We start from the raw sequence: 72,089 nt of genomic DNA on the forward strand, positions 1-72,089 counted from the left end.
GTGTCTTACTATTTTCAATATTATTTATTGTATAGACAATTTGTTGACATAGAGCAAACTGAAATTCAGAGGAAAGATTTGCAACAGGTTGAGCTCTACATATAAATTCTGGACCTCCAAAAAGACATTTAATCATAAATGATAAAATTGTTTTAGCTAACTTTTCAGGGTAGTTTACTGCTTGACCAAACAAAGCACCTCTTTGGTAAAGTAATGAAGCTTTGACATAGACCTCATCAATTAGTAGTATGGAATTTCTTTTTAATGGATTTAAATTCATAAAAATACTATTTATGAAACTTAGATCCTCCATTGAGCTTATTTTTGAAGTCAATCGTGTTAAAGTCCTTTTACTTGGCGACTTGTAGTCAATACACAAACAATCATATAAAATTCGTTGTAGTTGTAATTGATATTGTAGTTGAAGTTGAGATAGTTCGACTTGCAAAGAGATACACACCATTTCAAAGGCATTTTTAAGGCATTTAAAAAAACTAATCGTTACTTTGACAATGTTATTACCATACAATGTTAACGCCTTGAAACTTACAACGTTATCGTCTTGATGTTGCGCTATCTAATTTATAAACCAATCAAATTTTAAAGATTTATTAAAAAAGCGCAAACACAAACTTTCGTCTAATGTTAAAAGATGAAAATGTAAACACAGTATTAGGAAATGGCCTTCAGTTTAACAAATTTGTTGCGCGAAGTCAAGGCCTGTTATTATAGAAGGCCGTGGTCACACATAATATAATATTCTGAAACTAATAAACAAACATCTAAATTTCTATAAGTAAATTTATTCTTTGATCATTGCCTTCATATCCTATCTTATTTTCATATCATAATCTATTATGGTATTATTTATATAACATATCACAACAATATTATTAAATTTGTGATGTTCAAATATCATATGACATTCTCTATCATCTTCATATGATATTTGAATATAGTTCTTGAGTATATTATCTGCAAACAATTGAATTATGAAAGTTCAAATGTTGTCAAAAACCAAGCATGCATGCATGGGACACTGCAGTGTCCCACAAAGAAATGCTGGTTAGAAAGACAAACTTTCTTTATTAAAAAAAAAAAATTCAAATAGGGGGGAGGGAGGTTTCCGTAATTTTTTTTAGGCTCCAAAACTTTTAACTTTATATATAATAAGGTTCATAAAACTTAAGGGACTTACGAAGTAAATTGAGGAACAAAAACAGGATATTGACAGAAACTTTTCAATTTTTAATCTGGAGTACCACAGTGTAATTGGGAATAAAGTTGCTGGGTCCAGTATTCAAAGTAATATGATCTAAAGTAATATATAAATTAAATAAAATGCTTTAAAATGCATGCAGTTATACATATAACTCCTGATAGTTAACTGTATGTATAACTAGTTATACATAAAATTTATTATAAAAACTTATTTTTTAAGGTTATGCTTGAACAAATTAGTACCAATTAATTCAAATTCAAGATTTAGTTCAAGTTCAAGTTCTTATTTGTTCATTTTTTTTCTCACTATTTTATATTTATTTGTTCAAATTTGTTAACTAGTATTAAGGCTATGGGATCATCCATAAATGATGCCAGTAGATAGAGGAGCAGTGTGAGTTTAACAATAATTAACAATGGGGAGAGAATGTTGAGACCAAAATAATGTCAATTAAAAAAATGAATTAAAAATAAAAGTAAATTATTTTTTTTAAAAAAAAGTAAAACAATTTATGCTAGCTATGAGCAGGTTTTAGAGGTATTTACACCAACAATGTGGTCTAAAAACTTCTTGCTTTTGTTGCTTAAAACTGTAAAGGTCATAGGAAAAACAATTTAAATTCAGAAATTAGCTTGCTTATCTGAAAGAACAATTTGTGTTTTTTTTTTTTACTTTTAGTACTGTTGAGAATAAATGTATAATTGAACCAGAAAAAAATTGATGGTATATGCATTTTTTATATTATATTAACAATTCAGATAAACCATCATAATATGATAACAAAAACTGACATCATTTTCAATGGGAGATGGCAAAAAATTGATTGAGTTTGATAAAGGGTGAAGGTGTTCAATAAACCAGGTCATCATCTGACATCATTATGCATAGATGATCCTATGATTTAGGTAAAATAAGTAATCAATTTGCCATATTTCTCTTTAGAAAGTGTAAGAAAAAAGCATTGTTATGCTGAGAACCTACCTATTGAGCAAGCTTTGACCACCTATTTTATAAATTTGAGAGACAGAAGTGGAAGTGTGAATCGCAAAAGAACTAATAACAATGCTCTAAATTGATTTTAACTTTGTAGACTAACATTAATATAGTATTTAGAAATAATAACTGAAGTTTACATGATTTTTATAATTTGTATTTATTTCCATTAATTATAAGTTGTCAGTCTCTATTTTATAAAATGAATTAAAAAACTATTTATTTATAGTATAACAATAATACATAAATACTAGTTTCCTAATGCTATTATCTTCACAATGTTAATTATATTCGTTTTAAAGTGAAATTTTGTATCAATTTTATTGTTTTAATGTTGTATGTATATATATATATATATATATATATATATATATATATATATATATATATATATATATATATATATATATATATATATATATATATATTTTTACTTTATTTAAAACACCATTTGATATACAACAAACCCCTACAAAGCTTACAATAATTCAGTTATGATACAATCTGAGTTATTGAAACGTAATAAATTTAACATCAATAGAAAAGTAAAGCTGTCATCATTTAAAATGTAAAGAGTGTTGCCAAAATATGTTGAAAATAAAATTAACAAATAAAATCACTTTCAACAATTATAAACATTCTTACTGTAGTAAGAAATAGTACTAATTAACAAATTTGAACAAATAAATATAAAATTAACAAAAACAAATAAATAAGAACTTTAACTTGAACTTTAACTAAATCTTAAATTTGAATTAATTGGTACTAATTTGTTCAAGCATAACCTTAAAAAATAAGTTTCTATAACAAATTATATGTATAACTAGTTATACATATAGTTAACTATCAGGAGTTATATGTATAACTATATCAGGAATTATATGTATAACTATATCAGGAGTTATATGTATAACTATATCAGGAGTTATATGTATAACTATATGCATTTTAAAGTATACTATTTTATTTAAACATTACTTAGGTTATATTACTTTAAAAACTGGACCCAGAGGCTTTATTCCCAATAACACTGTGGTACTCTAGATTAAAAATTGAAAAGTTTCTGTTAATATCCTGTTTTTGTTTCTCAATGTAGTTTGTAAGTCCCTTAAGTTATAAGGACCTTATTATATCTAAAGTTAAAAGTTTTGGAGCATAAAAAAAGTTACAGAAACTATCACCCCCACCACCACCACCCTATTTTTTTCTTTTTTAACAAAGAAAATTGGGAATTCTTTGACTTTCAAACCTGCATTTCTTTGTGGGACACTGTAGTATCCCATACATGCATGTTTGGTTTTTGACAACATTTGAACTTTCATCAGTTAATTGTTTGCAGAAAATATACTCAAGATCTATATTCAAATAACTATTATATTATCTTAATAATACGTCTATTTGCACAAATCTTAATCTTATTTCTATAAAGAAAGATAAACATTAATCGTAGTACTTACATACTTGCTTGCCATTCTTTATATTAATATAAAATATTTTCACACAATATAAACGTAACGCAATGCAATGTCTATTTAAAAATTTTTATTTAGTTTTTTTTTAGAAGTTTTTTTTTTAGTTTCCAGCTTTCAAATTAATTCCCATGCAAATCCCACATGAAACCCACGTGGGATTTCCCATGTGTGTAAATACCATATGGTTCCCACATGTAACCCATGTGGGATTACCCACATGGGTTTAAGGTGACAAATTTCCATACGGATACCACATGGGAAAATCCGTCCCACGTAAATCCCATCAATCCCACACGGAACCCACGCGGAACCCATGTGGGACGCGGTTTTATTTTTCACTGGGACTTAGCCCAAGAATATGACCAAGACATTTTGAATTAATACCAAGACTAAGAACAAGACAGCTAAATGAGTCTCAAGACCCCTCGGGACCAAAATTTAAGTTTCGAGACTAACATCTCTGATTATATCATATTATGATGCATTATAAAACGCATACATTTATCATATTCTAGCTATTGCAAATATGTCTAGTTGTTCATGTTGATATATTTAGTTTGAATCATGTTAAATGTAATGCATTATAAAAAACATATAATTTATAGTCATATTAAATACAGAAAATATTATTTACTGAAGTTTGAAATGATTGTAACTCTACGAATTACGATAACATCTTTAAAAGCGCATTCGTAAAACCCATGGTGCAACGTGAGCTATGAAAAAAAACGCCATGGTTCGCGCATGGAAATTCCATGGAATTTCCGTTTTCCATGGGTAAACCATGGTTTACTCATAGAATTCCAAGGGTTTACCATGGAATATTTCAGTAAGGGATATACACAATGTTTTGATAACTAGTCCACATGTTAGTTGTAAAAGCTACAAACTGCGCTTTCTTCAATTTTAGTTTTAGTGACTTGAATGCGTGGTTGTTTACTCTATTGTGATGTGGCAAACTTGCCCAGAGGTGGGAATTAAACCACGATTCCTAATCAATTTGGTTTGCATAAGAGCACACTTTCAACTACTTTAACCATTAGTTTTTTCTAATGAGTTTTTTATACAATTATTTAACATGCATAAAAAAAAAAACAACGTGAAGCTTTAACAAAAAATTTATTTGTTACTTAGTGATAAACGCTATTTCTTACATCATTTTAGTTGTTTAAAATAAATATTTCAGGTGCACTTAAAAAAATCTTTTTTAATTTTTTTTTTCGAACAAAATGTTTACCTTTTTAAGAAGAAACTAAAAACATTTCAATTATAATTTTTTAAATTGAGACTTATTTTTATATATTTATATATAAAAGTTAAATTGCAATTTAACTTTTAGTTATAATTATATTTTACGTTATCAACATTCATAGAGATATGTCAAATTCATAGAGACAAACAAATAAACCAGTTGGATAAGTACTGGTTAATGTAAAGGAAAACATTGCACATATCCAGGAAACATTCTATTGCAGAATTTCAGTGGACCTATATAGACATATAAAACTGTTCAAACTTAACGTTCGGAAAGTCTTTTGAGTTTTTCATTCAGAAGTCCACTTATCGTTTCTCGCGCAACCCAGCAAACATTGATTTAGTGAATTTGAAGTGGACCTAAATAGGCATTTTGAGCGGTTTATTGGGTTTTTGAAATTGGTTACTTAGTGGACCATTTGTGGTAGCCGCCAAAGAAGGCTAACCAAAGATAAGCCACTATTTACATTTCAGAAAATTATTGGCTGGCTATTTATAGCGATTTATGGCGTCTGCCACTAATGGTCCACTAAGTAGCCGATGTGCAACACTCCAATAACCGCTCAAAATGCCTTTAAAGTTCCACTGCAAATTCACTAAAACAATGTTTGCTGGGTTGCGTGAGAAACAATAGGTGGATTTCTGAATCAGAAACTCAAATGACTTTCCGAACGTTACGTTTGGAAAGTTTGATTTGAGTTATATATAAAGCTTAATTTGATTATATTAAATAATCTTATTTTAATAGAGAAATAACAAACATAGAACTTTAATCATCTTTGATAGAACAAATAATATTTTAAACTGCTATATTAAGATTAATGATTTTAAATTAAAAAAAAAGAATTTTTATGAACTATTAACTTCTCAAATGACGAGTAAACGTCATTTGTTAATTGTAATCCAGGCAGCAACCAACATCATTAACATTGAACAGTAAACAAGACAGCCTTATATTTTAGTCTACCTGTAACATTTTACTGGTAGAAAAAAAAATTTAACTTCATTGAAAACAAGTCATATTGATAAGAATTTCTTTTTTTTATCAACATTGACATAGTAACGTGGACATTAATAATGTCTAAATGTTACTTTTGCAAATCCCTGGTAACCATTCATTTAGAATTTAAAAAAAAGACCGGTATATTTTAATGTGAAATATTCAATTTTTCAAACGGTTTTGTAATGAAAATTTTTTAAAGATTTAAAACAATTTAATATTTGCAATACTTGATAAATTGATCCATCACTGAAAGACTCATTCTAAAAAAAAATATATAATAATGTTTTCAAAATTAAATACAAATCTAAATTATCTTTTTTCAATTTAATTAATTATGTTATTTCCATCTTTATTTATGCTTCTATATATTTATAATTTATAAAAAGGCGTAAAGTTAAAGCGAAGTAAATTATAAAACAAATAAAAAATAAAAAGTTGAATTTCTCTCTTGCAACGTAAAATTAAAAAAGGTCATCATTACGGCATATGACTGGTAAATAGAAATAGAAATATTATACAAATAATATACAATAAATAAAAAAGTATACAAAAAACTTTTAATATCATTACTTTTTATTATACTGCGAAACAAAATCTTGCAATTGCGCATTTATATATCGCAAAGCATAAACCCATCATCTGTTTTTATGAAGCTGTTAACAACCGGAGTCGGAACATTTTTTGTGAGGCAAGGTGATTGCGACATTTTGTTAAAACAATATTAAGCTTTAATCACTTGAGTTGGTTTTTATTTTTAAAGTGGTGTTTATATTTATTTATTTAATATATTGACGCAGTTTTGAATTATCAATGAAAAAATCTTTACTTAAAAGAACAGCTTTTATTTGGTATTTTATATAGGGAGAAAATTTTTCATGGTAATACTTTTTTAATAATAAATTACTATTGAATAATTTGTGAAATAAGCTCGAGAGTAAATAAATATTGAAATTTTTATTTAGTTTGGTCAAAGAAATTAACTATTAGTCGTAATTTAAACCAATTAAACACTTTTTGGTCACGTGCAAACTACTTGTTTTACGTAATTTGCGCGTAGCTAAAAAAATTCTTTTTATTGTATTACATTATGACTATACTGCAACATATATTGGAAAAATAAGTCTTAATACCACAATAAAACGTTAAAGCTAAAATGAGCCTAACAACGTTTTTTATTAAGTTTATGACGGTGAAAAACTGTTGGACACCGTTGTAAAAAAGTATGCAAAGCAACTTTACATTATCTAATGTTGGCACACTGTTTTGTTATAGTTATAAAAAAGATATTATGTACTCTTATGACTATGATTGTATCAAACACCGTTTAAATAAACGTTGTAAAGCTATTTTATAAAAAGGTTTGAAACAGCTTTGCACTGTTTCATAAAACGCTTTTTTATCTTTTTACCGTCATATAAAAGATACCGTTTTGTAAAACGGTGAAAAACTGAAATTATAATTTTGTGAAAAGATTTTACACCGTTTTATTAAAAGAAGGACAACTTTACTATAATTGATTTTTACATATTTTTGAAACGGTGTAGTAAGTAAAAAAAATGTTTTTTTACACTGTTCTATCGAAAGTTAGCCTTCAAGGTGTATAGTTACATTAAACAGGTGTAAATTTAAACTTTACGCTTAAATAACTTTTAAAAAGCACTGTTTAAAGTTATATCAACACCAAACCGATGCGATTTTACACCTTTTAAATAAGTATGTATTTATAACTTTAGAATATAATTATATTTTTAGCAACTATTTTGTTATCAAGGTTACTAATATTATTAACTATATTGTCGTTATTAATATCATTAATATCATTAATGTTACTGTTATTGCTGATATAAACATAACTAGTATTAATATTACTTTTACATAGTATATCACAGCATTCCCTTGACATATAATACTGCTCTGGTGGTCTTGATTTGTCATGGCATTAGTAATAAGGTATTGCCAGTGGGCACGCACCGTCCGCGTACGGACGTCCAGACGGACATGAAACATTCAATGGATGATACCCAGACGACGCATGCCCACTGGGTTGTCATCAATAATTTGACGCATTGATGATCTTGACTGTCTGACATGACAGTCAAGATCACCAGCGCTAGCTAGTGAGAGGTTTTCTCTTATTGTAATTATTTGACTTTTTATGCTTCTCTACTTATCTATCACACAAGTATCATACCTTATGAGCATACTTCACAGTAATCTAAAACCTGGTCTATATGTTCTGCAATTCGTTAATGCACAAACAAAATACATAATTAATGCATAATTTTTTATTTACTATTTTTTATATTTATTTAAACAAAATATGGACTTGCAATTATTTAGTCAAAGTGAATCAATTTGCAGAACCGAAGACAAATTCAGCTAAAACTAACTTTTTCGAGAAAAAAAAGACTAAATTTTTAAATAGTAAATTCTACATACACACAAAAAATTAATTTTTATCTTTCTACTTGCCTTTTATTTTCTAATTTTCAAAACAAATTTGAAATTTCTTCAAACTTTCTAAATTGCTATTATTTAGAATAAATTGTCTATTTGATGTGTTTAATACCGATAATATCAACTTCTTTATGAGAAGTTGATATTATCGGCATTACAATTTTAGAAAGCTATGTTTACAAAACGTTCAACGAACGTTGCGTACGTTCAAAAACGTTCTATGAGCTTTCATAGAACGCGCTCGATTGTTCGCTATGTTTGTCGAACGTACTTGAACGTTTTTTGTTAGCTGGGGCATTGACTACATATCTTATTGTTATTTTGTTTTAAAAATTGTATTGTGTCGGAGTTGTACACTGTTGCGTAATTTATTTAGGGTACGCTGTTAATGTCCAACAGTATTTGCCTGGATGTCTTTTAGAACATGCATCAAATGATTTCCAAGATTCCATTAAAAATCATGTCTTATATGGTTTATAAACTTTACCAAAACGTTTTTGTTGATTAGTTGCCTATCAAATGTCTTTTTTAAAGTATTTTTATTAGGTATTATGTTAGCAGAAGGTAAGAAAGTGAAAAAAAATTGGGTTCTCAACTATGATCGTATCATCATCGTCGTTGTTAAATCAGAAGGTAAGAAAGTGAAAATAAAAAATAGGAAAGCTACTCCTAACTATACCAATTTAAAATCGGTTTAAAAAAATATCTGGAATTAAACTTTTATAACAGTTTTAAGTTCAGTCAAATGACTATTGTGGGGCATATCGGGACAACAAGTTTTTTATATAGTTGTCTATATAACTACCATTTTGTTTTTAATCTGAAATATTATTTTCATTATTTAGAAAAGCAATATAAGTACTAAATCCAAAGAAACTGTTATTTCATTAACTTTGGTTTTTAATAGAGTTAGATGTAAGCAACGATGGTAAGAAGTTATATTAGAAAGATAAATCATCCAAAATAAGATTAAAATACAGTTTTAGCTGCGAATTAAAAAGAACGTAATTCGAAAAGCTGCTAATACATATGGCATATTTATATTATTAATAAGCCAGCTCATCTAAAATGTTATCAAATAGTTTCAGCATATTTTTTTTGTAATTTATGTGATCCATATAACTTTTTGTTTAATTTTAAAATTATTAGTAGTTGCGAATTTAATAATATATACTAGTTTTGCACTACTTAAGTTTTAAAAAATTTCTTAAGTTTGTTTGTTTAAGAGTATTTTATAATAAAACATAAAAAGTTTTTATCTTATTTTATTTGTTGTTTTTTTTATGTGGTGTATGGGTGTATGGGCGTGTAGTTTGTATAGGTATGTTAATTTTCTGAAATATTAATGTCTGAACATGTTTAAATGATTAAGTGCCTTCATTTTTTATCACTCTTAAAGCTTTACAATTACCAAATAACTGCTACTTTTTAACTGCCCCGCTTCGCCCAACCCGCTTGCAAAATGTAGAAATTTCGATAGTCTAGAATTTTGTTACTTTGGTTGTCTTAACTTATTTTTAGAAAGTTTTTTTGGTTTTTTGTTTTCTTATCAATGAATTTTAGTAAACAGTGTTAACAATGATTGGTTTATCCGCAACTAGCATTTGTTTCTTAAGTGTCCCAATATGCCCCACTCTACCCTAATATGAATTAATTTGATGATTTTATTTTGGTCATAATCTTCGTTAGCAATACATAAAGTAGTTATTTTTTATAAGATCCCAGGAAAAAAAGTTCAATAGAATTTCTATAAACTTTTGGAACATTTGGCCTATAAAAATTGTATAAAAATGCTATAAAATTTCTATAGAATGTCTATTAATTTCTATAGAAATTGCTATAAAACTTTTTTTTCTATAAAATAAAAAGTAGAAAAAAAAGTTCTATTGGAATTTCTATAGAAATTAACAGAGATTCTATAGAAATTTATAGAATTCTATAGAATTTCTAAAAGACCATAGTAATAGTATTTTATAATTGTTTTAATTAACTTTTTTATTTGTTTGTTAAACTTATTTCACATCAATGAATATTTAATGTGAGTTTAGTAGATGTCATGTTTTATATATAAAATATACTATTAGTATTATGGTAGGTTGGTTTTAATTGTTTTCTAATTTTAACCTTGGACACGTTGAGATGGGCATAGCTAACATTATAAAAAGTAAAAACAAAAAATAAAAGTTTTTTTAATAGCCATTTTTTGAGGAAATTTAGTTTTACTTTAAAGTTGATATTAGGGGATTATTTAGAAAATATAAAAATAGCAGTTAGCAAACCTTGTCACGTATATAACAACGGCCTTGCTATCAACGATGCAAGGTGTTCTGAAATGGCAGATGTGTCTATCTAAAGGTTTTTATAAAAAAAAAAAAAAAAGAAGAAAGAAATTATTTGAATAAAAAAAATAAAATTTATCAATATAAATGAAGATGAAAGCCTTAGCAAATTATATATAAAAGTCAAAAACTAGACTTCTAATCGTTTGTTAAAAATCGTTGTCGTTACTATTATCTGTTTTATTGTTAATATTTTATCATAAACTTCATCATTGTTACATTATAGTAGAGTTACTTCTATTGTTATACTGTTTCTGTTGTAATAATCTTATTAATATCAATATCTTTATTTCTAAACAAATTTCTACTAATTATGTCTAAAAATATTCGTGCTAATCATCATTCACTTCAATGCAACTAATGCTTATGTTCATCCACAAGAAATGTAGTTCTTTAAATAATAATGATTTTAGTTTATTAAAAAATTAAAAACTCTTCCATGATTTATTAGCTCTGTATTACATGCTACAATAGTATTTTTCCTTTAGTTCTCTATCGGATAATGAACTACGTCTTCAAACTTCAATTGACAATATATTACATCTTAATGATCTGCCAAATGACCTTTACCTCTTTCCTTGCTCCCGAGAATCTGATACTTTTAAGCAACTAAATAATTACTTTATTTATCAGCAAAATAACAACGACGATAATGATACGAACATAGTTGAGAACCCAATTAATTGTAAATACATAAACATTGAAAAATTTAACTCTTTAAACATTAACTTTAATTGTTTTTCTCAAATTCATTTAAATATCGCTTCATTAGATAAACATTTTGACGAATTAACTTCACTTTAATCTCTAATAAATTATGAATTTAGTATAATCGGAATCACAGGCGAAATGTGATTTACTCCCAACAACTCCATTAAATCTTGGTGGATATGTTTATGAACATAATCCAACAATATATTCATTTATAGGTGCTCAACTTTACATTTCTAATAAACTTTATAAATCTAGAAATGATTTACTTATGCATAAACCCCAGTTCTTAGAGTCAGTGTTTGTTGAAATAATTTTCCCTAAAAAGTCTAATATCATAGTAAGCTGTGTTTATCGCCATCCTAACATAAATATAAATGAACTTATTGTTTCATATCTAGCTATTCTATTTGAAAAACTTGCTGTTCAAAAAAATAAAACTATTTTTATAATGGGAGATTTTAATATTGATTTAAAAAAAACAAACTCGGATAATTCAATCTCGGAGTATTTGAACACCATTGCTTCAAACAACTTTCTTCCTTTCATATCTTTACCAACAAGAACTATTTTTTAATTCAACTTCTAAAGATATTTTTTCCGGCAATCTAACTATTAGAATATCGGATCATTTGCCACAATTTTTAATATATTCATCTTTAAAAAAAAAATAATAGTTTTCGTAAAAGCTATAATTTTTTTCAAAACTTCAAAGAATTAAATAGAGAAGAATTCAGGAATGATTATCTGAAAATTAACTGGGATAAAGTAATCAAAGTTTCTAATGGTAGTACAAATAAATCATAGAAAAATTTCTTCACTAGCTTTATCTCTCTTCTAGACAATCGTTGAACGCATCGTTGAACGCATCGTTCTAGACAATCGTTGAACGCAATCGTTAAACGCATCGTTGAACAAACTAAGTAATCGTGGCTTAACTGGGAACCATAAACCATGCATTACTTCAGTAATTTTAACCTCGATAAAAAAACGAAACAATATATTTAAGAAGTTCCTTAAACAAAAAATCTTCAATACAAACGAATTTTCGAAAAAACCAACAAAATCTATGGAAATTTACTTGTAACACTTATTTGAAGAAGCAAAAAGAACCACTTTTCTAACTACATTACTATCAATAGCAATAGTTTGAGAGCTACGTGGAAGAGTATTAGAACTCTTTTGAACATACGTTCGGATGATATCTCATATCTATCTTGTATATCTTCAAACAACACTATTATAAATTATCCAGTTTATCTCGTTATTATCCAAATTATCTCGGAAATTATTAACTCCTTTTTTATTTTAATCCCTGAAGAACTGGAAAAAAACATTCATTTCTCCCATACTGACTTCCATAAGTATTTAAAAACATCAAACCCTGACTGTCTTTTCATTTAACCTACTGAAAAAAATGAAATAATTTCAGTTATTCTTTCTCTAAATGATGGCAAGGCTTCTGGTCCAAACAGCCTTCCAACCTTTAATCAAAAACTTCTTGCTAATGATACTTCTTCAGTACTTTCTAAAATATTTAATCTCTCATTCGCGACTGGTATATTCTCTATTATTTTAAAAACTGTTAAACTAATCCATAGAAAGGACTCAAAACTTGTCTGCAATAACAATAGACCAATATCATTATTATCAAATATCAGCTAAATTCTTGAAAAATTAATTTATTCTTGTATCTACCACTTTCTTGATAATTCTAAGTATCTCTACGGCCGCCAGTTCAGATTTCTTTTAAAACACTATACTTCCCATGCACTTATTTGCATTACTAAAATGATTCGTGGTGCGATTGATAATCGTTCTTTTGCTTGTGGCATCTTTATCTATATGAGTTTTAAAAAAATATTATTGTAAATTTTCACATTTTATGGTTAAATAAATGGATTAACTTAACATAGATTAACTTAACATGGGTTAACATAATAAAGGAAGCTAGTCTATCAAAACAAAGTTCGATGGTAACTTTGTTGTTTAACTTTTTTTAAATAGTTTTTTATCAAAAAACAAAACAAGCTTTAACAAAAAGTTTTATTTATTTTTAAAATATAGCCTATTCACAACGTCATCATACTTTTGACACAATGTACCCTTTGAAGAAAACTAAGTCTCTTGTGACGGCCTAATTTGTTGGACGGCCTAATTTGTTAGTGCCTTGCTTTCATTCCATGCACTGTTTGGTAAGCTTCAAATGTCATTTTCACAGCTTCTTCAACACTCTGAGTATGAGTAGGCAGAACCGGTAACTCAAACTTTGTTCCAATTAGCGAATATTTTTATAAATGCTGAGATAATATGTGATGAGTGAGAGCGAGTTCACAAATACCTGTTTGAGAAAGGTCTGCTAAATTCGACCAATGCTATACATCTATATTTATTGCAGTGATCTTGTTTAATCTTTTTTTTTGGACAGACTTGTGTTCAAACACTTAAAATTCTAAAAAACCAAATTTTTTGCTATATTTTTAGAGCATGGTGCCAAATTAACGTTCTGGTGCACTTATCAGTTTAAAACTTTTTTCTCACCCACCCAAAGCTGTATATTTAATCATATTGAGCTTGATTTTTTTGCTCACTGGTAAAATAATTTAAAAATTCACAACTTAGTTTTGTAAAAAGTGCTCAACTTTTCCGTTTTTCTGCCACCTTAGAGTAAAAAGTTGACCTCTATGTAAACTACTTTCATTTATTAACATCAGTCTATTTCATTAAAATGATGTTAACCTGATACTTAAAATTTTACTGGTAGCAGCTCTGACTTTATATTCATCATGGAGTGATAGATTTTTAGGCAGCAAAGCAAAAGCGTTGCAATAATTTTGATTTTTTCAGACTGTTCTTTATTTCTTTTAATTATATTGAAAATGTATAATTGTTGATTGTGAAACTTTTTTACAATTTTATTTCAAACCAACCTATTGCAAATATTTCCACAATGAGTTTTATAATTTGGTGCAGCTTATCTTGCTTCTCTAGAAGATAAACACCTCTAGTCTAGAGACGCAATAATCGAACTGTCAAAGTTAACCACCTAGAATGATTTAATGGCCCAACTTTCCCCTTTGCATATTTATAATCAACATTTCCTCTTTAAACTCTTAGAACATGTTCTAAAAAAAGTCTATGATCACTACCCAAATCTTGGCTAACTGGAAAACATACATTTTCAAAAAAAGTCTTTTTATGAAAATGTATGTTTTCCAGTTAGCCGCTAATTTTTATGAAGTCAACTTTATAGTTATTTATTTGGTCGTCTTTGGTGCCTCCATCAAGATATTTAAAAAGAACTCGAAAGGGAAGTTCACTTTGGATAAGTGAACCAATAGTGCCAATAGAGCCAATAGTGTGCAATTAATCTTCTTTTTAACAGGTGCTACAAGCCCACTCTCGCAAACAATGTTAATAAAAGCATTGAAAAGAAGAACAGCTTTTACAGAATGAGAAGTCTTAAATTTATTTTGGATACTAGCAACGTTATCTCTTACAAAAGTTGTGTTGCACCTTTATTCGGAATAACTCTGTGAGTAAGGTATAATCCAATTTCCTACCCAGACTCTACTGTAAAAGTTAATTGGTGTCGTTTGGATCCTCAAAAAAATTATTAAAATTGTTCATAAAGCCTTTATAAAATGATAACAACAAGATTTTAGGCACTTATCTTAACTAATCCAAAACTACAATTCCAAAATCAACCTACCCTAATGAATACTATATTACATAATGCATAAAAAAAATTAACAAAATTTTTAACAGTTTTCTTTGAAAAAGTTTATAGATAGAAAATATTTCTGTTAAGTCATAATAAAAAGAAATCCAGAAAATATCACAAACAAGTTGATTAAACTTTGACAGATAAATTCAAATCCAGACTGACAAAGCTATGGGCTCAGCTATAACATCACTTTAACTTTACAATTGGGTTTCGACAGATAGAAAAACTTGATTTAAAAGTCATTTTATAAAGGCTGCGTTCAATTTTAAAATAAAACTATCTATTTATTGTCTAAAAACAATGGTATAAGCTCAAAACAATAAACAAAAATATTAAGCTAAATAAAATATAAACTAAAATAAAAAATAAACTTTTACCTTAATATAAAAAAAAAATAAAAAAGATTTTGACAAGGACATTTACATAACTAGGTCTACCTTTATACTTTAGCCACACCAATAACTAGTCCCAAACATTTTCTAATATTGAGGTATTATATAATTTAAAATCATTAAAATCTGTTATTTTAACAATCTGTTACTTTAATATTTAAATATGCAGCTCGATACAATAAACGAGGAAGTAAATAAAAACAAATTTTGCTCTAAAATTTTATTTTTGTCAGTTATGGAAATTAGAGTCAACTTGAACTTAAAAACTAAAACTTGAACTAAAACTTGAACTTACACTAAAACTTGAACTAAAACTTGAACTTACACTAAAACTTGAACTAACACTAAAACTTGAACTAAAACTTGAACTTACACTAAAACTACAAACTATTGATGGTTTTCAACTGTAGAGTGATTGGAATTGAAATAGTTTTGGTAAACAACTTCTAATTTTAAGGCACTCCAATAAGACTCTAAACTTCATAACCATTCATACTCCATAATTTTTTTTTTTATGGATAGCTTTACTTTTGCTAACAAGATGACTATACTTTACTTTAAAACTGTCAATTATATTACAAAAAATTTAAGAAATAATAATTTTTCTAAGCTTTGCTAAATAGTATTGACCAATATAAGATTGAACATATCGTTAAACTTCAATAAGTATAAATAATTTAGTATTAAAAATTGCACATATAATATAAATTTAGTTAAGTTAATATTTTACTACTTTATCTGATGTTGTCATCCTTTCCTTGAACCTGCTTAAGAGTTCTTTAAGCATAGTAACTTATTCTAGTAAAATATTCTACAATTATAACCAAATATCATTTTTAAATATATAAAATAAAAAAAAGAATTGTAAATAAAAATAAGCAAAATAAAAAAAAGGGTAAGAAGACTAAAAATAATTTGTATTTACATTATTTACATTATTTACATTATTTACATTATTTACATTATTTACATTATTTACATTATTTACATTATTTACATTATTTACATTATTTACATTATTTACATTATTTACATTATTTACATTATTTACATTATTTACATTATTTACATTATTTACATTATTTACATTATTTACATTATTTACATTATTTACATTATTTACATTATTTACATTATTTACATTATTTACATTATTTTATTTATGGAACGTTGCCTAAAGAACTTTAAAACATAAAAAAGTAATATATGACATAAAAAAGTTGTATATTTCAATCAAAAAGAAGCCGTTTATACTAACAAAAAAGAAGATAAATATTTATCTAATTTTTAAGCATAATAAAATGTGGGTTGATTGACGAGTTTGACTTTGATTATTAAATATTGCTAAACCTATCTTATTATTTAAAAATAATTATTAGCATCTGTTTTAGTTCTTCTGTCTTCACATGTTGTAAGATTTAAGATTTTTAGGCTGGTGTAATCTAAATTGCAAACATTAAAAACCACTTTTTTTTAAATATTTTAAACTATATGTTATGTTTTGTATGAAGAAAGTACATTTTGGTACTTTAAAATGTGCCAAAATGTACTTTCTTCATACAAAATAATGGATAATTTTATTGGATAACTGAGGCTCAAGGTATTCATGGAGTATTTCAATTAAATACAATTTTAAATATTTTAAAATATTAACTTGAGACAAAAAACCAATTATATTATCTATAACACTGTATGTAGAGATTCAAAGATTTTAAATTTCTTTAAAGACATCAATCCAGCGTCAGCATCATCTGCTTCTGCATCACGATAGTCGTATCTGTTGTCTCAGTTGTTAATTCAAACATACTAAAAAGACTGTTGAATTGTTTTCTATTCTTTCTGCAGTGCATCAACTGCATCGTGGTGAGCAGACCACCATGTATCCGAAAGTTGTTAAATGTAGGTATTCGTTAAAGGAGTAAAGCCAGTAGATTTCATCGGTGTGTTGAACCAGAGAAAAACACAAACAGTTTTTGAACGAAGTTAAAAAAATAAACTGTAAGTAGACAGCTGTCGACAACGTTTTGACCAAAAAGATTTGGAGAATATTCACAACATTGAATGTTTCCAGCTAAACTATTTTCTTTGCGAATTCAGGCTTGCATACCACTGTATTTTCCACTCATGTTTGATATATTGTCACACAATTGTCCTCTACACTTTTAAATGCTTATGCCCTTCTTTTCTAAAAATGCAAGTAATATTTTTTCCAAGCTCTCAGGAGTATGCTCATATATAGAAATAAATTCTATAAAATGTTCAATTGGTCCCCTTGTTATTACATATCGAATTATCGATGGTAACTGGTCAGAATGCGAAACATCTGGTGTCGAGTCTACTGAGACAGAAAAGTATTTTTTATTATTTAATTCTTGTATGACCTGCCTCATTAACTGATCACTTATAATTAAAATATGTTCATCACAAGTTGTTGATGACAAATATGATATGTGGCTTCTACCTTTGTTAGGGCGTTGTTGAATGTGTTCTGAAAGAAATTGGTCAAATTCCGCTAGTAACTCCATAAATCCTAAATAATTTCCATTGTTCACATATCTAATAATTTTGTTATTTCTTCAAAAAGCAAGACCTCTCGCCGATAATAATTTAATTACACTTAAAATTTATTTGAGAATTTGACGCTAATAGTACTTTTCAAACGTGTACTGTTCTACAAGACTTTTATCTATTTTCTTCCCTGTAGTTTTTATATAAATACCTTTTTTAATACTATATATGTGCAAAGTACTGACTTTATGGAGACTTAAATCCCTTGCTGCATTATCCTAATTGTAATAACCACTAGTTGCTAACAGTAACTTCTTCGGCTTTTGCCAATAGGTTACAATTAGCACAGAATAACAATACCAATCACGCTTAACTTTCTCACGGCTTAATTCCTCTCGAAAAAAAAAAAGATTTTAAACAACATTGTTTAAACGTATCAGCTGGAAATATACCTTTTGACGTGCTTAAAACACTTTCCATGTTTTGACAATTATTAGTTTTTTATTTTTTACAAAGAACTTTTTTTGTAAAGTTTTTCTTCTTCTTACTTAATTTTTACTTTCTCCCATCCGCATTTACATTTTTTTATAATTATTAATTTTTATTTCAATAAAAAGAAAACATTATACAAATAATATAACAGGCGAACAGTCTGCACTAAATTTTTTTTATTGAGGTGGTATGTAAACAAAATGAAAACAAAATGAAAAGACAATTAGTGCAACGAGGTAAAATATATTGTTGCAGTGTCTATTAAAAAGTTTATATTTTTCTAGATAAGCATTTTTTTACAGTGTCTAGATGTTTGATAGTAAAACATTTAGTATGTGAGGCCGGGAGTTTAAATATCCGATTGTTGACAATTTGGTTGTTTTTGCCTTTTTGACGTTTTTTAAAACGGGCCTTTTTATTTGTTGTTATTTTTTTTAAGAGTGGGCGTACATTTTATATTTATTTTATCTGATTTTTAGTGGGTCTATTTTTTTTCGTGAGCCTATGGCTATAGCGTTCTCAGCCTCCACCTTATTACGGCTCTGCCTAAAATATGATAATAATATTTTTGTTATAATTATTCTTTAAGATAATCATAATAGTATGTATATTGCTTCAAACCCCAGCTTTTTCTTTCAAAAACAAAGAAAAAAATTTAGGTACAAAAATGGAAATGCCCTACATGATGTGACTATCTTCGTCATTTCTTTTCGTCAATTTTCTTGTTTTTATTTTTTATTTTTTAACAAAAGGCAATGAATTTGCAAAACATAAAAAGTCTATATTTGTTTGTTTCTGAATTAGGTACCAGCTATTCCTTTTATTTGCTTATAAATAACATGGGAAATAAAGTGAAAGAAAGTAGTCTAACTATTTTGTGCACAATACATTGTAAAAAATTTGAAACAATATCATTTTATGGCTCCCTCTTTTAGTTTATAAGATGTCGTCGAATTCTTTTGAAACTTTTTTTTCTATCTGTATATTACTGGCTCTTTTAAAAAACGTTCTAAACTGTTACTTTTTTCCGAACTAATAGGTATAACAATAATTTCACTTGTGGATAGTCGCTAGTTTCAAATGTTCCAAACTAAATGTTTAGAGCTTATATATTTACGTTTTTAAATTTTCAAAGAAAGTCTAGATTTTGTTATAAATAATGCCTATGTACATAGACTGGGGTTGTTAAAAGCATATTAGGCGCGCAACGTGGTCTGAAAGGTCAAAATCAGTGCTTTCGCTGCGTACATTCTTTGTGTATAAAGTATGTACGCCATTACTATTTTATAAAAAGTTTTATCAATAGTAGCATAATCAATTGAAAAGATATCAGTATTTTTGCAATGCATGTTCAAGGTTTAGAATAAGTTTGACTTGTGCAGAACTATTCTTAACCTTGAAATTGAGACAACAAGTTGAATTTTGTTAACATTTAGTCAAAAACATTTAGTTTTTAAAGAAAATATAATCTAACAATTAATCGGACAGTCGATTTGAAAGTAGCGACTATCCAAAAATACAACTTTTAAATTGCAAATAAACGTATGCTAATGCGCAGTTTAATAATTTTAAACTTGAATTAGATTGTCAAAAAATTTAAAAAAATATTGTTCCTAATTGAGTAACTTAACGGGTGATACGGAAGTTATCGGACAAAATAAAAACGTCAATAACTTATTTATGAATAAAAAAACAAACTAATATTATATTTTTTTTAAATAAAGCATTTATCATTTAATAAAAATGTATAATTTTTTATATGAAAAAACACCACGATCTGCAATTGATCTCAAATTTGCTCTGACGCCTTTCATATGCGACTGTATAAAGTTTAAATCAATATCTTGTAGTTTCAGTTTAATGCGATCAATCAAAACTTGCTCTGTTGAAGCTTGCCAATCTCTTTCGTAAACTTTCGTAAAAAATTTTCAGTTGGTCGTGCTTGAGGCACATTTGGGGGATTGGATTCTTTATCAACGTAATAGACATATTGGTCCATCCAAATTAAAGAATCTTTAGAATAATGAGAACTTGTTAAATCTGGCCAAAATAAATAGTTAAAGTCTCCATGATACTTGTGAATAAATGGAAGAAGTCGTTTTTCTAAACATTCATTAATATAGATTGATGAATTGATCTCTACAGCCTTGGAAGTACGAAATAATGGCTTGGACTTACCACGGTCAGATATGGCTATCCACATTAATAATTTTTTTGGAAATTCCTCTTTTCCTATAAAACGAACACTTTCTGTGCATGTCTTTTTGTTGTTTGTGTAGTATCCAGAATTTCCAGGCATGTTGTCCCAAAACAAAAGTATTTTTCGTCATCGATGAGTAGAAGCGATTTTGTGTTATAGAGTTGGTTAACTAGTTTCCTGCTTCTATTCTTTGCCTTTATTTGTTGTTCTATAGTGTATTTTGGAGTCTTTTCGCGTTTTCTATATTTGATATTCATTTTTTTTTTTCGATTGATTTACACCGAATTTAATACCTATTTTTCTCTGACTGACCCCTTTTCGATTGTTGACATGTCTCGTTAATTCGGCTTTCTTTTCTCTAGTCCAGGATGTCGGACGACCAGAGTGCTTTCTATCAGAAAACGATTGAACAGTTTCAATTCTTTTTAGGTTATCATATATTGTACTTCGAGCAAACCCTTCTTTTCAAAATGATTTACGATTTTTTTTTTTTTTTTAATATTAGGTTTATTTACAAAAAACATTTTTAGTCGCTTTCGAAAAGATTCTTGTTCAGCTGCATTTAACCTCATTTTAAATAATTGTGTTTCAAATAATAAAGTTTATATTTTATAGAACGTTTATACCTACGCATAAAACTACAAAAACTTATTATTATGCTCAAATAATGAAATTAGGATTTGTCCGATAACATCCGCATCACCCGTTATTCTTAACTCAAACAAATGGTACCCCTGTTTTCATTTATGCAAAGATTATTGGGGAAAGTGGTCTAAAACGGACACCTAAGGTGAGATTGGTTTCTATCAAATTTCTTGCTTGGACAATAATTATTACAAATATAACTGTAGAATATTGTGCAGCTGATCATCAACCTTTTTTTGAAAACCATCCAAAAAATTGTTTTTTTCATAGTTAATTTTTGGCAAAAAGGGTGTTTAAAAGAACAACTGTTAAAAATTTTTTGAGAAAAAGATTATTTAGTTTGACTATAGTTGAAGTCAATTTTTAATCAATAATCAGGTTTTATTCAGAAATTAAATTAAGGCGCCCGTTTTAGGCTACTTTCACGGTAAAATGGGCTCCTTGCATTTCATTGTTGAACGGTTGTTTCTTAATGTGAGACATATTTAAACCTTTAATTTTCTGATCTTAAATTGTTGAACATAAACCAAATTTCCTGAAAAAAACTTTGGTTTGTAACGTTTGGATGGTTACAGTTAGTTGATTCTTTCATTTTATGAAAAATGGCCCGTTTTAGGTCACTCTCCTCTATTTGCGTAAATGTTTTTAGATTGTTAGCCTTTCTTATACCAGTTCGTGTTTATAAGCAGACACTGCCGTAACTTTCCTTCTATAAACGCTTATATACTTTCCTTTTATAAACGCAATAAACTGCTTGTTTAAAAACAATTAAGTTTATAACTTTTAATTTTTTTTAATTAAAAGTTTAGAACAAAATTTCACTCTTAATTAACCGCTTCTTTCGAATGCCCTTAACTAAAAATTTATAACTTTAAGTCTCAAGTTTTTTACAAATAATACGTATGTACATGGATGGGGTTGTTAAAAACATGGTACGCACAAACCTGTCTAAAAATATCTAAAAAAGCAGTATTATTGCATATATACATATCTTATAGGTATCCTTTACTTACTCCTAACATGTTACATAACCAGTTGAAAACATGTCAGTTTGTAAGCAATGCATGTTGAATAGGGTATACTGAGTTTTTTTTTTTCAGTTTTTAATTCGCTTAACAATACAAATAAATGAGATTTCTCAAAACTGCAAGAAATACTCTATAGAATTTGAAATTGCTGTCATAAATTCAATTTGCACTATTTTGGAAGACATTGAAATACTAAAGGCTGCTTTTTCCATTTATTATTTAATATTTAGAAATATATCAGGGTCACAAGTTTACACGACCAATATCAAACCAAAAAAAAAGTTGGCAATACATTGTAAATGTACTACTTTGAAAATGCGTACAGTTTAAAAGAAACGCTTATACTAATAGTTGGCATTGTCGATTTCAATTACTTTGTATGGCATCACATTTGACATTATGGAAGCCTTAGATACATTTTAAAATGAGAATTTAAAAACATTGTTGAAATCCTACAAGCTGAAGGAGATCGTCATCCTCCAGTTCAAAGACATAAATATGCCAACTGCTATCAGAGTGTTTTGAGGTTCGTTGACAATTTTCCATACCATCATCACTTTTGCTACCTCGATAGAATAGCGCTTAACATTGCGTTTTTATTAAAAATAAAGGATATATGTTTGGCTTGTAACATACAAACAACTATTTAGTTGATATATTAAAGAGAAATATACTATATCCTAAAACGAAATTAAATTTTCAATAATTCTAAATATATGAGATATAAAAAGTTAATGAAAATATATATAAATATTTTTTTTTTTGAGGAAGGTGAAGATTGGGTTTTTTTGTGATTGATGAATTAGTTCAAATAGTGATTTCATTTTAACTTTTTTGCACCAGGTTTCATTGCGGTGTACCATGCAAGCATTCAAAAAAAGGAAGTTCAACTGCATTAAAATGCCTTAGGACTATGCTAAAGATACGTTTTAGTAACAAAAGAAAACTACATCAAAGTTGAACTTTAACATTAAAATTAATAACAATAATGAATAGCAACGGCAAGGCAGAAAAAAATAACTATTTCATAAACTTCAAGTTAAATGAGTGGAGCAGGGGCGCCGCCACTATTTTTTGGTCTTTGAGATAGCTAACTTCCAAACATGGAGCAAACTCCAAACATTTACATGTTTATACTTATGTCAAATAAGGATGCTTTGCAAAAAATTGCGATGATTTGGGCTTAGGTACAAAAAAGCCCCAAAATTTTGTCTCCCCCTGCCCCAAACGTGAGAGCAAAAAGTTGATGAAATATTTTTTGTACAATATACAACTAGACTTATATTAATTTATAAATTTTAAGTTTCATAGTATTATCTCTCAGCGTTCAAAAATTATGACAATATAAAACTTGCAACCCCTTCAAAGGTTTAAACTTTATATGGTCATAATTTTTGAATGCTAAAATATATTACTATGAAATTTAAAATTTATTGATGAATATAAGTTTAGTTAAAAATAGCACAAAAAATGTTTTGTCAACTTGTTGCTCTCACGTTTGGGGCAGGGGGAGACAAAACTTTGGGGCTTTTTTGTTCCCAAGCTCCAATCATCGCAATTTTCTGCAACGCAATCTTATGTGACATAAGTATAAACATATAAATGTTTGGAGTTTGATCCGATAGCTATCTTTAAGATTAAAAAATGCTGACTGCGCCCCTAGAGTGGAGTATAACAATAATAAATAAGCTAGAATAAAGTTTTGATGTACGAGTAAAGAAACTTTAATCTTTAATTATTGAAAAAACATTTTTTAAGTTATAGAAAAGTTATGCAAGTAAACTTTTCAATTAAATGGCGTGTGGTGTTCAAAACAAGGAAAGTACTTTTAAGTAATGTAGTATATCCTTTAGAAAATTTTGTTTAGTGAAACTCATTGGTTGTTAAGTTTTTTTAAATTGTCGGTTACGACCATAGATCCACGACGACTTAAAACTACTCTCATGCTTGCCGTTTGATGAACTTTCATAAGTTTTATATTTTTTATGCATTTTATAGTTTTATACATTTGTATATGACACTTATTTTTGTATTGAGAAAAAATTTATAGGTATCTCTGGAAGAAAAAAATTTAGTTTAGATTATATTACTTATTATTGCTTCATAATAATAAAAAAAGGTTTTCAAAGTAATAGCCCAAAAGATTAGATTTATTTGGGTTCTTATACAAAATACGTTGTTTATCAATCTTTAAACAAAAACATTGATTTCTGCAACTTGAAGTGCGTCATAATCGCTCTTTGTGATTAAAATATATCTAATAATATATGATCCCGTAAAAACTTGTTCTATGTTGGAGCTTAATATACCAATCAGAAAATAATCAGATGATTTGTCGTTCACACTAACCGTCAGTTTGTTGCCATTCATTCTGAATGTGTTAGCAGAATGGTTCCAAACAGTAATTTGATATACTCGAAAAATAAGTTTCAGATCTAGTTTAAACCACTTATTGTAACCATCAGGAGTGGATATTGCGGCAGTATTTAAAGATCCGTCAATTGCTTTACTTGGTGCAGTAAATGATGAATACGTAACTGACAAAGATGGAATTCCTAATGTCGACACGTCATTTGATCCTGCTATAATTAAAGAATAAAAACAAACAATCATACTTTTAATCAAGGCTAAAAAAATAAGTATCTTTACTGTGTTTTTTGTTATACTTCCACAACGCAGCCTTTATTCAAGTTAGGATTTGCTAAGTACAAAAGGAAGACGGTTAAAAATCAAGTATGCAGTTTTCATTAAAATAAATTGTAAACCTTTAAATTATATCAATCAAGAAAATACATCAAGGGAAAAGAACTATTGAGATTCTTTTGGGATTTCAAAATTTTTTATCACAAAAGTTACTGTGAATGAGGATTAGTAAAAGTACTACTCACCATGACAACGAATTGTACAATAAATTTTGTTAGATGAATAAGATAAACTCACTATTTTAAGTAACGTCTATGATGTTATTTATAGTAAAGAAATAATGTAACTTTAAAAAAAAGTTGACTAAGGGCCCGTTCGGCCGCAAGAGAAAATTAAACAATATTCACAACACGCCTTTGAATATAGTTTTAAAAAAAACAAGCATAGCTTGAAGACCGAACCCAGATATGGCAATAGCGTTCAATTTAAACAATAAAAGATAAAAAGAAAACTGGTAGCTAAGTTTGATGTGTAATTGTTAGTTTGTAATTTTGAGGATTTAAGTAGCAAAAATAATCTAAAAAGATATATAGTAGACGGTTGTGTAAGTATGATGTCAGTAAATAACCAAGGAATAGCAAAGTTGTTTTTTTATCATTATTAATATATTTTTAGGTGCCCCAAGAAATCCATTCAGTCTTATTATAGAGCACCACAAAAGTGCATTTATGAGAAAATTTATGATGTTGCAATACTTTCCCAAAGGGTGGGGTTCACACCACGGATCCTTTGTTTCTGAAGCAAGTGCGCTACCACTGCACCACGGCTGCTTTATTAAATAAGATCATTGCAATACAACTGTTTAAAAAAAATTTTTTTTCAGTAAAAATTTACACCTCATATGAACGAGTCCAAGCTTACAGTGCTAAAATTAGCTAGAGTAGTTGTGTTATGAAATCAAAAAGAAATAACTTTTAATCGAAATTGGTTCACGTGGCTTTATCCTCAATATTTAGAACCAATCTAGCGTATAGGTTATTCAGGAAGATTGTTGACGTAAAAATTAAATAGTTTAGTACCTAGAAGGAATCTTCATGGTATCACTGTAATTAAAGTAAACGAAAAGAGATCTTCTCCAGAAAAGATATCATTAAAGCAGTGATCGGCGATTCTTAAAAAAATTAATAAAAAACCAACTAAAAAATACCTAAGCAAATGTATGCATGGACCAAGGAATCTGATAAACATATATCTCTACAATATAAACTTCCGCACGGATTGTTTTCTTCACAAATAGGACCAATCTAAAAAAAATAATAAAACTGTATGGCATTTTACAGTGTTTGTGGGGATTATCAACATTTAAAAAGCAAAGATTGGAAAAAGTTATGTGCGTATGTATGTATGTATGTATGTACGTATGTATGTATGTATGTATGTATGTATGTATGTATGTATGTATGTATGTATGTATGTATGTATGTATGTATGTATGTATGTATGTATGTATGTATGTATGTATGTATGTATGTATGTATGTATGTATGTATGTATGTATCTACACAAGTAAAGAGAACTACAATCATGTTAGCTCACTGCTTCTAGATTGATTTGGAGAAGGCACAATGATAATCGGTAATATAAGATTCTCAAAGAAAATTGAATATTTTGATCTCCCTAATACCACATTATAAAACCCTACTCTTAGCATTGACCTTACCGTTTTCTATAAACTGGTATGGTCAATGTTACTTTATGAAAAATTTTTCAAAGTTGTTACCTCAAAAATTTGAGCATGTATGCTCATCAGGTTAGTAAATGTTCAATGAGAAGCTTCGTACCAACTTGCGCAACTCATTAAACCAGTTGCGCAAATAACAACAAATCCCAATTTTATTTTCGATAATCTAAATGAATTTTCTACAACTTTGATTTTATTTTTTTTTCATTTTAGTAATTTTCCTTAAGCACTTAAAAAATAGTTTCAGCGAATATACAAGGTTTTGTGTAGTTCTACTGGTAATGGGATCTCAGAATGCAGTGGGACCTCAGAACTTCCGGTTTTAAGATAATCAACATAAAACCCAAATTTTTCTATTAAATATCTAAAGCCATAAATAATCTGAACAAAGGGTAGAGTGTTAAGTCATAAAGAAGAAAAAATTGAATATTATCTTTAGAAGACATTCGAGATTAAATAAACGTTGAAGAAAGTCATAAATTTTTTTGAAACCTTCTGAAAATAAGTTTTCAAAATGCTGTCAAAAAGTTAGCTGCAAGGCTCTAAAAAACAGTGCAAAAAGATGCTTACACAGAATAAATCCAATTTTCTTAAAATCGCATTTTAAATTTCTTTAGAATAAACTACATTAACTTTTTTTAAGAATTAAATATGAAATGTAACAAAAACAAACTTAAAAAAATATTAAACAAAAATTATAAAAGTAAGATCTATATATAATCCAAAATCAGCGAAAACAGAATAATACGTTTTGTTCTGGAATAAATCAGCGAAGCTCACAATACTTCAAAATGTATTGTGAGCTTCGCTGCCACTGTCATTTGTGGAGATTAGAAGATTTGAAGTTTATTTAACTGCTTCTTTGAAGTCATATGGGGCACTAATCTCTTTTTTCTTGAATATGTGGCACATTGCTATATCTTCTTCGAAGGAAGCAAATGAATGTACAGTCCCGCATTACCTATCTTTTTTTATCGTCTTTTGATAACTTTCCTCTCTCCTACGATATACTAAACTATTAGGAGTATCATCAACTCCATAGTTTACAAACTGGGGATGGGGGGTTCATCATGATTGTAAAATTTAGTGGTATCAATATCTCCCAGCCATACACCTGCTTCTACTTGATTTACATCAATGAAAATATTATTTTTTTATTAGTCTTTCAAATAGCTCATTAAGATAGTTATACGCCATTTCTTTTGTGCAGTTATGGACACATCTTATAAATACAGTTTTCTGCCTTTTTTTTTTGTGATGTGCTTTTGATATTTTGCATCTCAACGCTTCAAAAAAGACTTGTTAAGATTTTTTGTTTGGAGTGCTCGTTGAGCAATTGGTAATAGCTTAGTAATCTGAGGTCCACGGAGGTCTCTTAAGGCTTGCTTTATTAGTCCCAAAACATTTGATACTATCTTCGTCAACTCTTACTTGTTTAAACCTAGGAGATATCTAAACATATTATTGAAATTACAATACTTAAAAACTAAACACTTCAATTTTAGTTTCTTAATGTAATAATAATAAAAAACAAAGTTTTTAGTCCTTTTAACTTGAACAGATTATTTAGTAAAAATTGAACATTATTCCTTCCCCTTTAAAATTTCAATGACACCAAGTCGTTTGTTAACTGTTCTTAGATCTTAAACAAAATTTTCCTAAAATAATTGCTGCCCAACCATGTTTATAGGTGATTCATCACCACTCACCCATTTCTTTTAACTACTTTTTTTTTCATCTCTATGACATCTCTTTGAAACATTACATCTTGACTTGTTATTTAGTTTAACTCTAAGATTAAATGACCATCCCATATCTAAATTATTTACTACTTCAAAGGAATATCAAAACACACTTTCGCACTCGCAAAAAAATTACCAAAGTATGTTTTGAAGGAGGATTGATAATTGAACTATATAGCAGTATATTTTAGGCAAGTATTCATTTAATAACGTAGAGAAGAAATTGAATAAAATATCTTTTAATTTTTTTTTAATTATGCTTCATTCACTTAGCATTTTAAGATTTTTTAATCTAGCGTTTTGTAGTGGAATATAGAAAGTAAAAAGGGTAAGTGAAGCAAACATCATAAAATATACTCAGCAGGAAAAATAATGATTTTATGCAGAAATTTATGATTATCTAAACAATATTGGAAGCACTACAACCTAATGTTTAATCTGATGTTCCCTATTAAAAAAGTATATTCTAAATATTTGTCTGAAAACAACTGAAAATGGTATCCCTAAATATTTTAGCCTTTTGAAATTCTAACAAGAGTGTTTTTTCAACTCTTAAAAGTTAAAAACTAAGTGGTTGTCCAAATATTTTGTTTTAACGAGAATCATAAAAAACATCTAGCATTCTGAATTCTTTTTTTACCTATATAAAAAATTTGGAAACACACTTGAAACTTTTTTTAAGTATTATTTATTGCTAGAAGAATTAACATATTAAACTATATCTGATTTAATATTCTTGATATTTTTTAGTGATTTGTTATCATTTTAAAAAATATTTATATTATTTATTTATTGCAACATTTTTATTTAAAAAAGTAACCCGTTGTCGTTGAGACATAGCCATGGCCCCACAAAGGAGGGGATGGCGGTACTGTAGCACTGGGGTCCGGAGGTATTTTTTTACCTTGATTTCTTTGAGCGATTCCTGAAGCTAAACTCATCTTTGTTATAAAATACAAGTTATTAGTCGTTAACGTTAACAAGTAGTCGTTAACGTTAACTAGTAGCAGTAGTGGTGTAGTGGTCGAGCGCTCGCTTCATAAGCGAGAGGTTCCGAGTTCGATCCTCACCACGTCCCTGGTAGTACGCGCTCAACTCGTTTCTCTGCGCAGCGGCCTTGTTGGTCAAGGTTTGTGTTTCGGAGTTATAGAGTTGAGAGAGGGTTAAAACTACAAATAAGTAGCCTCGTCTGTAGTGGCTTTCTTGGCCTTGAGGAGGTGAGTTAACAAAAAAAAAGAAGCTCAACATGGACTTAAGAGCGCTATGGTCTTAAAACTGTTATGCGAACCGTTGTGGAAACTAATTCCGGCATTTTTCTCATATAAAAGTTCTTTAGTAGATTGGTTAGCATGATTTGGTCCATAATACTTCAGGTTAATCCTTTTACCTTAGTTGAAATTTGTTTGCAAATCAATAAACTAAAAAAGGAAAATAATTTATTTCGAACTTATTTGATTTCAGACATACATCATTTGAAAATATTATGGTTCTGATGTTTCAAAACTAAACTTTTACTTCCTTAAAAGATACGTTTGTTGTACAGAGTTTAAATGATATCTCGAAAGGAAAATTATTTTTTTAGATTGTCAAGTCATTCAAACACCATGTCAAACTCAACTTACAATCATAAATCTGGAGCTAAAAAGAGAAAACTTAAAAACGAGATAAGACCAAAAGAATCTCTTGGTTGTCAAGCAATAACCAAGTTATTTTGATATAAAAATGAAAATTATTTTAATGGTAAAATTGAGGATTGCAGAGAGCCTAACTTTAGCATTGATGTCAGAGCTGAAAATCATTTTGAAATAGATTCAATAGGTGAAAAGTAAGACAAAGAAATGCGCATGGATCCACTGCTTCTGATGGACAAGACACAAGAGATAAGTCTAACGATGTTGTGGCAGAAAAAAAATTAAACGCAGATAATACATTTAATTCTCATGTAATCAAAAATACTCTTGATAACTTGAGATAACTCTTGATGACCCTCGTACATGGCTCAAATTGATTTCAGATGGAGAGCGCCAATATATAGTACCATCTTATAGCTTTATGGAAGTTAGGCAGATATATGAAAAATGACCTAAATTTTTATTAATTTTTCGAAAATATTTTGCGAAGAAAAAATATTTTTGAAAATATATTTTGCGAGAAAAAATAAATTTTTTTCCCCAAAAAAAATGGCCCGCAGACGGACCCAGCGTAGGGCTTTGTTTTAGAATGTGGGGCCCATGGACATAGAAGACCTCTAATTTTTGAAAATTCTCTCGTCGAACCGTATGAAATACTGTCAGAAAATTCTATTGCAAACAATATTTTACTAGGTATTATTATTAAAAGTTAAATTGATCTGAATTCTTCAGGATCAAAAAATTAAATTTATAAATGATAAATTTAAAAAATTTATTTATCTTTCATGTTGAGAGAGAACTACGTTTATATCTAAAGAACTTGACAATAGTAATATATTATTATTAGATAATTCTAGTCGTTCAGATGAACCCAGAGCTGCGACAAGAACTGAAACAAAAACCTTTTCTGTTTTAACATGTTCATCAGTCCGTCTGCGCCAAAGAAAAATGTCGTGAATGAAAACAGTGTTATTTCACTAGATATACATAATGAAATAACACTGTTTTTGTCACGTCAAATTTTTTAATTTGACATCTCAAATTTGAGTCTCATAAAAATCTAGTGGAAACTATTCCGTACACAAATCTATTTAAAGATTTATGTGCAGAATAGAACATTGATGATTTGAACTTATAAAGTATATGAAGATTATGATGTAAAAAACACAGGTTGGTCTCACTAGATTTTCATAAACCTCAAATTAGATATTTTATGGATCTGTGCATATATAGAACACTGATAACTTGAAGTTGTAAAGTTTATCGAAATAAATTTTATATAAAGAATTAATTTTCTAGCGATCTTTACTTAAGATCTGTTTATCGCACAACCGTAAGCCGTGATTGGAGGCTTATTATTACTATTATTTATTTTTTTTGAGATAAAGATTTTTAGTCTGCTACCAAATTGTATAAGATTGAATCAATTCAAGTTATTTATACTTTTCAAATGTTTATATAAAAGAATAAAAGTTTTTTAGTAAAATTTATTTAGAAAATTATTTAGAAAAAAATTATTTAGAAAATTAATAAAATTAATAAAATTATTTAGAAAAAAAATGTCAAGACTGAGAAAACATGTCTATTAATTTTGACTAATAGAGTTAAACTTATGATAAGTAAAACACTTTTATTTTTATTTTTGATAACACTTTTGATAACACTTTTGATAACACTTTAATAACACTTTTAAGAACACTTTTAAGAACACTTTTTATAACACTTTTAGTAACACTTTTAATAACACTTTTAATAACATATTTAATAACACTTTTAATAACACTTTTAAGAACACTTTTAATAACACTTTTAAGAACACTTTTAAGAACACTTTTAAGAACACTTTAAGAACACTTTTAATAAACTAATTTTAAGATAAAACACTTTTAACGTAAGTTATCTATTAGATTTCAGCAACATTTGGCACAATATATGTTTAAAAATATATAAGTCAATTTGTAACATATTTTCTTGTTTTAATAAAATTATTTTATAATAATAATACAAAAATAATAATAAATTTAATAAAAAGAAAATCACAAACTGCTAATAAACAATAAATAAAAAACTTACAATTAACTTTATTGTTTAATGAATAAAAAGCAAGCAAATATTGCCATGCTTTATCCTAAAAACTTTATGCTTAAGGTAGTCACCAAATATTGCCATACATTACCCACAAACTAAAGTATTAAGGTAGTCACCAAACTCTTTATTATAAAACAGTCTAAGAGATAATTTTTTTATAGTTTAGTAAAAGTATTTATGTTAATATTTAATAATAACAACGATATATTGTTGTTATTATTAAACTTTTTTCTTTCTATATTTTGCTGAGCATTTATGAAAAAAGTGCTAAAGATAGCGTAATCGTGACTAGTTCTTCAATGGCGTTTACCTTGTTCAACAGTGTCGTAGTAAGTATGGTGATTCGATTTGTCAGTTATTGCTAGATAGTAGATTAACTCTTGTGCATTCTTTACAAAATATTTTAAAGACATTCATTAAACTGAAGTTGAGTATTAAGACCGCACTCGTTAGGATTAAAAATTATTAATTCTAAAGGATCATTGCGTCTTACATCAGCTCCACTGCGTTTTATTTTCAAACTTTTCCGTTAGGTTAGTACTTTATTTATAAATGTCACCGTATCTGTACAGAATTTAAAATTATTTGAGAAAAATAGCTAGGCAGGCATTATATACTTTATCTGAATAAAACTCCTAGGCCATTAAAACACTGTCTTTCTATTGAATTTGAAGCATTTGCAAATTTATTGTCTTACAAATTAAAAAACCTTTGTGATTCTAAATAATAGAAACATTTAAGGTGCTCCCACCTAACTTCTTTTTGAATATCATTATAAGTGTACACTTTTTCTTTTACCCAATGCCATAGATCTCTAATGTTTTTCAAAAGATGACCAAAGTCAAACTAGAAATAAACCCTTATTCTCTGTTTTCCAAAACTTACCTAAAATTTTGCAATTTAATTTAAAAAATGCTTCACTCACACAATAACAATCACATATAACAACTTTTATATCAACAAAAGATGGTTTTATAAGTCTAATGGTGGAGTTTATTTGTTTAAACATAAAGTTTGAGTTTAAGTCTGAAATTAAAATTATCCTTAATAAAAATTTAGGTTCATCTTTGAGACAAAATTCCCAATACAGTTTTAGCCAATAATGAATAATAACCTAGAGATTTACCAAATAATGTTCCAACATGGTAACGACAATATGGTACGGTATCACTTTTTACTTATACTTTTTATTGTAGAAAAAATAAATAAAATTTATAAATAAGTAAAAAATGCTACCAAAAACTTCGCTCATAATTTTGAATAAAAAGCTGCGATCATTGGTTTTGGAAATAAAGTAAGTTGCTTGAAGAATAGTGTTTCTTGTACTAATTAATGGTAGTTAAAATTCAGGTTTTAAATAATTGCATAAAGCACGAGACGTTGAAAATTATTCAAATAAAAAAATTAAAGTTGTTTATTTAGTTTTCCGCCTTGCTCTGCAGACAAAACTAATTTTTTTTGCTGAATGTTTTTGTCATGATTTTTCTAGACATTTAAAAAAATGAGTTATTTTCTTAAACTTTGACAAGGAATCAACAATACAGTTTCTAGATTAAATTTAATGAAACGTTTTCTTCCTCAATGATTTGTTTCAAAATGTAAATTTTGAAAACTTCGACAAAAAATCGAGAATTTCCATAAAAATTGTATATTTAATAGTAATTCTTTTTATAATCATGTTTGTTACAAGTAGAATTTAAAGTATTCAGAGATTACTTAGTAGTTATTTTATCAATTGTAACGTTTTGAACGACGCTAGAATGTTTTAATGTTGCTCTGTGCTGTTTGCAGATTTGTATATGCAGTAGCGATTTGAATTATATGTGTTTTTGGCCATTTAAAGCATGGTATCTTGGTCATTGTTTACTGTGTATAGTAACTCTTTCAAATATTCTGGCAATTGCAATTGGTATAAAAAACCACTTTGTCTGTAGATAATTTTTTAGGGTTTTTAATATTTTGAACCTTAATACTTCTTTGTTCTTTATATCTAATAATCAATAAACTGTTCTTTGTACCTAGTAAATCAATAAACTGTTAAACTTTTACAGCCTTCATGTTTTTGGTGATTTGGTAATTTGCAGCCATACATACAACACTTTTTGGCATCTATTTGGTATAGTTATTTGGAAATTTCAAAAGTTTCATATCAATTACATACAATGTTTCATAGAAAATGTTTCAGCTATACCAGATTATTAGCCATAATAATAAGATGCTAACTTTTTAAGTCCTAATATTGTTAGAAAATACTTGAGAGCAAAAAGTTAAAGTAAAAATATTTAAAATAAAAAACATTACTAATACAAGTTATCGAAAATAAAAAAAATAAACGATCTTAATTTTAAAAACTCAAAAACTTTCTAAGATCGATTATCTAGCATAACCATTAAAATGTGTGTGCTTTCATCTTGTACTACTGTAATAAAAGTCCCCCACTCACGGCTTACAATGGCCTTTTGTATAGGCCTTTGGTATAAATTGTTAGAGTGCATCATAATCCCTCCGATTTTAGGGATCATAAAGGCGATGGTTTATTATAAAACTTATTTTATCTGGTTACTTTTTTTTTTTTAATTTAGAATATCTTAATTTTTTTTTTTTTAATTTTTCAACATTACAACAATCATAGTTAATATTATTAAAATATATCAATTAAATATGATAATTTATTATAGAACATATCCCTTAAATATGAGGAGTATTTTTTCAAGAAATGCATAGTCACAAGAATAAATGTTTTGAGTTTACTCCATTTTCTAATTTTATATACTAAAATCTATTATCCATGTAAATATTAAATCTAATAACAGCCGGGTCTTAATAATAAATAACGAAAACAACAATACCTGCTGTTGTTTACGTATAGCTAGCCCAGTTTTTCGTTGATTTCTCAAAATCAATTTACTCAAAATTAGGACTTTTTGAAAATTCACACCTCATATGTGCATATAATTCTTTAGTTTTTTTAAAAAGTTATGTTAAAAGTTAATTGGATACAAGTGATTAAAAGTAAAAAGCGAAAGGATTAAAACTTAAATGTTTAAGTAGTGGTAAGTAACTGCATCATAAGTAGTGGTAATATTCGACGAGGAATATAGAAGAAAGCATGAAATTAATGCATATAGTGGTGACAAAATAAAGACTAAACATTTTGGCACTTCTCACAATTCCTACAACAAATACCATAGTAATAAAAAAAAGGAGGTGGAGTTACCATAATTACATTACAATCTATTTTTAGTGTCTTTGCAAAGCCTTTAAAACCCAATTTCTATCAAAAATGTTTCAAAAAAGCAATTCCACTTTCTTTTCAATTTCTTTTAAAGTGGATTTTGTAAATAGAGTTAATTTAAATATTTGTTTTTGCGACAAAATTTGGCTTAAAAACTAACCGATTATGATTCTTTCTTAACTTCTAATAGCAGATCATCGTTGCAATATTATATAGAACTTAAAAGAAACATTCAAACATTAAAGTGTTTACCCGATTATTAAAATGACGCTTACAACAACCCCTATTTGACATCTACTCGCGCCCGCCCTGTCAATGTGTATAATAAAGATTATTTATATTACATATATTATATATATATATATATATATATATATATATATATATATATATAGATATATATATATATATATATATATATATATATATATATACATAAATAAGTTTAATTTTGCTGTGAGCATATATTCAGCAAGAGTGCTCGATGAATGCTATCAGAGCTATATAATTGATTTTTTGACGAGAATTGAAAAATAACTACATGATTTTTACTACTAAAAGTTTCATGCGTTTAGCAATCATCAGGTAAAAAATACATTGTTTTTTTCGTTAAAAAATATACGCAATAAACATCGTGGCGTTAAAAACCACAAACACTCATTCGCAAATAAAAAGATGAAAAATTCAACCACCCTTTCAAAGTATATATGGCAGATAAAAGAAAACTTAAAAATAACACCAAAATTAAGTTGGTCAATAATTAAACAAGTCCTTGTCTACAGCAACGTAACAAAAAAAATGCTTGCTTTGCCTTCATGAAAAACTTTGCATAATGTCATACAAAGGAAAGCAAAAATTATTAAAAAAACAGAAATTATTTCTAAGTGCCGTCACGAAAACAAGTTCTTGCTTGACAACCACGAGCCCAAAGATTAAAAAACCAAACGATGCTCGCAAATAGTTATAGTTTTATAACTGTTTTTGAACGCCACGATGTTTATTGAGTATATTTTTTAACGAAAAAAACAATGTATTTTTTACCTGATGATTGCTAAACGCATGAAACTTTTAGTAGTAAAAACCATGTAGTTAATTTTTTAATCTCGTCAAAAAATCAAATATATATACATATATATATATATATACATATATATATGTATATATATATGTATATATATATATATATATATATATATATATATATATATATATATATATATATATATATATATATATATATATATATATACATATACATATGTGTATATATATATATATATATATATATATATATATATATATATATATACACATATATATATATATATACATATACATATATATATATATATACATATATATATATATATACATATATATATATATATATATATACATATATATATATGTATATATATATATATATATATATATGTATATATATATATATATATATATATATATATATATATATATATATATATATATATATATAAATAAACCAATATAAAATGTATGCTAATCTATCGAAAAATTGACACTTACGTTATCTTTATAAAATAGCATTGAAGGTAACAATGAGTTAAATAATAACAAAAAATAGAAATAACATCATATTAAAATTATGTAAGAACATTCTCACATTTGTGTTGTTTGTAAAATCAGTTATTATTACTTTCCATTGTTGATTGGCTGAACTGTTTGATGTGTCAGCCTTTGAGGACATCAACTCGCAAGTACGTTGATTTTCATTATAGTTGGCATATTCACAAGCAGGACTTCTGACACGGTAGGTTCCGCAATTATTAATACTATCTGCATAAAATGATGATTCAATGACTCCCCAATAGTATTTATTTGGTATTAAGTTAAAGTTTGCGTATGATAAGCATGGTAGCCTTGTTATTATAGAACTGATGCTAGTAAAAGATGTTGCCCAAATGTAAACAAATCTTTATAAACATATATATATATATATATATATATATATATATATATATATATATATATATATATATATATATATATATATTTAAACAATTTTAAAATGTATTCTACAAAATAGAGTTCTCAATGTTCTTAAAAGAACAGAGCAATTATAAATTAGTAGAAAATCACTTATTAAAAATTTTTCTCATTCAACACTGTGTTTCATCAATTAAGACTCATCAAAAATGAATGATCAAATTAATCAAACTTCAATTTATACTAAAAATTAAATTACCAGAAGTCGCAAATATCTTAACTACTGTATATTTTTACACATTTGTGGAATTTGCTGACACTTTTATAAAAAGAATTCATTAGAAATGATTACTTATGCTTATTTTTATTTTTTAATTTCAAAAGGGGGATTTAATGTAGCTATTATTTGGGCTCATTTATTTTTATAGCTTTTTAGGAGAAACTTATTTTCGTGCCTACATTTAGAAATTAATTCGGATTTTTTGTTTATTAAGCATTTTTGGTTTGCATGTGTAATTATTTCAAACTTTTTTTGTTGGCATAGTATGCATTTTTTGCAAATATTGTTATATGCAGGTGCTGTTTTAAGGATAGACCAATTCAGTATAAAATCATCAATACTTTTACGTTTTTATTCCCATATATATTTTGACAGCATGGTGTCTTTTGAATACTTTTTATTTTTCAAAGATTGCTTATGATGGGCAAAACGTTTTTTCCATTCTCCCTCTGTTATGCCAATATATTGTGTATCAGGTACATTCTGAGAGGAAACAACACATTTATATACCACATTTTTTGATAAACAACTTCCACTCATTGGACAATTGTTTTTTTTTTAAAATTACATTTTTCTGTAGCTTTTTTATTTAGGATTTCTTTTTTGTTTAACAAAGCATTATTGTGACCGTTTATAATTCTTTTTATACTTTTTGTGCAACTGCATTTTTTGTTTAATAAGCATTTTTGGTTTGCATGAGTAATTATTTCAAACTTTTCTTGTAGGCATAGTATGCATTTTTTGCAAATATTTTTATATGCAGGCGCTGTTTTAAGGATGGACCAATTCAGTATAAAATCATCAATACTTTTACCTTTTAATTCCCATATAAACTTTGACGGCACGTTGTCTTCTGAATACATTTTATTTTTCGAAGATTCTGTTATGCTAATATATGTGTATCAGGTACATTCTTAGAAGAAACAACAGATTTATATACCACATTTTTTGATAAACAACTTTTAAAAAACAAAATTGGTCGATAAGCATTTCCCGTCCTCTAATAAATTACATAAAAATTTTAATCGAAATACAGTTAAGTAGGCTGCAGTTGCACAAAAAGAATGAAAAAAATTATAAACGGTTACAATAATGCTTTGTTAAACAAAAAAGAAATCCTAAATAAAAAAGCTACAGAAAAATGTAATTGTAAAAAAAAAAAACAATTGTCCAATGAGTGGAAGTTGTTTATCAAAAAATGTGGTATATAAATGTGTTGTTTCCTCTCAGAATGTACCTGATACACAATATATTGGCATAACAGAGGGAGAATGGAAAAAACGTTTTGCCCATCATAAGCAATCTTTGAAAAATAAAAAGAATTCAAAAGACACCATGCTTTCAAAATACATATGGGAATTAAAAGGTAAAAGTATTGATGATTTTATATCATATCATATTATATTATATATCATATTATAATATATATCATATATTATATATCATATTTTAAAAGTATTGATGATTTTATATCATATCATATTATATTATATATCATATTTGAATTGGTCCATCCTTAAAACAGCGCCTGCATATAACAATATTTGCAAAAATGCATACTATGCCTACAAGAAAAGTTTGAAATATTTACTCATGCAAACCAAAAATGCGTATTAAACAAAAAATCCGAATTAATTTTTAAATTTAGGCACGAATATAAGTTTCTCCTAAAAAACTATAAAAATAAATGAGCTCAAATAATAGTTACATTAAATCCCCCTTTGAAAATTAAAAAAAAAAACATACATAATCATTTCTAATGAATTCTTTTTATAATAGTGTCAGGAAAGTTCACAAATGTGTGAAAATTTACAGTAGTTAAGATATTTGCGACTTCTTGTAATTTAATTTTTAGTATAAATTAAAGTTTGATTAATTTGATCATTCATTTCTGATGAGTCTTTATTGATGAAACACAATGTTGAATGAGAAAAATTTTTGTTAAGTGATTTTCTACTAATTTATAATTGCTCTGTTCTTTTTAGAACATTGAGCACCCTGTTTTTTAGAATACATTTTAAAACTGTATATATATATATATATATATATATATATATATATATATATATATATATATATATATATATATATATATATATATATATATATATATATATATATATTCATATATATATATATATATATATATATATATATATATATATGTATATATATATATATATATATATATATATATATATATATATAAATATATATTTTTATATTTATATATATATATAAATATATATATATATATATATATATATGTATATATATATATATATATATATTATTTTTATATATTAATAATTATAAACAAACATACACATAAAAATAAAAAAAATATTTTATAATGTCAACTTCAAATTGCAAACCAATTAACTAAATGATTTGCAAACTTTGAATATTAGTTAAACTAAATAGACTCTATCTCATTCTTTTGCAAAATAGCAAGTTTTACCAAGACACAGTTGATTTTGTATTATTCGATATAATTTCCTATTGCTCTCCGTTCGGTTAGCGTTGCCAGGTATAGTGTTTAATGTTGCTGAGTGTAGGGTGAGTGCTTTATTGTAGAAATGTGTTCTGTAGCTCAGTGTTAACCTGGCTCAAATTGAGCTATATATTGAGCTAGATATGGTGAGCATGGTGCAAATCTTAAGTTCGGGCGAACATGTAAAATATACAATATGCACCATTGTACAAAACGATGGTTTCAAAAAGCACTTTAGAGTATGCCTAGTATACGGTTTCAAGATGATGTATTCGTGAATAATTGTTTTCTGACCTATAAATCATCAGTAATTAGAAAACCTTAATTTCATACAAATACTGTGCACGATAGCAGATACAGCTAACCAACAGTTCTGTTTATTGTGTAGATTGCAGTTGATTTTTTTGTTGTTGTGCATGACTGTGCACTTATTGACATTAAAAGATATGAGACATGTGTGTGACAACATTACTGCTTGGTAAATTTTAACTTGGAGTTTTATGGTATTTTTGTTTTTATTTGATAACACTGGTTATTTTACAGTCGTTTGCATACATTTAAAAATAGTGTAGTATTTTGTCTAGTAGATCAGTTATGTAATTGAGAAATAAGAATTGCCCGAGCACCTCAACGCAAATATGGGAAAATTATTTGAGCAGCAAGATTTAACAAAGGCGTAAAACTATGTTTATAAAAAACACATAAAAGTGTTTGAAAAATACTTAAAAGTCAATCTGTGGTAAAGTTCAAAAGAAATTTTCCTCATTACCTATTTTTTAACAAAACTCAATAGAAACTGGTTTTTCAATGAAGAAAAAAACTTTACAAAAAATAAAATGAATTTGAAAGATTAGGAGAAGGGAATTGAGTCAGAACTCTGCAAGAACTCTATATTTTTTTAAAGATCAGAGCAAATTTATGTGCGACGTCACTTCAGCTATGTGTTCAAATTAATACTGCTGTCTTAAAATTAATCACAAGATATTTCATCACTCACTGGTTACACCATCAGCAAGTGCTTGAGTTTCTTTGCTGAAACCTAATTCCTAAACTAGCTCTCAAGTTAATGATAGAGCTTCACAACATTTGTAAAATCAACTACTTACCACCACAACCTTACTATATTTATATTTACTTTTGCTATAAATCGTTGCTATAATATTCTGCACTTCATAATATGTTTTGCTAATAATTGCAACATAATTGCAACATTTTTTTACTCAGGTCTACTTCGCGTATTTAATTTCACATGAAAACCCTTGAAATCATTAATTCAGAAAATAAATAACCAATTTTTACCTTGAAACATTAAATTAAAAATGTATTGAAACAAAATTTTTAAAAAAGGTTTTGTAAGAAGAATTTTATAAAATAAAAAACAATTTAAAAAATACTATACTTTATAAATTGATCCATCAACAAATGTCTTTATCTAAAAAACAAATGTTAAAATATTTTCATAATTTTTCACTTTTTTCCACTTTTAATTTTACTTATATTTCCACTTATTTAAAAAATTTAAAATAATGTTAAAATTGAAGCAAAGTAAAACAAAAGGATAAAATGTTTTTGTTCTTTTGTGTTACTTAGTAAAGTTTTACGTAGTAATTAGTAGTTACTTAGTATTTTTTTTTAATAATTTTACGTAGTAGCGACTACGTCGCTACTGCGACAATTGACTGATATATAGAAAAAATGTTTAAAGCGTATAATAATGTTGTAATAAAGCGCGTAATAAAACATGTAAATACTTTAGTTGCACCATATTTAGTAAAGTATAGTGGTAGCGGCTTATTGTTAAAATAATATTAAACTTTAATCTATTGGAGTAATTTCAACCTTCAAAGATATTGAAAATTTTTTTTTTTTGTTTTTAATTATAAATGAAAGAACTTATTGAATGTAAAAAAGCTTGGAATGAGTTCATAGTAATTAAAAGACTATAAAAATTTGCGTTAGAGAGCTTGTTTTAAAACGTATTTATGAGCTTTTTTTTACAGCAGCGAAAAGAAACCTTGTCACATTATGCCAAAAAAAATTGATAGATCAACCAAAACTTGAACTTACTAGTTTGATCTAAACAATCTATTTTTAGTTGTTGTTTGAGTAATTCTAGTTGGTTTGTTTAATCGAGCAACTGCTCCATTTTCAAATAGGCTATTATAAAACCCATTAATGTCTTTTTTGAGGTGATACTCAAAGCAATTTAAATTCAGATCACCTATATGTAAAGTAATTTCTTTTCGTGGTTGCTTTTATTTATAAAATCGTCATGTAAAAATGTACTAAATGTTTTTATTTCGCCAGTAGGTGGGCAATAATAACAGTTAATCATAATGTTTTTCGTTTTATTGATCAATATTTCAATCGTAAAAACCTCTTTATTGACGTCAGAAATACTCGTTTATGCCTAATATAATCCGTAGGTTTTCTTTTACATAAATAATTAAACCACCGCCGCGTTTATTTGTTTTCCACCCTAATGAAATCAAATTATACCCCCTTATTTTAAAATTATTATCTAAATTTGAGTCATCAGAACTACACTAAGTTTCAGTTAAACATATTACACTAAAAATAGTTAGATTTTCCTCAAAACTTTTGCAAAGATTTTCAAAATTTTTTTTTTACTTCCTATATTTATATGAATTGCATTAAAAATTATAAAAACAACTGCAGTTGCTTTGTTAAGCATCTGTTTCACTAAAATAACTTCGAATTGGATCGGATCGATTCGGATCGCTTTGTTAAGTATAAAATCATTGAATTGAAAAATATTAAAATTCTTTAAGCGATTTGAATCTATTTTAGCATTTAAAAACGATAAAAATTAAAAAAATAATAATAAAGATAAAATCAACAACTCTAACATAAAAGATTTTCTTAAGAGTTGCGTTACAAATTTATTATATACAACTTTAGCATATTTACTTATGGCTCTCAAATCTTTTGCTTCTTTAAATAACTGTTTTAGCAATTCTAAAGTTCTTTCGGTGTAATTTCGTTTACGTAAAATCGAACGTTCCACAATTTTAACTGAACATAGTTATCCAACGCAGTTTTTTTGTCTTTCTAGTTTAAAAACTTAACTATTGTGGTTCTGTTGTACTTTTTTCCATTGCTATAAAATAGTTTCATCAAGTTATAAACTCACTTTAGAACTACTACAGTTGTACTAAAAGAGCTCACTTTTAGATTAAATGGTAACTAGAGCTCACTTTTAAATTTAATGGTAACTGTTTAAAACTAGTTTTTACCCTTTTAATCAGTTTTTCTTAGTTTCGCCTTTTTTTAGTTGTGCTCTGAAATCATTTTTGATTTATTTTATAAAATTTATTAATTTTTTAAATAATAAAGTTTCATTATTTACATAAAAGCCTATGTTCTATACTAAAAAATGGTTTAAAAAACTTATTTTTTCCTTCATAATTCATGCATTTTTTATACCTCATGCTCGGGAAAATTACCTGAAATGTTTTAAATAACCAAATTAAGTCTTACTTTTGATTTATTAAATGTTTTTATAAGTAATAATGCTGCAACGATCATGCGTTGCAGCATTATTAATAAGTTTGCAAAGTTTGATGTAAATATTGCAATCCAAAATTATTTTAAACAAAAATCAGGCAAAATTAGGGTGTCACCCTAATTATTTTTAGGAATAATTGTTTTTTTATTTATGTCATTTTTTTTTTTTTTCTTATGTCATTATGTTTCTGTCATTAAAAGACATGATGAAGAACTAATATTTTATGAAAAATTTTTTTAATGTATGTACCAGTTAGAAAATGAAAAGTACAAAACTGAATGAAATTATTTGGTACCTTTCATATTTTAGAGTTCACGATGAAGATATTGCTTGAAAACCGCGATGATGTCATCATTTTGAGTTATTTAAACTGTTTTGCCATTTTAATAACGTGTTCACGAAACCATTTATAAATGGTGAACACCGCTTAAATTGACTTAAGCCATTTCTCCCGTGTTCAGTACATCGTTTAAAGTGTCTGTTATTTCCTTTCTTATAAATCAAGAAACATTTTATAACACTCTATTGCTTGATCGTCAGATCCGGGTGACTTGTTGTTTTCATTTGATTTTAGTGATTCTTATTCTGATAGTACTTAATTTCATTAATTTTTTTTTATCGTTGGCGTTAAAAAATAAAAGTTCCCGCGTAGTCAATTTTTATTTTTGTACAGTTTTTCTTTTTTGTATAGTTTTTATTAAATTCTTTTAAAATATCCTGAGGATTACTTTAATTTTGCCGTTTATATTGCTAATTTCGGAGACGCATTGTTTTAAGAGTTTTGCTTTTTCAAAGCCAAATGAAAATTTTGAACATTTTTTTCTATCCAAACTCCATTTGATTTCTGTCCAAATTACCACTGTCTCAGTTTTTTATATATTCTATATTTTCAATTTTGATTTTGATTTCCTTATACAAAACTTTCATTTTCTTATTTAAGTGCATTTTTTTGAAGCATTATTTAATAATTTTAAAACCCTATACCCTTTTTTATAAAAATTAAAATTTAAGAAAAAAATAAAATAAAAAAAATATTATACGAAATAGTCACAAACATCTACTATCAAATTTAATTTTCAATTTTTAAAAATGTTTCTACTTTCATTTTTATGTTTGTCTTGTTTATTTTAATTTGCTGACATGAGTAACTCAGTTGTAAATAGATTTTTAAATTTTTCCATCAAATTTTTTCAATAAATATCTTTTCGTAAATATTTTGTTTTCATACTGACATCTCATTTTGTTAAAATATATTTCAACAATTAGATTTTCTCATAACAAACAGCCAAACAACCTCTTCGCTGCTTTTTTGTCATATCCAAATGAAATACATTTAAAATTCTAAGCTTGAGTATATTCATTTTGATAGAGCTGGTCTAAAATATCTAAAATATAAAAAATGAGTGGCTGTACTCTATCAAATTCCAACATCATATGGGCAGTATTTTTATTTCTTGTTTTACACTGAATAAAAATTGTCATTTCTAATCTTAAAATAAAACATCTTTTCGTTAGTGGGCAATATAAAATGTACTGTTGTAAAAAGAATTTTGCTAGCTTTTGTGTTGTTGTTTCTTTTATGAAGATTTAGAACAAAATGTTTTTAATCTTTTTCATTTAATTTTTTTGTGCCTTTAAAAGTTGCTTCCTAATTTTAAAACTTACATTTTAGCTTTTTGGTTTTATTTAATAAATTATGTAAAGTTAAAACTGTTAGATTTTTATATTCGTACTTTGTTTTTATTTTGATTATATAAAAAGAAACTTTTTTATAATTATAGTTTTGGAATTCCATTGAAATTTTTAGCTTAATTTCTTCGGTAAAGCTTTTGTAGTATTTTCTAACTCGTTTTCAGTCAAACCTATGCTTTTATGGTGAAAAAAAAAACCTGGCTGAAATGTTTTAGTAACATTAGCTACGAAAACATAATGCCATTTTTTACGTGTTGTTGTACGAAAACATAATGCCATTTTTTACGTGTGTGTTTTTTTTTGGAGTTAAAAAACTTTTCAGGGAACCTTCTAACTATTGCGTTGTCTACGAAAACATAATGCCATTTTTTACGTGTGTGTTTTTTTTTGGAGTTAAAAAACTTTTCAGGGAACCTTTTAACTATTGCGTTAAAAAAAAGAAGTTGATTCAAATTTTCTTTAATTTCAGTTAAAGGTAAAGCATATTTTTGTTTTAATTTATGCTAATTAATCAATTAATAATTGACTAATAGCTAAGAGAAGGGGGTAACAGATTGATCTGAGTAGTTTTAAAAATGTAATTGCTTTGGTTCGCATTTCTATGATGGTTTAGTATGTGAACCATTGCACTCTTCAAAGGTCCATCTATATTTTGATTGTAAAATTTCCTTACCCGTTGCAATTGGACAGCCTTAAGTTGATTAAGTTGTTAGTTCCTGCGCCATTATTTTTTATTTTTTGTCGTGTCTTTGTTTTGCTAAGTTTACCTCACGAAATACCTAATTTTACCTCATAAAAAACAATTATATAATTTTGTCTCCATTATGTTTTGAATTTCATTGCTCGGTAAGAGTGCTATAAAAACAAATGTATTAAGTGTATTAAGTTGCAATAATAAAGATATTGTGGTTTATCTCCCCCCCCCCCTCCCGGCTACTTGCCATATAGAGGCCACATACCCGGGCCAGCGATAACAAGCTCAGCTCACTAAAGAGCACCATAACCCGCTTTGCAGACCAAAAGTAAGTGATTTTGAGAAGAACAAAGAATTTTAGAGTAAAAGTCAGAAGAAGTTGAGTTAGAAAGTTAGCATAGATAGAACAAAAAGATACTGCATTAGATATTAGAATGTGCAATTCGTACTGTTAATTGGGTTACCTAATTAATGTATTAGTGTAAACGTGCGATATAAAATGAACTGAATTATATATTTCATCAATAAAATAATTATTATGAAAACTATTCAAATCATACTGACTTTACTTTGCAGACTTTCTTCTTTACGAAACTAGAGATGACATTTTCGTACAATAAAGTCTTAGCAAGATTGTTTTCAGTTAAAATCACCATAAGTTAGTAATATGGTTGTCAGACATTGTTGATTGCAATTTGGATTTGTAAGAGCAAGCTTACTGAATGAGCGCTCTCCATTAGCCACTGAAACTGGGATTGTATTAAAAATGCGAATCAAAATGCGAATTGAACTAAATATTGACTGAAGACCTTTTTGGTAAATTCTGTAGAGCAACTTAATAGAAGAAAGTGATTCTATTTGTTCAAAAGTATTTGATCGCTTCAGAACATCTAGATGACGGGTTTCTTCAATCAACTTCTCTTCTTTTACATCATTTACGTAGAGATTTGCTTGGACTTTGCACTTTTTTTTCTGACTAAGTTTTTTTTATCACTAGAAGGTGATGAAGAACATCATTTGAAAAAAAACATATCCGTCGTCTTTTGAGTTGTATCCATTCTGTATCTTATATGCTGGAGCAGCGTGTCAGAGCAACATTAAATACGTTCGCCTCAAAACCCTTTGATTCGTCTTCGTGGAAGTAAGCTGTGTTCATCGACTAGCCTTAAAGTGTTTTCCTTTTTATTTTCTTAACAAAATTATTTTGAAACCCAAACGAAGCTAACCCAGATGCAATCATCTTGTTTGGGACGTTTGGTAAAAGGACTGCCCAGCTGCGTCAGTCAAAATTTTCTAATGCATGGAGCTGCTACTAAAAATGTTATATAACGATTAAATGTTGTCAAAATAGTTCTTGATTACACTAGAGGATTCTGCAGAATTAGTCATGCACACTGCAAGGCATGAACAAAGCTTGAGGATTTTTCTTGAGAGTGATGACCTGCACTCCTTTGTAAATATTGGATATTTATTAGTCTCGTTTTCATAGCTCTAGCCCCTAAAGTTCTTTAAATCAATTCGGCTTGGATTCAATACGTCTATAATCAACTTCTCAATGTCCGAACTCTTTTTTTTCCTCCGGATTTTCTACCTCCAGAAAATGCTCTTTTACTATCCTTTGGTTTTCAGATCCTTAGCAGACAAACTAAAGAACGAAAGTGATTTGATCCTTATGAGACACCAGTTTCTGTTAATCTTCTCTCCGTTAAAAGAAGTTTCATAAAAAACGGAGGCACGAACTTTTTTGTTTGTAGAATCTCTAGGAAAAAGTGCCGGATTTTCAGGTAGTCCATTTAGTATGACTAGATTGCATTCGATTTTGGATAAAGCCCTCTTCAACAAAGTGGGGTCGTTTCTAGCTGCTTGATAATCCATTTTAATCGCCTCTTGATCCTAAATCAAAAAAAGCATTTGAGAATTGCTGTATTTTTTAATATCTGCAAATATTAAATAAGTTTTAGTATCTGCAGATATTAAATGTATGCTTTTATTATCTGCAGATATTAAATGATCCCTTACGGAAAATTTTCATAGAAAATCTATTAAAAAAACCATGGAACGGTTTTTTTATTAGATTTTCTATGAAATCACTTGACATACTTGCTATGCTGTTGCAAGTTATGCAAAGTTAGCAAAGCTAAGAGCAATAGCTAGAATAAGTATATGCATAAATAATATATAATTAAATATATAAATAATAAATATATATATATATATGCATTTTAAAATGCATTATAATATGATAAAATCCAGAGACGTAAAGACAGTATAGGCCAACACTTAGACCAAGACATTTTGATTTAATACTTAGACTAAGAACAAGACGTTTAAATGAGTCTCGAGACCTCTCGGGATCAAGATTTAAGTTTTGAGACCAACATCTCTGATAATATCATATTATTATGCATCATAAAATGCATACATTTATCATATTCCAGCTATTGCATATATGTCTAGTTGTTCATGTGAATATGTTTAGCTTGAATTATATTGAATGTGATGCGATATAAATAACATATAGTTTATAGCCTTATTAAATACAGAAAAATAGAAGAATGCAGAAAATATTGTTTACTCAAGTTAGAAATAATTGTAACTCTACGAGTAACGACGGCATCTTTAAAAGCGCATTTGTATAACCCTTGTGCTATGAAAAAAAAAATGGTTCACCCATGGAAAATTCATGGGATTTTAATTTTCACGGAAATTCACCCATGGAAATTCCATGAAATTTTTATTTACCATGGAAAAACCATGGTTACTCATAGAATTCCTCGGGTTTTCCATGGAATATTTCCGTAAAGAATATGTTTTTAGAGCCTGCAGATAATAAATGATATGTTTTTAATTATTATTTCTTTATTAACATCTTTCTTCCAACAAGGCTGCAAGCAACCACTATTAGAGTTGGTAGTTACTGGAAGGGAAAAGGTAAAGTTTATAGAGCAAGATAATGATTGACAGACGACTTAATAGATTGTAAATTATATGAATTAAGAAAGCAAGATGAAGGAAGCGCATTACAAAGAACTGATGTTCCAGGAAAAAAACCTGACGAATACAAGTTTTTGGAGCACTTAGGTTTTATCTGCAGGTTTTTCATAAAATAAAAATGCGTCCCAAACTCAACCGATTTTCATCTTCTTCTTCGGAGACCGTTAAAAAATTTGAAGGAAAGATGGCTTTTTGAACTCAAGGGTTCATCAACTCCGTTATTAGTATGGTCCGTCTAATTAAGAATTTTTTAACCGTTTCGGAATGAATAGATGAATATAAGATTGTGAATAAAAAGATAAAGCTGTTAACTCATACCTCGACTACTTGTTCGGACGTAGAGTTATTTGATGCCTTTTTTTTTAATTTATTGAAGCTTTACTCGTTTAGTGTATGTTTTTCTTGTATTCTTTTACATTTTTTTCTACAGCTTTTTTTCTGCCTTGGGACCCTGAATCAAGCTTTTGATAACTGGAAATTAAATTTTTACTCTAAGATGTGAGATTGAAACAAATGAAAAACTTTTTAAATAAAATTAAAAAGTTTTTCATTTGTTTCAAAATCGAAATGATTTTTTTATATTGAATTTTTTTCAAAGGAATTTAAGAGAAAAGAAATTAAATGCAATTTCACAATATCAAATTAATTGGAATGAATGTATTGAGAAAGAATATTTGAAAAGTGATAAAATGAGAGTAACTTAACTGATTTATGTAATATAACATTGATAATTTAAAAAAAAAAGCCAATTCCAATTTGAATGTAGTTAAAATTTGAATTTTGATTACATTTAAATTGGAGCCATTTTGTGTGAAATTTCCATATAACTTAACCTAAATTTCATTTCATATTATAAAATTCAATAAATCTTACAAAATATCTTACAGGAAAAAAGATCTTTCATTCTGTCTGAAACTTTATGCTTAAAGTTACGCAAATGATTTTCCTTTTTTTCCTCTCTTGAGATTTATTACCATCATCATTAAAACGTTCACAAAATATTACAAGTCCGCACTACATGTAGGGTTGGTGAGTGCGATCAACACCACTTATTGTGCCAACTACCTTTAGTTTCGCATAAATTTTGCAATAGAATTGAGCAATATATTTATTTGCTACTTTAAACAACCTCATTTTTAAAATCAAGATTGTCCTATATGAGCAAGGTAGTACAGCTATTAAGTTATACCTGGAGTCACACTGTCATCCAGCTTTTGCAGTAGTACTAGACTCATTAGCATACTCACAGGCAGGAATATTTAAAATGATTCAGCTAGAAACCAGTGATTCATCACCGTTTTCAGCCGTGGCGCAGTGATAGCTCACTTGCCTCAGAAACAAAGGATTTTTGGTTCAAACCGCATCTCTGAGCAAGTCTTGCGACAACCGTTAGGAAGGACGCGTGAACTTCCAAATAAATGTTCATCCGCAGTGCTCTGTGATAAGACCCCGTACGGACTTCGTGGGGCACATTAATAAAACTTCAAACAAAAATTCAAAAAAAAAATGTATTGCAGTCTGCTTGCTAGTAACAATAAAAATATCTTTATTTCTTAGCTTTTATTTTTCAACTTTGCCTTTCGATAAATTTACAATAAATACATACTACACATGTAAATTTAGGCTGGCGTAAGAAGACATAAACTGTCTTATCACCGGGCCCCGTTAAAATATTTTCTGTGTCTATATAAAAGCAAATATATACATAATCCGTTTTAAAATACATATAATTTTGCAAAATGCTAAAAATGTCAAAAATCTATTAATTGTCATTAAAAGTAATATAAACATACATATATATAAATGCATACGCATTTTCTTTATTAATGTCTAAAAAGATATATTCATTTAGTGATAATAACCTTTTTTTTTGTTTTTTTTTCTATTTTGAATTAAATTCAGAATAATAAATACTTGAAGTCTGTTGTAATAAACTCTAATTGTAATAGGAGTCCCTCAGACTCTTTTTAAATATCTCCAAGGAGTAATAATTTTTATTATTTTTAATAATTTTAATAAAGTCTTTTATTGAGGGTAGCAGGTGCTCCCTTTGTCCGTGTGCCTTGGTAAAAGGTACCTAGTGCTCTGCCTTTCCCCTTTTGGGCTGCTCTGCTATCTATCAATATTATAAACTTTAACTAATACTTTTTAAAATTATAATAAAAGATCTTTACGCTTATTCAACGTTTACAACACATTTACAATATTGACTTATGTTAGTCAATATTCTAAACGTTTATTAGACATTTACTAAACGTTTGCGATATTGAACTATGTTAGTCAGTATTCTACAGGTTTAATTAATGTTCAACCAACGTATAGATTAAAAAGCTTGAAACATTTATTCGAACATTCGAATTAACGATTAACGAAAAAGCTTGAAACATTCGAATTAACCGTCGATTTTTGGTCAGCTATTAATTGCTAGACGTTTTACCTATTTTTCGACCAATTTCAACTAAATTAAATTATTCTGGATTTCTCTGTGTTTACTAGAAAGTACTTTTTTGCATCAAGAGGCAATGAAATAATTGTTACAAAAAATGTTGATTTTGAAAAATCCAGAACAGTTACAATTCCACTCCAAATTCTTTAAAAGAAATTAGCAATTTAATTAGGTATAGAGATTTATATATAAAAAAAAAAAGTTGCAAATCAATTAAATGTAGTTCAGGTGGAAAATATAGTCAGCATAAAGTCATTTTTTGCGATAAAGTTTTTAGATTAGTTTTTTACATTATCGTTCAGAAATTAAACAAAAACTTTAAACAAGTTTTTAACTTAGTCTATAAAGTGATGATTTTTTATTGAAATTAGACTTAAAACATCTTTAACTCTCTAACATAAAAACTTGAGCCCTGAAAAATTGGAACGAGTAACCATTAGAATCAGTTGACTCTGCCACTAGAAAATGAAAAAAAGACACACAAAAATTTAGTAGTATATTTAGCTACAAAAAAATTTGGGCGCACAACAAATGCAAAACGCTACCACAGCATTTTGAAATAACAAAAGGAAAGCTACTAGTTACTTTAAAAAATCTCGTCGATCATTATTTGTAGAAATGTAATATTTAGCAGACTTTATTTATTAGCGTACTCTGAATTTGCATAATGACTAAGAAAAAACTTGACCGTGATTTAAAAAAAAAAAATTTATTGAGCTGAAACATTAAAAAAGTTTAGCTTCCCTTTTATATCTGAGCACTATTTTTTTTATTTATTTATTATTTATATTTTTTTAATTTTTAGCTAAAATGTTTACTTTTACAAAAAAACTCACAAAAATAATTAAAAAAATATAGAAAGTAACAAAATAAAATGTTTTGAAAAAAAAACTTTCTCTATAAAAAACTTGCTGGTTTTACAGAGAAAGCAAAGATTTTTACAAAAATAAATTGAATCAGGAAGGCAAGAGGACGAAGATTGATTCAGAATTCTAAAAGAGCTCCCAATCTTTTCAAAAACAGGTAAATGTACTTTAGACTTCAAAAGAATGGTTTTTAAGTTTATATTGCTTATGGTTCAAAAGTATGGTTTTTAAAATTATATTGCTTTCTTTAATTTGTACTAATGCTTTTTAATGTTTTACCACTCACTTATTCACTGGGCACAGCAACAACTATTCCTAGATGTTCTTGGTTAAATGCGATTGTCAAGCTTATAAAAAGGCTTCACAACATTTGTAAAAAAAATCTTATCAGCTGACTCATAAGTAGTATTTTATAAATATATATTTGTTTACGTTTGCCCTTTAAAGACATATAATATATTAATATATAATATAAGTCAAGGTATATCTTATATTAAATTTTTTCCAGCTTGCTATCGACAGACGTTACAATTTTTTTGTTGTTATGCTTTTTTTTAATGTTATTTCAGCTTTTTTATAATATAAATAGCTCAAGCATAATAACAAAAAATTGTAACGTCATGTTTTGAAAATTAAAATACAAACTCAATAAACTTAATAAAAATATATAAAGTATATATATATTCCTTTTTTGTGTGTGTGTGTGGTTATTTTACAAGAAAGCAATAGTTTTTTGAGTTTGTATTTTTTTTTTTTTGAAAATACGTTAAAAAAACAACACATTGTTATAACAAAATACAGTTATTTAACTAATATAGAATAGTTTTTTTAGTTGGTATTTTTATTTTTGATGACTTTTTTTCAGTGATAATTATTTTCGATGATTACTTAAGTAGAAATTTATATCTCTTAATACATTAACATAAGTAAAACGTTTTTATACTTACGATGGACTCTTCTGTAAATAGAAATAAAAAATTTGGAATTATCTTGTTTGTCTTTTATCACTGTTATTAAACACAAGAAATTTTATCACACTTATGTAAGCGGTTCCAAATGACAAAATCTTGTCATTTGGAACCGCTAGTCATGTAATGTAATGTTTTCTTTTAAATTTAGAAATTTAGAATAAATTTAAAAGATTTAGAATCCACAAATGATACCAATTTAATGTATAATACCTTTATAGATATTTTTTTATTTCTTTATGATAAGCGCTTCCCCAAAGTAGTAAAAACAATTAAACTTAAAGACATAAAATCACCTTGGGTGAGTAAAGGTCTTAAAAAATCATTTAAGCGGAAACAACGATTGTATATAAAGCATATATATAAATCCCAAATATTTTTAAAGTGAAATATAAACAAATCATACATTTTTAAAATGTGTAAAGTTAATTAATAAATACCAAGTTATTATCAAAGTAAACAAAATTTATTTTGATCAAAATACCTGAATGCCTATAAATTTAAAAAGTAAATATGCAATATTAATATAATAACAAGAAAATACTTCTTTACGACAACTACTACAACTACTACAATAATAACAGCAACAACAACAACAACAACAACTACTACTACTACTACTACTACTACTACTACTACTACTACTACTACTACTACTACTACTACTACTACTACTACTACTACTACTACTACTACTACTACTACTACTACTACTACTACTACTACTACTACTACTACTACTACTACTACTACTAATACTACTAAAATATAATAAAAATCACAGAGATTTAATATAAATATATCAAAAGCAAAAACATTTTAAAATAACAAAAGGTGTGAAGCAAACTTTACGACTCTCATAATTAAAATATAAATATCACATTCATATACATCACTGTAAAGTATCTAAAAAAAAGTAGATAATTAAACAAACATTAAGTACACAATTTGGTTGAAACACGTATATCAATAACAAAATTGACTAATAATTCTCAGCAAAATTAACAAACTGTACGCTTTAAATGGTATTCCCAAAATAGCCGCGAAAAAAAAATGCTCTTCGCCAATTGGAATTTAGCAATCTACCTCGTGATCAAACAAATTCTTTATTGGAGAAATAAACATATGGTCCTTGTTACAAGACTTAATAGCCTCATGCAAAACGTCATCTATTAACAAATCTGCATTGAGAGTAAACTTATTGAACATCGCATTTAGTACTTAAGTAACAAAAAATATTATCTACTAGAACCTATAGAAAAGCATTTTCTCTAATAATATAAGATAAATCATACTTTATGAGAAAGAAATAAGTTAGAATCATCAGCAAACATAATTGTCATTAGGTTAGAAGCTTTTGGTAGATCATTAATATATATTAAAAATAGGAGGGGTCCTATTATGAACAAAAGCATGCTATACGAGTAATTAATTTTAAAAATGGCTTTAAAAAAGCTATTAAAAAGAGTATTTTAAAATACAAAAATTTACTTACTGATTTTTTCTAAATTTGTTTACTGCTAGGTGCTTATATAAACTCTTATTTTTTAATATACTTAAATATATTTTTCAAACATTGCGTTAACAATAAACGTGGTAATATTAAGAAAAAGTAACGACATATGTTTGTATAATTGTTATATTACATTTTAATACAATTAAAATATAACAATTTAACGTAAAAATTTTGTAAATATTTTTATTTTTATATATGTATCTATACATAATATGACAATGTAAAGCGATTGTTGATGATTAGACCTTTTGGTCTTCTGCAAGTTTCCCGCGTTCTTCTTACAGTTCGTAATACAGAAGTTTGTTTATTATTTATGTTTGTGATTTTTTATATTTGTATGTATATTCAATCTTAACGAATCTTTATTATGTAATCACGAAAATGTATAGTATGGAACAAAATTAAATTTAAAAAGAAAAAAATTTGGCTTTGATTTCTTTTCTAATGCGGAAATTGTTTCTTAATGCTTTAGCATTAACGAAAACATTAGAAAGTAGTCGTAAATTTTCTATTTCGGACAGAGGGGATAAAGTTGATTAGGTTTTGCTATTATTAATTATATAAGACAAAAGAAACGAAACCGTTTTGGCTCTTTTGTAACTTCATAGACTTAAAACAAACTAAAGTATGTTTTTAAAATACAATTATTTTTTTAAGAAAAAGTTTTATGACTTTTCACACTGAATGTTTATGGATGTGTTATTTTAACGATCCTAAAATGTTGTTCACAAATCTATGTTTTTTCATCTTAATGCGTATTGCTGTGTATGTAATAACGCTATTCTTTTTAGGCGCGAGTGATAGAGTTATTTAATCAGGGTATGGACTTTGAAGAATTCTATTAAACCTATTATGTAAAATAGTCATGTCAGATTTGCTATTGACTAATTTTGGCAGTCCCGGTGGGCACAGGACGTAAAAAAGACGACTTTTAAACGTCTTTTGAACGTTTTGGACGTCTTTTGAACGTTCAAAAGACGTCTTATTTAGGTCCTGTGCCCACTGGGGTGCGTGTTTATATGAATTTTTTAATTTAAAGCTTTCAAACCGCATTCTGCACAGCAAGTTGTTCTTTTTATATATATATTTTTTTCGATTGACTAGAACTTCTCATCATGTAACTTGTTTACATGTTTGTTACATGTTTACAAATTTGATTTTTATTTGTTGCGTTATGCTGTGTATGTTATGACGCTCTTCTTTTTAGGCGCGAGTGATAGTGTTGGGGGTGTTAGGGCTTTTTTTATTTTTAATGTTTCAATTATACGACGTCATTGTTTGAACGTTCTTACATATAATGTTTACTTAATAAAAAGCTTATTTGTGCGCAAAAAAATGTTTTATTTATATGAGGTCATTATTTGAACGTTCGTACAAATAATGTTTACGTAACAAAAATCTTATTTAATGCAAAAAAATGTTTAAATCCTTTACTTTTTTTACCTTCTCGATATAAAAGTCTAGTCCTGTGGATGTATGAATGGGTGTTTAATTTGGGGTGTTTAATTTTGAGACGCGGTTTAGGGTTGCGGGTTAAATTCCTCCTGATGGTGCTCTCTTGTTTAATTTTAATGTATTTTCTTTGATTATAATAAAAAATACGTTGGCATTATATTGCATTTTATATTGAGCCAATTTTGTAAATCGATATTTGCTATATATAAATCAAAGTGTGGATATTATATACTGGTACAATTTTGTTAACAAAATTTAATTAACATTGACATAAATATTGTACAAATATTGCACCAATATTGCTCGCTACTAGGGAACTAAATCACAATTCTTCCTCTTATTTTTTGTAGTCTGAGACCAACTTGGCTTCTAAATAAAACCCCACATTTTTGGAGGCCTTGAAATAGATTTAATAACAATTATTTGCTAGGATTTTACGGGAGTAATTAAAAGTAATACTTTCATGATTGTAATGATTGCTACACTACAATTCCCTCTGAACAACTTCGTAAATTTCTATTTGCACAATCATTAACAATTTCAACACTAAATCCCTTGGATAATAATTCTGCATCAAGGAATTCTAGAATAAATTTCTATAAAAAACCGAAGCGCTAAACTAAAGAATTGAAGATACAAAAGCATACCACAAACAGTTTAATGATATATATACTATATAATGGTCATTCAAAATAGTTTTGAGGGCCCTAATAATTGATTCAGCTTAGGGCCCCCTAATGGAGACCATTTGGACAATAGTATTCACTGCATCTTTAATTGAACTATGGTCAAGAATTATCGGTGGTTATTTGTTAGGACAGTTTGGCAACTCTGCATCAAGATAGTTGCTACTCAGCAGTATGATTGACTTTTCTTTTTTTTGGACAATTGAGACTTAAGTTATTTGGTCTTGGTTTTTAAACTTTGAAGATTAAAGTTCTCTTGTTCGAGCAGATATGTAGAAAGTTTTTTTTTTATTTTTGTAAATTGTTAAAGCTAGTTTTTTTTCCAAAAGTAGTCGTGCAAGTGTTACTGATGTGAAAAACTTGTCCATTGCAACATTTTGATCCAACTACTCTTTGCCCTTAATTTTTTTTCTGGGCTTTTCTTAGGACCATAACCCGCATAAATTTGCGCATTCAAGACATAGCTGGTATTAGAATCACATAATAACCATAGCATGAGTCCATATCAAGCTAGTTCGGACTTTATATATTGTTTAAAGGTATACAAAATGGAACCAGCTGCTAATCAACAGTAACATTTTTATTTGGTCCGATAATATTTGAAAGTGTTTGTACCCAAATATCAAAAACCTCATAGGTGCTAATTTCTCATTCCTACGTCTAAATTATCTATTTGCATTGTCGTCAAATGTCAAGGCTTACGACTCACTACAGAACGAAAAAACTGACGGCTTTGATTTAGTTAAAAGTATATTGAAGATTTTTGGCGAAAAAAAGTTGAAAAGCAGCATTTATTGAATCTGTCATACGTATACGTACATTTCGTGCTGCAAATTTTCCAGTGTTGTGTATTCTTTGTTTTTCCATGTTTCGTTACTTTTGGGGGAATTTTAAACATTTGTTGTATTGCAAACTTCTACTTTAACCTTTAATAGTTTATTAGTTTTACGTGGGTTTATTCCCTCAGATATAAATTTTTTATATTTTTTTTTCCTAATACCTGATTTGCATAACTTGTTTTTATTTTATTTTCTTTGTTATAAATGCTAATAGTGTCTCTAATTCTATCACGAGTTTTGAATAACTTTTTTTTCGACAATATTTGGGACTTAAACTCAAATACTTAAAATTTGAACCCAAATATCTTTACAACTTGACGTGATGGTAAAAAATGAGTTGCATATTTGAAATCAAAATAAGAAATGCTATACAAAAAATAAATTGTTTGCTCGGCACCTGAAAAAAAAATTTTTTTGTTTACCTTTGTAATTTTTGTTTTAAGCCAGAAAAAAATGATAACTTTATATCGTTTTAGTTTCACAGTGCTAAGATTATCATGAAGATGGGTAAAGTTGAAATAACAGCTTGGTATCTTTAAAGAACCTTTATGGTACCACTGTGATAACCTTAAACGCAAAAAATGTTTTCCACCAAATGTAAGAATAAGGCAGCGACCGACAAGTCTCAAAAAACCTGATTAAATCTTAGTTTTTAAATAAATTAAGTTAAAAAAATACCTATGCAATGACACGCGTGGACCAAGGAATCTGATAAACAAATATCTCTACAATGTACATTTCCGCACGGAACACGGAGCGTTCTCTTCACAAATTGGACAAATCTAAAGAAAAATTAAAAAAGTGTTATGGTTTAGTACAGTTGATCAAGGGTTACAAAAAGTTTTATGCTTTTTATTACACCTGTAAAAAATATATTTTTAAAATGTCAAACTAAAAATATTTAAAAAAAAAATTCAACAAAGCACAATGACAAGATTGCGGTGAATAACAAAACTAAATTATGTAAAATTACTGAGTCAAAGTTGCTCTGTTTTTAGAAGGGTTTTTCAATAAAACTTTGTTGATGACAGTTATCAGAATTTCGTGCCTGTTTGAAGCAATTTTGTTTCAGTTGATTTTTTTTTTTTAAATGATGCAAACATCATTCAGTAGTTGGAATCTGAGAAACTTAAGTCTCGTATTAAAAAAGTTTGATAACCACTTTTTGGAAAAAAATGAATGCACAATTTTTTTAAATATTGTGTGTTTTATCATTTTACAAGTTAAAAAATAAGCAGCAATCCATTTGCTACTTAATTTATATACCCAAGTTTTTCAAAAATTTGATAGTAGTTAAAAATTCATTTAAAAAGGTATTTAAATGAATTTTTAACTACTATCAATTTATTTTAAAGGGTATTTTATTTTAGTCGAGATTTGTGTTATTAAAAACATATTTTTTGTTCTCCCTGGAGTTTCATCTGAATAACTGTAGTTTAATTTTAAGCAACTTATTATCACACTTCTCTGTAAGCAATTTAATATTCACTCTTCGATGAATTCTAGAGCTTTTTTTGTTTAATCCATCTTAGTTTCTTAATTTTACATAAACATGAACAAGCTAAAATCTATTTAAGGAAAATGGGGACGCATTGATTGCCGGGGCATTATAATCTTTTAGCTTTTGGTAGTTTTTTTTTTGCCTTGTTTCAACAGACACTGCAATTTAGTTAATCATTATACTACTCTTTATTGTTTGATCGTAATATTTTTGAAAAGATCACCATCTGCGTTAATAAAATAGAAAATACAGTTTTTCATCATGAAAATCAACCTTCTTTATCACTCTTTGATAATTTATAGAGCTTTTTTTGTTCAATATGAAATTAGTTTCTTTACTTTACATAAACATGAACAAACAAAAATCTAATTAGGGGAGACGGGGGTGCATTAATTCTCGGGGCAGTATGATCGTTTAGCTTTTAATTGTTTATTTTTGCCTTATTTTGACAGAGATTGCAATTTAATTATTCATTATGCTACTATTTATTGTTAAAACGTAGTAATTTTAAAATGATCAACTTCTGCGTTAATAAAATAGAAAATTCAGTTTTTCACCATGAAAAGTGACTTTTTTGAAAGTAGCAAATAAATTTATATAAATTTATAATTAGATTTCCGTATGACTTTACAATCATTTTATTGTAAACTCATATGTGTTATGTGTATAATAAATGTGTTAGTTTGAGTTTGTTACAACATTTACAGAAGTTATTGGCATCAATGTATCAACTGTACTTATTGAGGCACATTGATCGTTGACTATGCTGGGCTTATTGGTTAAATTATAAGATATATTTTTTGTTTAAATTTTATACATTTAAATTAGAACGGCATGTAAATATTTTAGATAACAAATAAAATTTTGAATATAGCATTTTTCAAAATATAATAGTATTTTTTAAAAACTAATATTAGTAATACTAGTTTTTAGTTTTACATAAGTTTTACAATTAGTACAATTAGTATTTTACATAATATTATTATGTAAAATACTTTTTTTTAAACGATTATTTTATTTCAAACTTTTTTTTTTAATTTTTAGATCTATAAATGGTTAATTATAGAAAAAAATACAGACAGAGTTGCTATACCACGTGATACAATAAAAGCAGCTGTTAATGAAGCTTTAAAGGGCAGACCAGTGAATGTTGCAGCTCGCAAGTTTAGCATAAATCATATGACTATAAAAAATATTTTCATAAAAGCTCAATCCAAATGAATCTTTCTCGATGTGTGGATTTTGGAAATTCTTCTGGTTGGATGAATTCAGACGTTTTAACAAAATGGATAAAACATATTGTTTTATCATATATTTTTTTTTACATATTTTTTTATACTATATTATATATTGTTAATATATAATATATAACATATTATATATTAACATATATATATTTTTTTTTAAATGTCGTTGGTACATAATATATGCAGAACACGGAAACTCGAAGAGGATCGTAAGATCCTATCACCAAGAACTGTTTAAGAATACAAAAATTATAAACCAATTATTTCAAAAAAATATAATATGAAAAGTAAATACCGTTTAAGAAAAGCTTCGTACAAATAAAATAAGGTACCTCAATTATAAAACACCGTTTAACAAAACAATAAAAAATAAAAACAATTATTTTAAATTACATTTAGATAACACTTATAAAAGAGAAACGAGATCAGAAAATTTCAAAAATATTTTCTATTGAGAAAACAACTTTTTTCAGTTTGTTTTTGAAAGTAGAAAGATTCCAACTTTGGGAAAAATCAAAATTTTTTAAAACTATTTGGTTCCACAAATAAGCTCCGCGATAAGATATAAGAGCCCTTCCAAAATTTGTGTGCGAATAATGTTGATGAATAAAATTGTCATTTCTTGGATCATATTTGTTTTTGGGCTTTATTGCATATAAATTTTGAAAAGGTATTGGAGCTAAGTTTATTCTACATTTAAATATAAAGCAAAGAGTGTTAAAAACATTTTGTTGGTATATATTAAGAATACTCATTTTGAATAAAAGTGGTTTTGCATGAGTAAAACGATCTTTAAAATTTATTAGTCGTGCTAGATGCTTCTGTTGCCGATAAAGAGGATCTAATTGACTTTTTTTAGCACTGCCCATGCGATATTTGAATAATTTAGATGGCATTGAATAAGTGAGTAATAAAGTTGAATTAATGCGTGTCTATTTACAAAACTTCTCCCGTTATATAATACTCCAATATTTTTTGAAACTTTGTTGCGCAAGGTTTCAATATAATTTTTCCACGTAAGGTTTTCATTAATAAGAACACCAAGAAAAAGTATAACTTTTGATTGTTTTATTTGAATATTATCTATATATATTTGAGACATATCATTTGGCAAAAGATATTTTTTGGATTTTGGATGAAATAGAGTCTATTTAGTTTTTTCTATGTTAATCGATAACTTATTAGACTTAAATCATTTTGAAATTTTAATTAGCTCTATGTTCGTGTCATTAAATAGTGTTATAATATTATTGCTAGACAGAAAAAAGTTTGTGTCATCAGCAAACATTATTGTTTTTAAATTATTATAATCATTACTGTTTTTAAATATGGAATTACAATGCTAATTTTTCCTCCTCATTGCACCCATAAATTACAACTGTTGAGTAAAACTGTTTTGGGACCATTAAAAAGGTTCTACAATGCTGCATGTGACATTTGGATGGTCACAAATCCAAGACCTATGACCATCTACGATATTGTTTCAGTAGTTCGTAAACCATATAAAAAAGGTTTCTCACTATTTAATATAGGGGAAGTTTGTGTACCTAGGTCCTCTTTGTACCTAGGGCCACCCCAGTGGGCACAGGACCTAAATAAGACGTCTTTTGAACGTTCAAAAGACGTCCAAAACGTTCAAAAGACGTTCAAAAGACGTCTTTTTTACATCTTGTGCCCACTGGGACACCACTTTATTTGAAATCTAAAATGTTCTAAGTTATACTTCTCAGTCAGGGGATCAGTAAAAAAAAAAATATTTTTTAATCCTATTTTGATTTTTAGAGAGCGCTGATAATATAGTAGATAATATTTTTTGTTACTTAAGTACTAAATGCGATGTTCAATAAGTTTACTCTCAATGCAGATTTGTTAATAGATGATGTTTTGCATTAGGCTTTTAAGTCTTGTATCAAGGGACATATGTTTATTTATCCAATAAAGAATTTGTTTGATCACAAGGTAGATTGTTAAATTCCAATTGGCGAAGAGCATTTTTTTTTTCGCGGATGTTTTGGAAACACCATTTAACGCGTACAGTTTGTTAATTTTGCTGAGAGCTATTAGTCAATTTTGTCATTGATATACGTGTTTCAATCAAATTGTGTACCTAATGTTTGTATAGTTATCTACTTTTTTTTAGATACTTTACAGTGATGTATATGAATGCGATATTTATATTTTAATTATGAGAGTCGTAAAGCTGGCTTCACACCTTTTGTTATTTTAAAATGTTTTTGCTTTTGATATATTTATATTAAATCTCTGTGATTTTTATTATATTTTAGTAGTAGTAGTAGAAGTTGTTGCTGTTGTTGTTTTTGTTGCTGTTATTATTGTAGTAGTTGTAGTAGTTGTCGTAAAGAAGCATTTTTTTGTTATTATTTTAATATTGCATATTTACTTTTTAAATTCATAGGCATTTAGGTATTTTGATCAATATAAATTTTGTTTATTTTGATAATAACTTGGTATTTATTAAAGTAACTTTACACATTTTAAAAATGTGTGATTTGTTTATATTTCACTTTTAAAATATTTGGGATTTTTTTAAACTATTTTTTTAGATGCCTAGGAACAATAATGGAAAAAAGCGTTCAAAACCTAATGTAGATAGTGTAACTCTTGCTGCAGAAGCAATAATGAAGGATCGATTTCCAGTTAGGACTGCAGCACGACATTTTAGTATCAGGAGAACAACACTCCAAAGACATAAACTTTTGTCAGAAGAATAGTTCTAAAAACAGTGAACCAAAATATCAATATTTTAACCTATGTGCTGTTTGGAATGTATTCTCTAAAGACGAAGAAAAAGCCTTAATTGAGTACCTTGTCATTGCAAGCAATATGCATTATGGACTGTCAAAGCACAGCTTAAAAAGCTTGTTTTTGAGTATGCAAAAGCTAATGCTAAAAAATATCCAACCTCCTGGGATAAAAATAGTAAAGCCGGTGAGCAATGGTTTTCTGATTTTATAAAAAGAAATAACAAGTTTCTTTCACTAAGGAAGCCGCAAGCTACAAGTTTAGCAAGAGCCACCAGTTTCAACAAAGCAAATGTTTCTTTTTTTTTTCAAACTATCTTGAAGTCTTCTCAAAATATATGTCTTTGCCAGTATACATCTTTAATGTGGATGAAACAGGTATTACAAATATGCACACACCTGTTAAGGTTGTACCTCGAAAGGGAAAAAACAGATTGGGAACTTAACTTCTGGTGAACGAGGAACTAATATAACTGTTATTAACTGTGTGAATGAAATCGGAAATTCCATGCCCCTATGATGATTTTTCCGAGAGTGAACTTCAAAAATTATATGCTGAAAGGAGCACCTTAAGGAACTAAGGGAACAGCGCATATAAGTGGATGGTCAAATCCTGAAAATTTTTTAGAGTTTTTGAAACATTTTATTTACCATATCAAATGTTCTGTAGATCAACCAGTATTATTACCATTGGAAAACCATGAAAGTCATGCCAGTATTGAAGCGATTACTTTTGCTTAAGAAAATGGTATAATAATGCTTACTTTTAATGGTATAATAATGCTAAATGGCTTCAGCCATTAGACAGTGTTTTTAAACCTTTAAAGAAATACTACAGCACGGGTTATTGTGATTGGATGCTGTCAATTCCAGGAAAGCCAATCGCCATATATGACGCTGCAGAAAATATCGGCAAATGTTATCCTTTGGATTTTACTCCTTTAAACATTCTAGCAGGTTTTCGTTTGTCTGGTGTATGGTGAGTTAATCAAAACATATTTACTAATGATGAATATTTGAGTTCAATTGTAACCGACAGACAAGATCCAGGATTATATTGTCCAAATAATTCTATTTCTGAGAAAAAAAATTAGTTAGTCAAAGATTCATCAATAAATTCACAAAACAATTGTATTCCTGTACAAGGCAACGATTCGTCTGCAATGGAAATAGACTTTTCTTTATCAAAATCTGTTTTATGTATAACGCCAGAACAGGTCTGTCCTTTTACGATCGCATATTTTATTAGGTGCAAATATATTATTATATGTATTTAGATTACATATTTCATTGATTATTTATTTATAAATTATAAATCGTTTTTTATTTTTGGCGATTCACAATTTATTTTGGTAATAATTTATTTTATTACTATGCTATATGTTATTACTTTTGCTTTAATACTATGAAATAAAAAGTCTATCATTTGTTTCAATTAAATCATTCGCATTGTTTTTAAAGAAACAAACGTATAGCGTTGGAAACTGTTATGCTTTGCATTTGTTTATTTTAAAGTTCAAATGATTATAAGGCCATTATCATTAAACTGATTTTTTTTTTATTATTGTTATTATTATTATTGTCATTGTTGTTATTGTTATTATTATTATCATTATTATTACTATTATTATTATTACTATTATTATTATTATTATTATTATTATGCGTTGTTAGTTTTTATATAAAAAAACAAACAAACAATGAAGGTTTCCAAAAATTTATAATTATATTTCGATAGTATATCACGATGTAATTATTGGTATGAAAAAAGTGAAAAGTGGTGCCACTAAGAGAAGAAAAAAAGCTGCAGCCAGGGAGGAAATCGCAAATTATTGTCAGATCAGGTTATCCTGCTACTGGTAACATGTAACCCAGTACAATCTGCTTCATGTCCTGCTGCCTTGTAGGATACGCCTTTTTAGGCAAAGGCTAGGAGATGCCAACTCCGATTTAAAACACCCCCTGCCTTGGGGCTCTTGGTTGAGTAAAGGCTAGAGATGGTGTCTCGATAAAAATACTCATCTTGGGCAGATGTTAAATGCACCCAGCTACTGTCTTGTAGAAGGTCTCCTAGGCAAAGACTTAAGGGGTAAACAGATTCTATCTGTTGACCAGCCTCGCACCCCTTCTTCATCTATTAGGCTGGCGCAGATGTATTTTTATTACATTGTTTCCAGTTTAGGATGTTGAATGCTGGATCTTCTTGACTCAATGCATGGGTTTGCTTGTGTCACTGTTTTTATGACTAGACAACTCATTCTATTATCTCCTTATGAGGGTACAGCTCTAAAACTCAGTTTTATGGTTCTGAGGCCGGCTGGTAGTCAGGTTTCCCGAACTCTGTGGTAGCTCTCAGAGAGGCTGATTCCATCAACAGCTGAAAAATATCAAAGTATTAACAGTGCCATGTTGCGCATGGATGGTGTCCCTGTTTGTACTTTTGGTGTGCATTGCGGAGGCCACATTTGGAGCCCTTTGTTACGGCTTAGGGTTTATTAGTAGTAATGAGGCAATTGCTTGGGCTATTAAACGGTGTTCTGAGTACTATCTATGCTTTGAGTCAAGTTCTTCAATCTAATTTAAAAATGAATAAAGTACCAAAAACTATAAAACACAAAAAACCATCATCATCACCAAGTTCTCTAAACCTATCATTCACTAATATTCGTGGTCTTCGAAGTAACTTTTCTTCTGTTGAGTCTTATCTCTTGCAAAGTTCACCAGACCTACTTGCTCTTTGTGAGACTAATTTGAGTTCGGCTGTCTCATCTTGTGATCTTAGTGTTGATGGTTATCTTCCTCTGATTCGTAAAGACTCCAATAGCCACATGCTTGGCCTGGGCATTTACATTCGTAAGAATTCACCTGTTTGTCGTGAAACTAGGTTTGAATCCACAGACTATTCTTTCATGTGCTTTCGTTTAGCACCACTTCACGCTATTGCCTTTCTCTTTGTTCTATATCGATCTCCTTCATCTCAAGACTGTACACTTTTTGATGTTATTTCTGATCATATTGACCAAGCCCTCTCTCTTTATCCATCAGCTAATATAGTTGTTGTCGGTGACTTTAATGCTCACCACTCTGAATGGCTTGGCTCTAGTGTCAGTGACTCTGCAGGCATTAAAGCCCACAACTTTTGCCTTTCTCAATCCCTAACTCAAATAGTCAACTTTCCAACTCGCTTTCCTGACAACCCTAATCATTTACCTTCTCTACTTGAATTATGTCTTGTTTCTGATCCTAGTCAGTGCTCAGTTTCTCCACATTCACCCTTAGGTGCTTATGATCACAGTTTGATCTCTCTAAAACTAATATCTCATTCTTCTTCATCACCTGAATACCCCTACTATCGAACCTCTTACAACTACAGTAAAGCTGACTGGGATTCTTTCCGTGATTTTCTTCGTGATGGCCCTTGGGTAGAAATCTTTCAACTTCCTGTCGACAAATGTGCTTCTTATATAACTTCGTGGATTCAGGCTGGCATGGAATCTATTATTCCCTCTCGACGATTCCAGGTCAAGCCTCACTCTCCTCCATGGTTTTCCTCACACTGTGCTGCTGCGATTGCCAATCGAAACCGTTACTTCCATATTTATCAGCAAAACAATTCTCCAGAAAACAGACGTCTGTTTATTACTGCTAGAAACAACTGTAAAAAGGTTTTGTCTAACGCCAAAACCCGCTATTCTCAGGTCATGAAATCTCGTATCTCATCTCAAAAATTAGGCTCTCGTGACTTCTGGAGAATCTTTAATAATATCAATAATAAGGGCAAATCTATAATTCCACCTCTCTTGTATGGTTCAGACTTTGTCACCTCACCTAAAGACAAAGCCGAACTGTTTGCTAAAAACTTTTCATCAATATCATCTCTTGATTCCACTAATTGCGTTCTTCCTGATATTGCCAACAAACAGGTTGATTCATTGCTTGACATTCATATCACTTCAGCATCTGTATCTAAAGTGATTTCCTGTCTAGACTCTTCTACAGCTTGTGGCCCAGACAACATACCTGTTATTGTCTTGCAGAAGTGTTCTCCAGAGCTGTCGTCTATACTCTCAAAACTATTCAACAAATGCTTATCAGAGTCTTGTTTTCCAGCCTGCTGGAAAGCAGCATCCATTATCCCTATCTTCAAAAATTCTGGAGAGCGATCTGATTCGTCCAACTACCGACCCATTAGTCTTCTTTTTATCATAAGCAAGGTTTTTGAATCTTTAATTAACAAACACTTAATCTCTCATCTTGAATCTAATAACTTAATTTCTGACCATCAATATGGATTTCGATCTTCTCGTTCTACAGCTGATTTGCTAACAGTAATAACTGACAGGTTTTATCGTGCATTAGATGAAGGTGGAGAGGTTAAGGCCATCGCTCTTGACATTTCAAAAGCGTTTGATAAAGTTTGGCATGCTGGTCTTCTCCATAAGCTTTCTTCTTATGGTGTATCCGGCAACATCTTTAAGATCATTGAATCCTTCCTTTCCAATCGTAGCATAAAAGTTTTCCTCGATGGACAACACTCTTCTTCTTATTCTGTAACCTCAGGGGTTCCTCAAGGTTCTATCCTTGGCTCTATACTCTTTTTAATTTACATTAACGATCTTCCAGATATTCTCACATCTAAGGTGGCATTGTTTGCTGATGATACTACCATTTATTCTTGTCGTGATAAGAAACCAACACCCTCTGATTGCCTGGAGGGGGCATTTGAGCTTGAAAAGGATCTCACTTCTGCTACAGCATGGGGCTCACAGTGGCTGGTGAACTTTAATTCAGATAAAACTCAATTTTTTTCAGCCAATCGTTATCGCAATAATTTAGATCTTCCTATATTTATGAACGGTGATGTACTCGATGAGTCATCTACTCTTCATCTTCTAGGATTAACTCTTACTTCCAATCTTTCTTGGAAACCATATATCAAATCGGTTGCAAAATCAGCATCTGCTAAGGTTGCATCTCTTTATCGAGCTCGCCACTTTCTTACTCTGGATTCTATTCTCTACCTCTATAAATCTCAAATCCGGCTTTGTATGGAATACTGTTGCCATATCTGGGGCGGATCTTCTAATGATGCCCTTTCTCTTTTAGACAAGGTGCAAAAACGCATTGTAAACATAGTTGGACCTGCTCTTGCAGCCAACCTTCAACCATTATCACATCGTCGTAATGTTGCTTCTCTTTCTCTTTTCTACAAATACTATAATGGGCACTGCTCGAAAGAGCTAGCGTCTCTTGTGCCATCTACTAAAATTCATTCTCGTGTTACTTGTCATTCAATTAAGTGTCATCCTTTTTCTGTGACTGTTCCTAAGTGCTCCAAAAACGCTTATTCGTCTAGTTTTTTTCCTCGAACATCAGCTCTTTGGAATTCGCTTCCTTCATCTTGCTTTCCTGATTCATATAATTTGCAATCTTTTAAATCGTCCGTCAATCGTTATCTTGCTCTACAATCTTCATCTTTTCTCTTACAGTAACTTCCAACTTTAATTAGTGGCTGCTTGCAGCCTTGTTGGAAGCGAAGATGTTTAAAAAAAAAAAAAAAAAAAAAAAAAAAATCACCTCAAGCTAACACATTTTTTGAAACCATTAGTTCAGACTAGAAGTGTTTCGATACCAACAGAAACCACAAATAGTTCTGATTGTCATTATTTAAATACTAGAGTAAAGTCAGATAGGTTGATATGCGAGTCTACGTCAAATGGCATAACAATTCCGCCTATTTTTCTCAGTGATGATCCTTCTGAGTGGCCAGATAATGTTTCTGACGCACAGAGGTGTGACATTGTTAAACGTGGTTTCAAAAAGATCGAAATTGATTTTCCATACAATTTAGAAAGAAGACGATTTTCACAGAATTATTATAACCTCAAGATGAAGAATGGAGAAATCTTTGAACGCACATGGCTCATATATTCTTTGAACAGCAATAAAGTGCTTTGTTTTTGTTGCAAACTTTTTGGGATAATTTCTTCACCATTCCGGCAAGGAATTAACACTTGGGAAGGCTTGTCAAAAAAACTTAAAGAACACGAAACATGCAATGCACATTTCAAGTGCTTTGAACAATGGATGACTTTACGAAAAGGTTAACTGATATTGTCTTTAATTTATTGCTTTGTTATTTTTTTTTTAACTAATTTCTTTTCCCTCAATATTGGTAATGCAGGCATTGCAAATCAAGCTACCATAGACAAGAAACAACAAAAGTTGCTTCATAAAGAGCGGATATTTTGGAGGACTGTATTAGAAAGGATACTAGACATTACCTTAATTCTTTCTGCAAGAAATCTTGCATTCCGTGGTTCAGACACAGCCATTGGTTCAAAGAGCAATGAAAACTTTCTTGGGGTGTTTGAATTACTGGCTGAGTATGATAACGTTCTCAATGAGCTTATGCAAAGAATTTAGGACAAAGAAACCAAGGAGCACTACTTGAGCAATGACACACAGAACGAGTAGACTTTTTGCCAGGAAGATTGAATCCAAAAACCTTTTTAAGGTAAAAAAGGCAAAATACTATTCTATTGTTTTAGATTGTACGCCAGACGTTTCACACAAAGAACAAATGAGCATTATTCTGCGATCAGTAACATGTACTCCTGGAGTAGGTATCGACATTTCCAAAAATTTCTTTGGATATCTCACAGTAAATGATACCACTGGAAAAGGGCTGTTCAATGCATTTTTAAATCAGGAAAAAAATTGGGATCTAAATATTTTAGACTGTCGAGCTCAATCTTACGATAATGGTGCTAATATGAAAGGAAAAGTAAAAGGTGTTCAAGCAAGGTTTCTGGAAATAAAGCCTAAGGCCTTATATGTTCCATGTGCTAACCATTCACTCAATCTTGTTATTGTTGATGGTGCACTGTCATCCATCAGTGCAATTTCTTTTTTGGTGTTCTTTCAAGGTTATACACGCTCTTTTCATCGTCTTCTCCTCGATGGGAAATTTTAAAATCATGCGTGGCAATTTCAGTCAAGCCACAATCAGATACCAGATGGGAAAGTAGAATAAACTGTGTTAAACCACTTCGCTTCTATTTAAAAGAAATCTTAGAGGCACATGAAAAATTGGAAGAACATGCCTTAGAAAAAAGAGATGGGGCAACAGCCACAGAAGTACGATCGCTGACAGAATATATTAGAACATGACCTTTCTTATTATCAATCACCATTTGGTATGACGTTTTATTTCAAATTAACAAATCAAGTAAGCTGCTTTAATCTTCTGCAACCTCTCTCGACATATTAGCTAGTGAAATAAATGCAACAAAAGCGTTTCTTAATAAGTATCGCGAAAATGGATTTTCTGACGCACGTGTTAAGGCATCAGAAATCGCAGAAATATTAGGTATTGAAAAGGTTTTTTCGATGGTGCGTTCACGAAAAAAAAAATCGATTTATTCATACGAGTGTGCTGATCACACTTGGCAATCTGAACATCAGTATAAAGCAGATTTCTTTTTGCCACTAATTGATATGTCAATTGCATCAGTAAAAGAGCGTTTTGAATAGATCAGCATTATCACAAAGCTTTATGACTTTTTTTACCGATCTGAGCGTCTTATCAAAGCTTGTAATGAAAATTCTCTGTCTGCTTATTGCAAAAATTTGCAAATAAAGCTTGCTGATATAGATTCTGAGAATTTAGAATCGGAGTTAAAACGTTTTGTCATAGTGATAAAGAAGAAAAAAAATGCTCTCCTAAAATCTGCATATGACTTCCTAAACTACATCTACAAAGAAGAGCTGCAAGAAACTTATGCCAATCTAGTTATTGCGTTACGAATCATTCTTACTTTACCAGTTACTGTTGCAAGTGCAGAACGTAGCTTCAGCAAGTTAAAACTAATTAAAACATTTTATAGGTTAGTATAAATAATCTTGCTTCATTATACATAAAAACGTGTAGCTTTTATGTATAATGAAGCAAGATTTCTTTGTATTTTTAAATAGGTCAACAATGGTCGATGAACGTTTGTCTTCCTTAGCAATGCTGTCTATTGAGAACGAGGTTGCAAGAACATTAAGTTATGAAGGCATAATAAATGAATTTGCAAGCATAAAAACACGTCGCAAACCCTTTTTTTGATGGTTTGTGACGTACTTCTATTATCTGCGGAATGCATTTACAGTAGTTAAAGAAACTCTTCACTAGTAACTCTATATCAATTTAACAATTATAAAATATATGTAAATGAACTTAAGCGTTAATTTGATTGCATTTAGTCTTATGAACAACGACGTTAAAATATGTCAGGTACCCAGCTGTTTTGAAGTAATCTGTAAAATTTATCCACTTTTTTAGAACAAAAAAAAAAAATTGGGGCCGTAATGGGGCAAGTTTTTTTTTTTTGGTTAGGGGGGCCCAAATCACCAAGTATTGCTTCATTACTCTTACCTGAGTTTGGTTTTGAAAGTATGCAACTAAAATAAAGGATCTTGACTGGTACTCCAATCAGAAATGAAATTCATTTTTCTAAAGAAAAGAAAACACTAAACCAAACTAACCAACAAAAAAACTCATTACAAAAGATAAAAAAGGGGAGAAGTTAAAAACTACTCGCTTTGGAATAAAAACAATGTAAAGTAAAAGCAGCTTCACGATTCG

The 72,089-nt window shown here is 28.4% G+C and overlaps 2 protein-coding genes across 6 annotated transcripts; both read right to left on the bottom strand.

Annotated features, from left to right (window-relative positions):
- Nucleotides 1-17,732: 17,732 nt before the first annotated feature.
- LOC136074373 (uncharacterized) lies at nt 17,733-18,095 on the bottom strand. The gene has a single exon (XM_065786680.1). It carries the CDS (start codon nt 18,093-18,095, stop codon nt 17,733-17,735), a length of 363 nt encoding a protein of 120 aa, XP_065642752.1.
- A 6,423-nt stretch (nt 18,096-24,518) lies between these two features.
- LOC136075307 (uncharacterized) lies at nt 24,519-42,574 on the bottom strand. 5 transcript variants are annotated; one of them, XM_065788018.1, is made up of 5 exons: nt 42,330-42,574; nt 41,662-41,694; nt 37,166-37,442; nt 26,294-26,390; nt 24,519-25,025 (listed from the first exon to the last, which is right to left on the bottom strand). In XM_065788018.1, the coding sequence occupies exons 2-5, from the start codon at nt 41,676-41,678 to the stop codon at nt 24,634-24,636; spliced, it is 783 nt and encodes a 260-aa protein (XP_065644090.1). In that variant the 5' UTR covers nt 41,679-41,694; nt 42,330-42,574; the 3' UTR covers nt 24,519-24,633. The 5 variants fall into 5 exon arrangements, with proteins under 5 accessions (XP_065644090.1, XP_065644093.1, XP_065644088.1 ...); XM_065788021.1 differs by having other exon boundaries at nt 37,199-37,475; nt 42,330-42,534; XM_065788016.1 differs by having other exon boundaries at nt 37,166-37,475; nt 42,330-42,529.
- Nucleotides 42,575-72,089: the final 29,515 nt, after the last annotated feature.

This window comes from Hydra vulgaris, chromosome 01, assembly GCF_038396675.1.
Source record: "Hydra vulgaris chromosome 01, alternate assembly HydraT2T_AEP".
NCBI classification, from domain to species: Eukaryota; Metazoa; Cnidaria; class Hydrozoa; order Anthoathecata; family Hydridae; genus Hydra; species Hydra vulgaris.

Excerpts from the sequence above, each read along its gene's own strand:
- LOC136075307 (XM_065788016.1), bottom strand. Across the intron at positions 26,391-37,165 it reads ATTTTACAAACAACACAAAT|ATTGGTCCTATTTGTGAAGA; the intron begins GTGAGAATGTTC and ends TATTTTTTTTAG. Across the intron at positions 25,026-26,293 it reads CCATGCATACATTTGCTTAG|CAGGATCAAATGACGTGTCG; the intron begins GTATTTTTTAGT and ends CTTTAATTATAG.
- LOC136074373 (XM_065786680.1), bottom strand. The coding sequence starts at position 18,095 with ATGGAGTTACTAGCGGAATTTGACCAATTTCTTTCAGAACACATTCAA.